The sequence below is a fragment of the Falco peregrinus genome, chromosome 5 (assembly GCF_023634155.1).
Source record: "Falco peregrinus isolate bFalPer1 chromosome 5, bFalPer1.pri, whole genome shotgun sequence".
In the NCBI taxonomy this organism is placed as follows: domain Eukaryota; kingdom Metazoa; phylum Chordata; class Aves; order Falconiformes; family Falconidae; genus Falco; species Falco peregrinus.
In genome coordinates, this window is record NC_073725.1 from 14,538,965 (window position 1) to 14,610,246 (window position 71,282).

General features: G+C 45.4%; 1 protein-coding gene across 8 annotated transcripts; it reads left to right on the forward strand.

Annotated features, from left to right (window-relative positions):
* Positions 1 to 16,396: 16,396 nt before the first annotated feature.
* Positions 16,397 to 49,163, forward strand: POMGNT2 (protein O-linked mannose N-acetylglucosaminyltransferase 2 (beta 1,4-)). Of its 8 annotated transcripts, none has more exons than XM_055806440.1 (5): positions 16,397 to 16,570; positions 18,807 to 18,923; positions 25,344 to 25,467; positions 40,114 to 40,244; positions 46,835 to 49,163. In XM_055806440.1, the coding sequence occupies exon 5, from the start codon at positions 46,927 to 46,929 to the stop codon at positions 48,661 to 48,663; it is 1,737 nt and encodes a 578-aa protein (XP_055662415.1). In that variant the 5' UTR covers positions 16,397 to 16,570; positions 18,807 to 18,923; positions 25,344 to 25,467; positions 40,114 to 40,244; positions 46,835 to 46,926; the 3' UTR covers positions 48,664 to 49,163. The 8 variants fall into 8 exon arrangements, with proteins under 8 accessions (XP_055662415.1, XP_055662419.1, XP_055662417.1 ...); XM_055806443.1 differs by lacking the exon at positions 16,397 to 16,570 and adding an exon at positions 18,032 to 18,380; XM_055806444.1 differs by lacking the exon at positions 40,114 to 40,244.
* The last annotated feature ends 22,119 nt before the right edge of the window (positions 49,164 to 71,282 follow it).

The window sequence follows — 71,282 nt, forward strand, 5'->3', positions numbered from 1 at the left end:
ACCAGGGCTGGGAACAACCCCACTGCCTGGACCCAGCCTATGGCAGAGGAGCAATGAGTGACCCCAGAACCCTCACCCTCAGTGTATGAGACCTGACAGCTTAGCTGAATGGACCCTGGCCTGATGATGTCCAATCTGACCTCCAGGTAAAGCTGTACAGACGTTTGCATCCTTCCTAAGGCAATGAGGGGCTGGGTGAGGCAGGAATATCCTCATTTCCCTTTCATTGTCCAAATATCCTTTGCCCTGGAAGGGCTGCACAATGCTGCCTGCCGGGACAGCTGGACAATATCCATAACCCTGCCTTGGCTTGGCTGCGGGGAGTATTTTTCCAAAAGCAGCCAAGTGACATAGGTGTTCATATCATCTTGCAAGTCAACAGGACTTGTGCTCCTTTGAAAACTTGCAGTCTTCATGAGTGAAGGCCTTTACATATTTTTAAAGCCATTGAAGAGGCACATAAATATTTGGGTACAGTCAGCCCTATTTTAGACACATAAAACTACCTACAGGGACCCTGAAAGATGCTCACATCATTCCAAGGATCAGTGTGGGCCTGATGTCTCCTCTGAAGGTTACTTGTTTGATCTGTTCACTGTTCTGATCCCTCTTTCCTCCTCCTCTTCAACCCCTGCAGAGAAAAGTGGTGACATGATTTATAGATGTATTCCAAGGTATTTGAATTGTTCCAGCCAACTACCTTGTTCCTGCTACCTGCTCTGACAGCTGCTGTGCCGAGGGCTCCCTGAATAAAGGCTTAGGGCAAGCAATTCCTTGTCTTCACTCCCAAGAAAGATTTAAAAAGAATCACCTCCTCCTATTATTTCTTTGTCTTGTTATTTTAATTTTTTCCCCTGTGCAGACAGCAGCATGAAGCCCACTAGAGAATGAATGAATATCAATGAGACGGGGCAAAGACGGAATGTGCAGAAGTTCTTTCCCAAGGTTATAATGAAAATGCCTACAGGGAGGTGGCATTGCAGCAGGTAACACCCCCACCCCCACCCACCACCATTTTGGGGAAACATCCACATTTGCTGAAGAATACCTCTTACGTGGGCAAGTTTCTAAATGTTCATTCACATTCATGGTGCACATGGTCTTCTAGCAATTTCATATAGCGGCTGCCTCCTTTCTGTTATGAATGGATGTGCAGCCACAGCCCAGGGATGCAACAGGCTAGGAACACTAGAAAGACAGACACAGGCTTTCCTGTGAACTCCCAAATCAAGGACTGTTTCTAATTATAAAATGCATTACTCAGGTGTTAAAGGAATTGATTGGTTGCTGGCAGGGAAAAGAAAGACATGTTTCTAACAAAGGACAGAGACAGGGACGGAGAGACAGCATCTATCCCATCATAAACGCTGCACCAGCTAAATCCTCCCTTCAAAACTTTCTGCTTGCACCCCATCTGAGCCCAGCCATTTGCCTGGGATGCCTTTTGGCAGCATCCCCTCCCGCTGCAGCTGCAAGGATGCCCTCACAGCTCTCCAGTTTTATTAAAAAACAGGAAGGAACTGAGTCTTTTAGTGAGACAGGGAGTCAAGTCCAAAGCTGGAGCACAAGGCTGGTGTTTGCAGCAGCAGCTGGTGGCTCCCCAGGTATTCTCTCTTTTCCCCCGTGGGCCCCTCACTTCCATAGTCCCCCAAAATAAAGGAACAAAAGCTAGGAGTTAGGGGACATGTTTCACTTACAAGGCTGCCCAGGTAGTACCCAGCTCTTGGTAAAGGAGGAGCGGCACGGCCCTGTCAAGGAGCAGACCAGAAAGCAGAATTTTCCATGAAGCTGTGAGCAAAAAACCCCTGCCTTGCCCTCCCCCTGCCAAAAAAAATATATATATAAAAATAACAGCCAGCTTTAAAAGGAAATTTTAGTTACAAGCTAGTTGTTAACACCGTTTTTGAAAAACATGAGTGCTAGGCTTTTTACTGCAAAGAAATGGCTCACAGCAGAGTAAACATTTTGTAAGCATCATGAGCATTTCTTGTGATGGGCAAAACATTTCCCATGGAAATTTCTGATGGTGAAAATAGGCCTTTCTGATGGGGAAGCATAAACAGAATTGCTTTCTGGTTTTGGTTCTTTGCAATCTGTTCTCTGTTCACCAGGTACAGGGGCAGAGTAGCTCCCAGGAGGGCTTTGCATGGGCTCATCAGACCAAAGCTGTGCACAACTGCCTCCTGAAAGGACACAAGGGACAGGAGTGGTGGTACAGCGCATCCCGTTCTGGCAATGCTACTTATTCAGTGGACAGAGGCACAGATACCGTATGCATGTATGGTTTGAGAATGCGATGGCAAAAGAGGGTTGGGTGGCTGTGGGCAGCTGGTTAGCAGCAATGAGCTGGACTACCAGGAGGAGAAAAATATTAGGAGCCATGAAGCATGACAGAAAAACTTGGCAGTGGCTGGTACAAGGGGTCGGGATGCTGTTAAAAGATGGGTAAAAGAGTTGCTGGGGGGGGGGAGGGCTAGCAAGGGAACTTGGGGAAGATCAGAGGAGGCTCTGCTAGGGCAGCAGTGTGCACAGATGCTCCTGCCAGCCGGTTGTGCCACTTGTCTCATCCAAACGCTTGCTGCCATCACATCTGCTCTAAGTGCAAGGCTGGCGGCGAGGATAAATGCAGCTTACTCTTGTGGCTCCAAGCAGAGGCAGAGAAGGCTGCAGGAGTGCATCAGCAGGCTGGGGAAACACAGCAGTGCAGGCAGGAGATGCTCACTCGCTTGCAAACCAGTCCTCATATTAACTCAGCAAGGCTGACAGTGAAACAGCAAGAGATTGCCAAGTTTTGGCAGAAAGCACAACTAAGCAATGTCGGTTGACTTGTGCCTTGTATGTAAGTACTTCCCCTTCTCTGACTCTGATGGTAGCCCTGCTTCGGGGTCATCTACACCTAGAACACTTTGAGCATCACTAGTAGTAAACAGCAATATAATTGTTGCTTCAGTCATGACCAAAACCCATTTTCTTGTCATCTTTTTTCTGAACTGCGCAATCACGAGAGAGCCAAGTGCTTTTCCCTTTTTTTTTTTTTTTTTTTTTTTTTTTTTGTATGATAACTCAATGCTGCCCTCTGTCAGAAATGCAGCAGTACTGGTCTTAAATTGCTTGTCCCTAATTAACAACTACTATGTGTTCTTTCCATGGTGCAGTTTTTAACCATAAATCCCCCTCATCACATCCGAGGCCATTCAAAAAGGCGAGGAGGTGATCCAATTGCTTTCCACTGCACTGTTTCATGAGCTAAACATCTGACCATGATTAATAATACACCTCAGCTGCTCAGCTATTTACGGTGATAGCTAACCTAAGGATGAATTAATGAAAAGAAGACATATTACTGCCCAGATGAAAAAAAAGAAATAGTGCTGTTACTGCTTGTATTTAGTGCAGTTCAAATGGAAGAATACATGGGCGCTCTGTTAAATGCTGATGAACCTATGGTGCAGGATGATGTCCTATTTCATGAAGGCCAAGCTGAGGGCAAGCCCCCCCAGGTATACTGGGAGAAAGACGCACACACACAGTCTGGCACAGCCCCCCAGCTGGTGTAACTCAGTCCCATACAGTGTGGCTGTAAAATGTGCATATGGTGGTGGTGTCCATCTCACCTGCCTGAGGTGCAGGGCTTGTGCCATCTGGACGTCTGCCCAAGGGTGGATTTAACACACCAGGAGAAGTGATTGCTTTTAAAGGGATAAATTACAGCTCTTAGCAACATATCCATCAAATAAATGGCTAAATCCAGAGCTGTTTGGTCCCAGCAGACTGTGCTGTAGTAGAGCAATCAAAAAAAGAAGTGCTGTTAGAGGGGACCCTGCCTGGCTAAGTCACCTCTTTGGCAGTGGCTGGCAAGATTTACACACTGCAGACCTACAGAATGCTGCCTGCAACCCCCAGTGAGTGGGATGCATGTGCCAGGCACCCCACAGCTGCCTCTGAAGCATGTCCAAGACATGTTTTCTCTGGCACGGTGTCCTGCAGGCATGTGAGTCTATCTCCACAAGTGTGTGACAGTCACAGAGGGGATCAAACAATCAAAAGGGTGATGAAAGCCTCCCTTCTCCCTACAGCCCAAAACACATCACCTTTGCACTCCTGCTGGGGTCACCAACATGCAGTCCTTTCACCCTGCTACGATGAGATGCTACAGGGGAGCCCACCTTGTGGGCAACTTGTCTGCAGCCAAAGCAGGTCTGCCCTTGGAGGCCACTTTGGACAGCGTGGCCACACTCTCCAGTGAGGTCTGGCAAGGCCAGCAGCCAAAGGAAGGAAATCTGTGCTTGTAAAACACCACATTTGGTCTGGAGCCACAAGCACAAAGCACCAGGATGCATTGGTTTTTAGGTAGGTGTTGCCCTTGAGAAGGCACAGTGGTCTGGGATGAATATTCCTGAACACTGACTGAAGATACCACAGGTATCACTTGGTTTCACATTGAGTCACTGAAACTCAAGAAAGGCAATTCACAGGGGAAATCAAAAGGAGTAATTAAGAGAACACAGTAATTAAAAATGTATCCTAAGAGATCCTCTATGTGACATCTGCACCAGACAGAGAAGCATGCCTTTACCGACTCCAGGTTACATGAGACCTGGGGAAAGCTGCAGCCACAAAGTCGCCATGGTTACAGATGCACAAAACTGAGAGCAATGAGACATCCTGCTCTGCCATGACCACAGTGTGCAATTTCAAGCTGTAGCTATTTATTTGACCCTGGATTATGCAATTTAAAAAGAAAGAACCAATAAAGTCCTAATATATTCAGCGATATAAAAGTAGACAGATTAGAGATTTTAATATATGCACAGTGTACAGGGTGTGGGGAGGAATAGGTATTATGCTGTTGGACTGTAAATTGAGGCACTCATTATGCAGTCCTCATTCCATGTCCAAAACTTCCGCTTAGATTTGTTTATATCACCTTCTGTCCCAGAGATGCCTGCATTTAACACACTGATGTATTATGTGTGTATTTGTGTGCATGTATACTAAGCTGTAGTTATAATACATCATAAACGCTACATACTAATTATCACATGCTAATGTAGCAAATTAACCATACGTTAGTTTCCATCAAAAGCAGATTTCCTTTGCATACCGGGTGTCAGATACACCTCATGTGGTCTGATCAGAGTGGAAATGATGGGTGCATAATAATCACTTGAATACGCTTTCCATGCTGTTTTGCTGACATAAATCCTAGTGATAAAAGTATAAGAAAACCACTGAGGGTTTTAACATCACAGTGTTTACTGCACATGATAAGGAAACTGGATTTCACTGTCTGAATGCATTCCCAAGGGCACACTGATACATAGACATGTTTTTAGGGTAGTGGTAGTAAAATCCAACCTCACTTTTCAGATTTCTTAAGGTGTCTTGCTATTTTTCCAAATGCTACCCTCATCTGATGCTGAAGGGCTGCCACAGCAAACTTAGCGGGCAGTATCTGGACTCTATAAGCAAGTCTATAGGCAGGAAGAAGCTGTCTGGGAACACAGGTCGTGTCTACAGAGGAAAGAACTGCCTAAGTGTAGGGCCAGAGCCAGGTCCTATCTCTTTCCCTGAGGCTCCCAGTCCACAGACAGGACTGTACTGGCCCACCTCCCTTGTCCCAGTCACTGAAGAGCCAGCAGCTTTTCTGTGGCAACAAGAAGGCTGTTTCTCCCTCCTAGAGCATGGACACATGTGGGACAAGCAAATTACATACTCATTACTCATACTTTTTACACAGATGTGGCTCCGATTTAAGGCTTGCTGAAGGGGCATGGATGGAGGTACGGCAACTTCCACTGAGCCACAGAGCCAACTTTACCTCACCGGCAGTTTACGGGAGTGCTCTTCTGAGTTGAGGATGGCTCTCAGCAGCTGCAACAGGATAGCTGGCCTTGTTTCTGGGAAGAGGAAGAAACTGAACAGCAGCCTTTTTGCTCAAATGTCTAAGCTTTCTTTTTGTTTTCAAAATACAGGTTTGTAATTCCTAAGCTACGGTATGCAGTATGAAAGGTAAAATGGTTTTCCTTGGGAGCACTGGAAACACCCACTCTATAGATAATAATGCATCATAACAGAGAAACTTGAGTTTCAGATACTGAATTTCAGCAAACCTGTTAGAAGTGGTGGTTTATAGGCAATGAAATTAGTGGCACCATTTGGCTGTAAAATATTATAACCGCTGGGCTGCTAATGGGACTCAGGTATTACATGAACCCTAATTAGAAAGGAAGTCTTTTGCCTACCCATACATGATTACACTTTAGTCATGTCACACTGCTGTCTTGGCACAATTTACCTGGAAGTAAGGTGACCAGGGTCTGTAATATTTACCGTGACATGTGTCTGCAATATCTACTGTGACATGTGTCTGCAAGTGTTATGGTGTGAGCTGTGCTGCATGGTGCCTCTGCAGGTCCCACGCAGCCCATGCATACAAGCCCCTTGGCCTGGACAGGACAACCCACGGGCTTCTGTGGCAGCTGAAATGGGTGCCAAAAGTTTAACTTTCAGCTACTGGGGCTCCTTTGTCCTAACAAACAAGGTCTTGGAACCAACCTTTTCTCAAAATCTGAATTTTTCTGAGCATTTGCTTCCCTCTGCGCTCTACCCAGTCCGTTAATTGTCCGGCACATCAAGCTGCGTGTCCATGCTCCTTACACAGGTTCTTGAAGCTTGCAACGCCCACGTTGCCTTTGCTGGCTCTTTGAGACATCTCTTTCCCCTTGAATTGTTCAAACATCAGTAGGGGGCATTATTGTCTGTGGCTGCCTAGCCTCAGAGTGCTGCCTGTGATTCCTTGTTTCATTGTAATGAAGACTGTGTCCGTGAACAGATTATGTGGCGACTAGAGAACTGAGCCCACTTTGGTGGGTAATCCTACCAGGAGTTACTGATCCTAGTACCAAACCTACAGCTGAAAGGCTGGGACCATAACTACCACACACACATTAAATCTACTACCTATCTGAAGAAATGATCTGTAGCATAAGTTTGTCTATAATACTCCCATCAGCAGAATAAGGTGTTTATAGCTCAGATGAGTTCTGCATGCACCTTCTTTGCTAGGCTAAATATCACCATGTCTCGTAAGAAGGAACAGAAGAAGAGGAATATAGTCTACAGAAAGTTAGATTCAAAGATGGGAACATGTCTTGAGGTTTACAGGTAGAAGAGTGGTATTTTGCAATTTTACTTTTATAACACTTAGATTTTTTAAAAACTCCAGATTCCATTCACCTCCAAATTTTCACAATGTGTCAGCTCTTGGTGTCTCTCCTCTGGTCAGATTTTCTTTTGCTAATCTTTGACTTTGGAACTAATCAAGTTATCTTTCAACATAACCTACCACAGTGCTCTGACATGAACTTGTGCTTGTGCTCTGGATCCAATTCATTCACATACAGAGGAACTAGCAGAGGGACCCTATGTGCCACTAACCCCTGAAAATAGGACTTACAAGAGTCTCTTTGCATACTTTGGCCTTGAGACCCCTGAGGGGGTTGAATTTCAACTCAAAATCGGACTTAATCTTCAAGCTACAATGTGATTTTCATGCCTGGCCTTTACTTACTAAAGATTTCTATTACAGCCCTGGGATAAAAATGTCAATCCAATTGCTTTCATCTTTCCAGACGCCCTGTCCCAATTCACTCCCCAGCCATATTCTGGGGTCTGCTCTGGGTAGAGGGATACGCTGCAAGGAAGATCGAACAGATGGCCTGCTGCTTCTTTAAACAGTTGTGTATTTAGCCAGTAGCCACTATGAAAGAGTTGGATTTCTTTTTAATGAGTAGCTTTCTCTATGGAATAGCTCAGTCATTTGCTCCAAGAAGGAGAAAAGATTCCTCCTTTCCTCCATCCCTGCTCCAGTACTCGGGTGAGACCCATCAGATCTGCACCACACACAGTGAAGAAGTACAGAGGATTATTCTGCCCTTTAAACAGGAATGTAGCCAGGGACACCAGCCTCATTTAGTGTAGTACAGGAATTGCCATCAGGAGTAACCCCTCAGGCCATCTCATCTGATGCTCTTCCCAAGAGAGAGACCAATATCATCTGATTTGGAAAAAGAAGCAAGAAAACCTAACAGTGCTGCTTACGAAGGTTAGCTTTCATCTGGGACCATGGGGACTGGCAACTTCTAAACACTTTGAATGGTACATTGCTGGCGAACATAACTCTTGGCTGGTCCAGCTCTCCATATGGCAGCAGCTACTTTCAGACCAATAATAAAGAAAGCTAATGGTGAAGACTGGGAATACTAGAAAGCTGCAAACAATTCACACATTTAAATCAAGCTCAAGTGAAAGAAGCAATTCCCAAAGTATTGGTTTGCATATTTACAGTATTGTATGTATCCCATAACCAGAATTACCCATTCCTGGCAGCATTCTTGCCCATGAAGCATAGTAATTGCAATTACACTTCCTAAGAAGTCCAGCACTTTACCTTAAACAACCCAAACACCTTTTGCCAAACTTACCTGCAAGGAACTGGTTTTGATGAAACGTTTGAGAAGTCACAACAACTGCTAGGTCTGACTTCAGTGTAAGCATCCCTTCATGTGACACATAATTTTTACACATGGAAAAGAAGATTAAAGCTCTTTCACCACTGGGTGCTTCTCTATAAGCTAATCACTACGCTAATGCGCAGATGTTCTTTTGATACGTCCTTTTTCATACTCCACACAGCAGGCTGTTTAGGTTTTCTGTGAAGAAAATGAAAGAGACCCAGTGGGTGCCTGAAGTATTGCGTGTTTGTTATTATCCACCTCACTCATCATAACATCATATGAGTCGATGTGCCTGTGATTTCTTTTTTTTGAACATCTAATGCAGCCACTACGACTTGCCGCTGCAGTGGTGCTGTCTGTGGAAAAGGATCGAGGAAAGAGGACAGGTTTAAAATACAGAATTTAAACACAAATGGCACAAAAGGAAGAGCTTAATTTTCTGTATCGTATCAGGCGTGAAGCAGAAGGTGACCACACAGAAACCATTTTAATAACATAAGTGAGATGGGATGTGCCATCTGTAAGTGAGGGAGCAGGGAGAAGGCAGCTGTGGTTCACAGGGGGCCATAGCTGCGGGGAGACAGAGCAGCTTCAGCCAGAGATGATTTTTCTGTCAGTGAAAAGCACAGGAGGGGAGAGCTGGGGCATGCTCACAGACAGCAGTGCTTTGAGAGAGGAGGAAAATTATGCTGTGTGAGAGACACTCTGCCCTTCTGTGAGATGAATGCAAGGAGCTAAATTCCTTGCCCAAAATAAATGGACAAATGTTATATGTCTTTGGCTACAAGAAAAAAAAAAGAATAAAATTAAAGGTGGGGGGAGAAGAAAGGAAAAAAGAAAAATGAACAAAAATGAGTGCCTGAGTTGCTGTCACTCTGGAGACTCCCCACCCATATGTATAAATTCTCTGGTAAACACAGGTGCTGAATTCATGTTACAGCCTGGAGGTCCTGTGCTCTCAGCAGAGCTGAGTCTTATTCTTTGTCTTGTTTTCATTTATTTTGCTGTGTTAGTTAAAAATTGAGCTCCTAGGAACATATGTCCTGGGGCAGGCAGAATCCAACAAGAGGAGCCAGCTTTAATAACAAAATGGGCATTAGCTGGCCTAGCCCTCCCAATTCACTATTCTCTTCAACTTCTGCAAATACCCAGGGCTGCCACTGAGGAGGACATGGTTCTACTAAGTTGTGTGCAAGTTCACAGGGGCCAAATATTCCCACTTCAAAGCAGTGCTACGCAAAGATTGGCAGTGGGCGTGCTTGCCTTCCAACTGGCCTGGATCAGGATCACCTAGAAAAGTGGGACAGCCAATTTCCCTTCTCAGTCACAGCCCAGCCCTCAGAAGAGGAGGCAAAGAGAGTATTTGCTTTATGGCCATTTTGGGCACCTGAGAAGAACCAGCACTTCCCCAGGAGCCAAGCAGCAGGGATCAGTGAGCAGAGGAATCAGCCGTAACTCACTCCCACTCAATTTTGGGAACTACAATGTTTGTGCTTGCATGAGAACAACTAACAAATTTCTGAAAATGAAAGTAATCTGTCAAAAGGAAGGCTGGGATGAAAAGCAAGGATTTCCTAGCATTAGGTTTGATGTTTCACATTGTTTTTCAGAATGGGCACAGCTCTCAGCTGCAGTCAGTGGAAAGCTGCAGTCTTGGAAGGGGGTATAACGCCTCCTTACTTTCATAGCCATGTGTCATTAAACGAAGGTGACAGAAGTTAGGCTATGCTACATGGGACAAAGCTTACATCATATGAAAAGTAGGTACAAAGAGCAACAGGCTGGATTGCTGTCTTGGCTCAACCATCAAGTGAAGCAGGAATGATTATTTTCTATGTCCAGACCTCATACATTTGCTATGGAGGTGTAAGACATAAAACTGTATTCCCTACCTCTAAAATGACTTCATAAATAGGATATGCACGCCCAAAACCATACGTGAATGCAGGGCATCATAGCTCATTAGAGATGCAGGAGGGATTCAGAAAGTGAGGATGATCTGCAGGATAAATACTCCTGAAAGAAAAGTCCTCTCCAAAGGACTGATCACCTCAGTGAATTTCAGATGTCAGCAGGTTAAACTTCAGCATCTGAGCTAACCAGTGACATGGTCACCTTCTCAAATTAGGCATCTTAAAATACATTCTAGCTGCAAGCTACCACATATTTTCCTGAGAGGTACAGATGGATACTTGGGAGCCAAAACACAGGGCTAAAAAAACAATGGAAAGCAAATATTCTGCTAATCACAAGTTGGCAGAAAGAACTGTTAAAAATCCTGTCCCTGAAGAGCTCATGAATAAAAGAAAGAAGAAGTTTGGAAAGAGAGATGGAGGGTATGAAAGCCAAGGTGAACCACACCTTTTTTTGTTATCACCAGCCTGAAGAGTTAACAACTCTTATATTTTGTTACAAACAATTACATGTAGAAAAAAGGAAAAAGCCTCTGTGAAGACTTTGCTTTGTTATTTTATTAAAGAACAGATGCCATTTCAAGTTACCACTTGCTGATGTTATTTTTGTTTCTCGAACAGTAGTAGTAAGCCCTGTGGTACTGAAACCCAGCTGATACATCACCCTGGTACTTTTAGCGGTAACATGTAAGTGGTGTTTTATTTTACAAAATCAGGTGCTTAAGGTTTGGTGAGAGCAGATCTGCAGCCTTAATCCATCCCCTCCCCTAAAGACCGGAATCAGCCTTTACACATGCATAGTTTACAGGAAGAGGCAGAAGGAATATATGGGGCATAATATTATTTAAAATAAAACCAAACCTGAACTGATAAATTATACATAATGATATATAAATAAGAAGGTAAGAGCAGCTGCATCAGGCCAAAGCAAAGGTCCAAATGTATGTAGCCACAGTTAGGGTTGCAACAGTCCAGTGAATACACAGATACGTTGCACATTTTTAGTAATGTCTCTTACCAACAGTAATTCTCATAGAAGCAGGACACAGTCCTTCGTTAGAGGAATTCCTGCCAGCAAGGATGGGAGGATGAAAGAAGACATGGTGATAGGAGCCCCTCTTCATGGAGAGCAGCAGATGCGAAAGGGTAGGTCAAGGCACAACAGGGCTGGGGAAACTGAGTCAGACAACCAAGAGGCAGGAACGTAATTGAATATGGGGTTCATTCTCAATGACAGGGGTGCCAGGCACCGAAGGTGGAGGACTTGTAATGTCAAGACATGGTTAGCAAGTCTCATATCCATCCCATATGGAAGAAGAGTGATTACATGCATCACATACCCCTGCATTCAAGTAATTCCCCCTCTCACACCCTGCCAGTGACAACGGCCACCATCACTCCCACCACTTCCAAAACCACCTCTGGGCTGGACATTGCTCAGTACAGAAGGGAACTGGTCTCTTAGGACCTGTGTAGTGCTTCTCATGGGATTGGGCCTGTGTTCTCCTATTTCCTGCCAGACACCTCTCCACCTCAACAGTTAGGTGCTTGATGGTGTTGTCATCTTAAATGGGCAGGTTACAGAACACCAGAAATAGCAGAGCACCATCAATTCAGTTGCCGAGTGAATCAGGTACTAAGAGTGATGAATCTTTCCTACTAGGACAAGAAGTGATTGTGGAGGTTTGTATTTAGTCATGGTATTAGATTAGCGCAAGCCTTTTTCTGTATTTAAGAGGAACATCTACTTAAAGTCCATATATGAATCTCTGTACAATCCTGTTAAAATGGACAATTCCTTGTTTCTCAAATCCCTCAACAACTTGCCTGTACCATGTTATTAAATAAAGGAATGGCTAAATAAATATGGTGTTTGCCTGTCTAGCTGTCCTGCATTCCAAACTAAGCAGACCACTCCAAAACCAAGCAAAAGTTTTCACCACTCCATGGGGAGCTAGAAAAGAGCTACACTCTCGCTTTGCTGTCACACTAGCACAGATTGCCACATGCTGCTCACTTCTGTGGTCAGTGGGATCCAATTGCTAGCAGCAGAAAGCGCAGAGGTGAGTGCCCTGGCTGTGGGACTGATAACTCTTTTTGTTCTCTTAAAACCGTTATGAAACTACTGGCTAGTTTGAATTGGCATTCTTAAAGTTTTTACACTATCTCTTTCTATAGAATAGTCACGTTTACTTGCCTGTTTAAAAGTACATGTGCTCATTTCACCTCATTTTACCTACAACAACAGAAACAAAGCCTTAACCTTCCCTGGCAACACCAGCAATTACCCAGCCCTTGGACTTGAGGAGCAAAACACTGGGATCACAGCTGCACTTTCAGAACACCAAGTGCCCTCACCATCTCATAGACACAAGTCACTTCAGTGGCAGTGTTGCTCAGCAGCAGATTTTTTAATTTCTTTTTTCACTCTTGCATGTGTTTGACATCAGCATGTGAAAAATTTACACCAGGGAGTAGGTACTGATCATGATACAGCTATTACTAGCTGTCATGTACTCCAAAGAGTGGGGTCACTGCTTGGATTTTCCAAATGAGAGACAGTTTAATGAAATCTTGCTCTTTGGAGGCACCTGAGTGTCTATCCCCTCCAAACAAATTCATAATCTGAGGTAGAATGATATGAATATGTATAATTTCTTTAGTGAATTACATGAATTTGTAAGAGAGGTTTGAGGCATGTAGCACTTTCAAAATCCCTTGTTTAGCTGTCTCTGCTGCCCGCATTTAGAATATGCTGAGCTGATGTGCAGAGAGTTACATGCTGCCTTTAGTCCCAAATGAGTTTGCTGATGTTTTTGGCTGAAACAGTGCTCTTTCCCAGGATGATCAGCAGCATGCTTCATGGATGTCACTTATTACCTTTTACAAGATTAGAATCATTGGTGCTCATCCAGTTTTACATACTGGCTGGTCAGCCTGCAAGCTCTGCTGAGTTGTGATTGCACCACAGGTAGACTGCCTCATCCCTAGGGCTTGTGTGTCACTCATCCCTAACTCATAAATTTTACAAAGCTGACATTTAAAAAATCTGGGTGGCTTAATGGTGGATCTAGTTGACTTCAGCTGAGCAAGGCTTGCAGTGCTGCAGTCCAGTGTGTTGATGTTCATGATCAGGCACATCAGCAGCTCTGCTGGACGGGGACAGTTTCCAGGAAGGAGCCTTCTGATATTTTCTCATTCAAAGAGGTTGCATATACAAAGGGAACTATAACTCCCGTGCAGAAGGTAAGGTGATGATGTATGAGGTAGAAACATTTCAGTGTTTGCTTGAGGTTGGAGACAGCTTTGTCTATTAGACTGCAAAAAGTGGGTCAGCTGTCCTAGCTCCCAATTGTGAGCTCATCTTCTGCCTATGTCTTTAAAAGCCAATTTATTCTCTGAACAGTCACAATGGAAGTGATTCAGGCAATGTAAGTGTCTGGTACTATGTTGAAACTCAAGTTCAAGCCAGGCCTCTAGCTACCATTACACCAGTTGAGAGTGTCTTATAGAATCATAGAATGGTTTGGGTTGGAAGGGACTTTAAAGAACATGCAGTTCTACCTCCCCTGCCATGGGCAGGGACGCTTCCCACTAGACCAGGTTGCTCAAAGCCCCATCCAGCCTGGCCTTGAACACTTCCAGGGATGGGGCATCCACAGCTTCTCTGGGCAACCTGAGTGCCTCACCACCCTCACAGTAAAGAATTTCTTCCTAATATCTAATCTAAAACTACTCTCTCTCAGTTTATAATTATTACCCCTTGTCCTATTGCTACAGGCCCTACTAAAAAGTAGGTCCCATGTTGTATCTACCGGCCTTGTGCAGATGTCTTGGTCAACCTAAACGGTCCAAAATGGCACTAGGCACCTATGTCTGGGCACCTAAAGTGACTGCCTCTTCCATTAGCATATTCACATTGCTTTCACTAGTTATCCCCTGAACATCCTTGTATTAAAGAAAACATTTCCCCACCCCTTACAGGCGGTGGACTTAAACAGATGTGGGTCTACAAAGCTGTTACTCCAGGAATAACAAATGAACTGTTTTGCATGAAAAGTTTATCAGATTATGCTCTTTTCCCATTGCAGGTTATTCTGAAGCAGACATGGCAATAAGTCACCGCAATCCTATGAATATTTCATAGAAACACATTTCAGCTTATGGGCGTTCTTTTTATTCTTGAATGATTATGTCTGTGTCTTTGGCCATTTATCGTCTGTGATACGTGACTGGCCACTTAATTCAAGTTACTGTAATGTCTGGCTTTTTGAGTAGTTCATTAAATATTTCATAACAAGGAGGAAAAGTAGCACTGCAGATGACATTTATGTGAATATGCAAACAGGTATTTGTGAAATCTTAGTCAAGATTTCTACTCACAAATGCTTTGAGAAAAGGAATAGGATCTTTAAACATTGTTGGAATAGCGACTTTTTATTCCAACAAATGTTAATGAAAATGGTGATGATAATGATTATTTTGCACCATTGCTTTACTTATAAGGATGCAGATCCAGCATTCTGAAGTCTCCCTAAGACTGGAACATAACTCACAAACCTAATGAGAAATGGAGTAGATGGGATCTCTTGCAATGGATTTCATTAGTGTAATAGTTCTTGAACAAACTCTGGAAAATGAATCTCAGAAGCCTGACATTTCCCTTATCAGTTCATTGAGAGCTCACAACACTAAAATTCATAGAGACCATAATGAAATTAAATTCAGAGTAGCAACGAGCATTCCGGAAAACCCTCGGTTCTTGTGTGTACCTCTTATAACACGTTAGTTCTTCAGATCATTAGCTACAAAATCTGCAAGACAGAAAAAGAGACTGGAGGAAGGAGTACTAAGCTATTAAATTTGATTTCCCCCAAATTACTATCAGCTTTTCAGGGGCAAACATTTCAACAGTTAAAAGTTTTACATTCATTTGCTGCACACATGTTTAGCAATCGTGTCACTCTGGGAACATTTAACGATGCATACAAATACCAGCTAACGTGAAAGATGCTACCAAACCATTATTTGTCCTTCTCATTGACTGAGAGCCCCTGCATGGGTGTGGAAATGGGAAGTTCCCATGAGAAATCAAAAGCCTCAGTGAGGGGAATGACAAAAGCCCCATTGACTTTGGGAGAGGCTGTGTCAAGCAGAGGTGCTGTACGCACACATGCCTGCCTGCTCAGTCAGTTCAACCTCTTGTATCAGACATAGCGTGTTCTCGGCAATTTATTCAAGCTGTAATAATCTCGGGGTTGCTCTGGTGAAGCCTGACCTTACAAACCCACCATGTGAACATGACCTGCCACTGCTGTCACACTTTCCCCTGGTGGGAAGGCACCTTCCTCCAGTAAAGATGCTGGTGTCTGCTTTCCATCAGGTTTTTTCTGGTGGACTTGAAGCCATGTATTCATAATAAGGATGGTCACCTTCTGGTTTAGCTCCTATATTCTGAATGGAATAAATCAAGAGGACAGGGAGAGCGGTTGGCCAGCAAAGAGGCTCTCGGTCAGAGGAAAGCCGAAGGTCAGGGAGGGTCAGGGGACGGCCGGTGTGGGCAGGTGGTGGGAGAACAGCAGGAGAGGGAAGTGGAGACTGAAGGAGCTTTGCGGAAGAGCCAAGGAGTGCGGGGCAAGTAATGTCAGAGGACGGGAGGCAGAGCGGTTAAGAAAATTGACCGGACGGGGAGGCAAGGACAGGGCAGCCCGAGGAGCAAGCTGTGAGCGGAAGGCAGCGGACTGAGGCGGGAGCAGGGGTGACTGGGCTGCCCGCAGGCTCTGGGCTGGAGACGCGGGAAACCCACCCCGAGGGGAGGTGGCCGCCCAGGCGCGCGCACACTACATCCCCCAGAATGCCCCTCGCGGCGCCGGGCACTGAGCATGCGCAGCGGCCGCCGCGCTCCCCAGCCCGGCCGGCGAAGGGCCGCCCGCCCCCGCCTCGCCACCACCAGCCGCCGCCGCCGGGAGCGCGGGGGAGGCGGTGCCGCCCCGGCCCGGCCCGGCCCCTCGGCGGACAGCGCCCGCCTGCGAGGAGGTGGCGGCACCGCCCGCCGCGGGCGGGGAGGCCGTGAGGCGGCGGGGCGGGGCCGGCCCGGGCCGAGGGGGCGGTTGCAGCCATTGGCGCCGCGGGCGGCAGGTGAGGCGGCGAGGGGCGGCTGTGGCGGGGCGACGGCGCGGGCAGCTGCAGGGGGCGGTTCGCGGGGGCCTGCGGCTGCCACCCCTTTTCTGAGGGGAAGTGGGTGAAGGGGAGGCGGGGGGACCGGGGTGGTGTCGGTTGTGCGTGGCGGGGGCTCCGCGGTGGGGAGGCACGGGGCGGCGGGGGAGAATGAGCCACGGGAGCCCCCCGGGACTGCACAGAGCGTAGCTGACATCTCGGACGTAGAAACCTTTCTTCTCCGAAGCCGGGCAGCGGGGCAGGCGGCGCTGTGCGGGTTAGCCGCTGTGGGCAGCAGAACGCGGTTCAATTAAAACTAATAACCTCCCTAGAGGTCAAAGGCACTGCAGGTTTAAAGCCTACCAGGGCAAGTAGAGATGTAATTACGTTATCGTTGACGGTTTTCCTTGATGGCTGAGTGCCTTGGGAACCCCAGTGGACACCTGCCTTCAGCTTTGAAAGCTTAGCAGTCCTTGTGAATTTGGCCCCGATGGATGTGGATGCCGAATTTATCCCTTTTAATTACCGTGTGCTGACTAAGCATGGTGGAAAAGTTTCTCTTGCATATATGTCAGCTCTGGGTGTGTTGCACATGCATGTTCGGAGGTTAGGCTCACCGGTCTGTTTGTCTCCCCTTGCTTCCTTCAGCCCCTCTAAATTAACCCGGTGTTTAAATGGGTTATTAAGGTAATGGCTGCTGCTTTGGGGAAAAAGAGAACTGAGGAAACGCTCATCTCTGGTGATGAGAATAACGACTGTGTCTGAACAACTGGTAAAGGCAAGGGGAACATATTGGTGTTTTCACACCAGTACCATAGTTGGATAACTATTGACAAATGCTGACTTTTAAACGGTGACTGCTGATTCAGGAGAATCTGTTGATTTTGATAGTAAAACAGTAACAGCTCCTTTTAATAGCAATCTCAAAACACTTGAACTGATAGATCGGCTTGTTAGCTCAAGCCTTGACTTAGCTGAGGACCAGAAGAGCTCTTACTCTCTGGGAGGACCTTCTCCCCCAAACAAATTTGACGTATGCTGAACACATCAACTCTAAGACAGGGTGTTTATTTTACAATGTCATTTTCAAAAATGTGGTAGATACCAAATGCGTGAACTAGATACAGGAAACCTGCTTTGCAGTCTGCTTTTCCACAAGAGTGCATTTTGAACAGTTTATGTTTGCAAGGTGGCAGTTTTACTTGGAGTCTCACTTTTGTGTTTTAATTAGCAGTCATCAAAGGTGGAGTTTGGCCTCCGATACATGCCATGAACATGTATTCTAGGTACCTGGTTAATATTTTGGGGCTAATTACCTAGAGCCCGTTCTCTATTAACCGTTGTACAAAACAGATTGGAAATTTAACTGCAAAACGATTTTCATACAATCTCCTCAGTCACGTCTCACTGTGAACTTACTGAGTTTTGCTTCAGTTTGAAAACTGGGTATTCTCATTCCCCTTGTTCTCACCCCCTTCTCTTCCTTTGAAGTCTTCCATAAGTACTGTTGGTTTAAACAGTTCCCTGTGACAGCAGCCCACATTCAGTTACTGTTCCCCAGAGTTTTTATTTGTATCTGGCCTGTGCTCTTAACACAGCAGTGTCTTTAGGAGGTGTTTTAAAACATAGAGGCTTAGAGATCCTCCACTAGTAAAACTGTCATTTTATTTAAATAAACAGAGCCATAGATGACTTCTCTCAGCAGAAGAACCTGCCTTCTATTTAAATGTCTTTTCCAACTGGAATGTGTCTAGGCTGTGAAGGAGCTGATTTTTCCAGGAAGTAGTGGGAGGTAAGAAGAATCATGAAAAAGAAGGTGGTGCAAAGGAGAGTGTTAAACCACAGAGCTAGCCCCAGATCAGAGGTTCTCAGCTGTACAGACAAAATTCTGCCTTCTCATGCTGTGGGACAAAAATTTCTTTAGTTGTTATCCAAGATGGTTGCAGAATTCAGTTTTGTGGTTCAGATCAATGGGTGGAATGGGTCTATGGGTCCATAAAGCTTGGAGACGAGTGGGCTAGGAAAGGTGAGTGGAGTTTTGGGGAAAATGGGTGACACTTCCCCGGTTTTGCTGGCAGCCTTCCTGGGGAAGCCGGTTTCTGTTCCTAAGGAACTTTGCACAGTTGGCACAGTGTGTTGACTGAAGGTTAGCATTGTTTAGTGGTTCTGCTGTTCTGGATGAATGCATGATATGGGACCCTCTTCCTTTTCCTTTTAGGCCTTCACCTTCTGTGTAGGATGTGTTCCATCCTCCTCCATCAGTGTGCCGCCTGCTCTGACACTGCTCTGCCTTCATTCCCCCTCAACTGTCTCTCCCTATCCTGGAGGTGAACTGGTAGGTGTGAGGTGTCAGGAGAAAGTAGGTTTCTTTCTTTGCCCTCCCAGTACACAGACTGGGCCTGGCGGCCCAGGCAGTAGAAAAGCAGCCACTCACATTTGGTCATGCTAGACAGCCCTTGGTTCTGCCTGCATTTGGAGCAAGCTGTGAGTAGAGCATAGAACTCAGCATGGTGGAATTTGAACTGTGAGTTTCAGAGCCAATTACTGGACACAGTCTGTGTCTGACAGGGTTCCGTTTCATTAGCTGCCTCCCAGGAGTATGGAGCTGCATGGCTTACCTTTGCAGAGATCAGATTCTCCTCTGTGATGTTATTAGGTATTTTTAAAAATAGTTTCATCAGTCCATTTTAAAAGAACTGGTCTGCTCTGATAACAGTGCCTGCTGGTGCTTTTCCAGATAAGGAACTTGTCACTTTTCCTGCTGTCATACATGCAGTTCTGCCCTATTTAGAATACAGCTTAAAGACTACAAAATAACCACCAGTCTTGTGTAAAGTTTTATGTGTTTGGTTTAAGAACAACTGAATACTCCTTATTTAACTGCTTTAGCCAGTATTGTTTTATGAAGAAGATAGGATCACACTAAATGCAGAGTTGAAGGTAATAACTTCATATACCTGTGTCTTGAGGAAATCTTGATGATAGGATCTCTTCTATAACAAAGTGACAACAGGCCAAAGATCTCCATCCTTTTTTCTTTGAGTCCCAGTTGGAAGTTCATTAGCTTTTAAAAGGCTCTGAAGTACTATGTTGTGCATGTACCTGTATAATCTATATGGTGTTGGAAAGCAACAAGATGAAATAGTATAAAAACCAATTTCAATTTCTTTTGAGGGTCTGAAAAGTAGTTGTGTGCTTGTACACATCAGAGGTATTGTGGAGAGACTGCAGTTGCATGACATACCTAGTAATTCATCCTCTAATGGTGTATGCAGGAGCAATGTTCTAATCTACTCATTTCTTAGATATTTTGTGAACAGATGACACTTTTTAAAAGGTCTGCTAATTCTGTGGGAATTTGATAATGGCTAATTGCTGGGGGATCAGAAGAGAGTAACAAAGTGAGGTTCCTGAATTCTCTGCACTCAGAAGAGAGGCAGCTCTCTGCAGCCTCATTTGTAAGCTGCTGTCCTCTTAGAAAACCTTGCTCGGGAATAGTCATTGGTGTCCTCAGCATAAATTGGGCATCTGTTGATCACTCTTGATTAATTTGAACTATGCTCCATGAACCAGTCACTAAAAAAAAAAAAAAAAAAAACAAACCAGTGGGAAGATCGTGGCTTATTGTAGGACCCACTGCACTGTGAATTTTCATAGGAAAGCCTTTTTCCCCTTACTCCCTCATTCTCACTTGCTTCTCTGTTCCTTTCCTTTTTCCTTCCTCTGCTTCTGTCTCTTTCACCAGGTCTATTCAGGTACTTTAAGCACCTGCCTAAGTGTTTGCAGCATAGGCACTAAGTACCTATTTGCACTGTAACATCAAAGGATCACATTTCAGAATTCCAACTTTTCCTCTGAACAAGAAGAAAAAAAGGCTCCTGGTTGCTATGGCGATGAGCGCTATATAAATGCCTATAAATAAATAAACAGCTGATTCTTGGACTTTGATACGCAGTATTTTTGCTTTTCTAATGAGATATAAATAAATATAAAAATGGGAAGAGGTGACATTGTACCAATTTTATTAGGTACATATTATTCTTATGCCTTCTGTTTTGCAGTATTTCTGCTGAGAACAATTAAACAGTAAGTTGTTGATTTTTCTCTCTGTAGAAGATTGATGTTTTGAAAAATCATAGCCTCGTATTTATAGAAAAATATTTAGATGCCAAAAGGCACTCCACTAAAAAGGTGGTGTCCATTTTAAGTTTAATCATAACGTACATTGTGAGCTAAATGGCTATTTTTCTTATCTTTAAGAGACACTTATGTACTGTCACAACATTTAGGTTCCCATCAAAAGTGTCTGTACATGTAATTATGTGCCTCTGCACTATTTGAAACCCCACTGGTGCACAACAGCAAAACTTGAAAATGTCACCGACTTTTTCTTTTATGTTAAAATGACAAAGGCAGAGTAGAAAATCAGATATTCCTTGTTAAAGTTGGAGGAGGAGGGAAGAATTGGCTTTTTTGTAAGCCTTTTGTTCTCAGGTCTGTGGTGTAAAAGTAGCTTTCTCTCTGTGCTAAAGGTGATAATTGTAAAATGGATTGGATGGAGACAATAAACTGCTTCTTCAGAAGTCAGCAGCTAGTAGCCATCAGCAGTTGCTAAAAAAGCCCTTTTGGTTAGTAATCTCTGGATCCCGTTCCACTCACAGTTCCTGATGCATGACAGCAGCCTGGTTCCCCACCACTGCACTGGAGCATTCCCGCCTCACAGGTGTTTCTCTCTGAGGAGATGGGTGCACCTTGTTTAACAGCAAAGGAGAGTTTATAATGGAAGGAACTCTCCTTAGGGGAAGGAAAATGAATATTTATAATATACAGAAATACTCCTTTGTTGAGGGCTCAGTCTGGTTTCTTGGTGAAAACTAATTTTGCCACAGTGGCCTGAAGAGAGATTTCTTTAGTCCTAAGCTCTGGAGCGCAGCTTGTGCGCTCACAGGGAGTAGATCTGCTTTCTACCGGTGACAGCTTTGTATTCAAAGAAGCTCCCAGGTTTCCAAAGAACTTTGAAGTACTATCCGGTCCTGTTAAATGTTTGGTAAAATAACACCATGTTGTTCACTGTTTTAGTTCCCTCTATGCATTCAGATTTATATCCACTTGTTCTCAAATATATTTGACTGAATACCTTTTACTTCAGAGCATGTGTAATTGGGAGGACAAGGATACACGATATTTTTTTTCAGTTACAGAACAAAATGTGTACATCTGTACATTGAAGGTAGGGGCAGAACAGGAGCAAGCAGTGGTGTCCCTGAAGGTGTCGCTTGAGCAGTGACAGCCTGTGCTGGTTTGATTTATGTTTCATAGGCCTGTCGCTTTTGTCTCAGTTGAGCTGCTGCTGTGGCCAGGCTGGTGACGCTCACCTGAAGAACAGTGACAGCTTCAGTGTTTTCCTGGCAGTGAATTAATCCTGGAGCTGCCTGTGAGCCTGGTGCTTTGTGCCATGGGGCTGCACTGACCTCCCTCCCAGAAGGTGGCACAGAGCCCTGGCCCTGGCCCTGTGCCTGCCTCAGCACTGTGTTTTATGTGGGCTTGAGGCCAGAATCAGGAGCAGGTTGTGCTCTCTACCTGCTGGAAGGTGGTTTAAGCTTCATGTGTCAAAGGCAGTTTTACCTGCATTGAGGTTAGGCCTGGACAGTCAGTGTTTGACCTGCAGGTCTCAACTGCCTTCACAGGATTGTGTGGCTGACAGAGGACAAGGCAATCCAAAGTCTCTCCCAGAAGGGCCATTGCAAAGGCTGGTGAGGTTTGTGGGCAGCCTGAACTAAAATAGAATCTTTTTTGCCTACAAGAGCAACAGGGAGATGGGAAGGGTGGTAAACAGTGAGTCTTGAAAGTGCTCCAGGTTTGCCGTTACTCCCAAGGTGAATTGCTTGGGTTTAGTGTACCTGGAGACCAGGCTCCGGAGTTGTTGAGAGAGTATTCTCAGTTGGAAAGCCCCATTATTACTAGTACTTACTGCCTTTTAGTGGAGTGGCACCTTTGTTTAGAAGACTTTTCTTAGGGTAGGAGGATGAAATACATGATATCAGTGATGGGATGAGCTGGTGAGGACAAGAGGCGGAGCTATTTTGTGACTCCTTTTTCAGCATGGAGAGGACAAAGAATGAAACATTGCATATACCAAATTATTTTTCTTTTTCCTTCTTCAGAAATTCTGCTTTTCAGTGTATTTTAGGGTGTTTTTTTCTTTTTTTTTTTTTAATGGATGGTTATGATCCAGGACCATCTGGTGGAATCTGCGGTTGTCACATCTAGGTTTTCTGATGTATTGCCTGTCAAGTTATATTGTATGTTCAGATGAGTTTCTCATATGATGTGCTGACAACCACTGACAGCCCTGAGATGGGAAGTTGGAAGCTTGGGGGAAAGAGAGAGGCAGAGTTCACTTTAAAAATATAACCTTGATTGCTCTTGATAGGTGAGATTTAGTTTCTGGTACCTATGGCTGACTTCTTTAGTAAAGAAAGGTAAATAAGTGAACTTTAAACCAAGTGCATCTAAGTGCTCTTAAGGTACTATAATTAAATTTGGAAGGTTTGTAGTCCACTCCTAGTTTCGTCTTTTTTTTTCTTTTTTTCTCTTTGATACTGGGTTCCTCTCTTAATTTTTCTCTGTCCTTAACTCTCGATGTGTGGACACTCTCACGCTTATTTAAATTGCAGCCTTTCCTTCCTCCTTTACTCCTCAGTGCTTCCCCAGCCCCTCCTTAGAAAGGAGATCTCAAAATGTTTCTGTTTTTATTTGGATAACACCAGGTATCCTCATAATCTTAGTATCCTAATCTTAAATCCTAATACCCTAATAATTGTGTAGTAAAATGAACAAAGATTTTTGGCAAATTAGTATTAACCTTTGCAGACTGATCACATGTATGAAGGCAATAAGCAACTCTGAAATAACTACAGTAATTCTTGCTGGTTTAATACTCAAATAATTAATTAAAGCAGGGTTTTTTGAAGTAGAGGTCCATAGTGCAATTGTATTTCCTCACGCATTGACAGAGATAATGCTGTACTTTGTAAACCAGAATCCAAACAGACTATAAACAGTTCAGTTTTGTTTCTCTTTTTTTTTTTCTGCCATAATTTGAAGACCCAAGTAGCAATTAGGCTGGTGACAAGATAAATTTCACAACTTGTTATCATTCTTCATTTTTTAATTGGCAGATCAGTGAAGAAGTGATTTGTGTTTGAACTTTAAAGGTTCTTAGTTTATATAGTACTGCTGGAAACATAGTACAGGTATTTATGAATGGGTTGAAAGGAAGCCTGTTTGTAAGCAAAGATGGGATTGCACTGCGGAGGCATGTCCAGGTGTGGTTCTGAACGCAGACTTTCCTTCCTCTCCCTCTCAAAGCCTTTCTTCAATGGGGGTTTGAAGCTGAAGGCGACAGTTCCCAAGCTCAGGGGACTCTGGTTGCAGTTTGCTAAGGAGCTGGAAAGCATCTGCTTGACTGTACTTACTCCTGTGTCTCCTCAGTGCTATTTCCTGGCCTGGGGACTTCGAGTGCCCTTGTGTAGCTGTAGAGAGACATTGTGTTAAGCTGACCAAGCCAGTAGAGCGGCGATATGGGAAAATGTAACCATTGTTTCGTACTGTGATCTTCTGAAGTTCCATGCTTAATGAGTATCAGGTCATTTCCATTTATCAGACTTGGAAATGATCCAGCTGCTATGATGTTGTAGGAGAGGGACTGGGGTATGCAGCTGTCAGTGTGAGGATACAGCAGCTCTCCACAGTGGTGATAGGTCGTGTTGGATGGAGCGCTGTCCTGATCAAGCATCAGCTCAGCTATTGTCAGAGGAAGTGAACTTTAGAGGAAGCCCCATAGCTGGAACACGGCCAGATTCTCTGGCTGTAACATGTGATAGCACTGCAGGGAGGCAAGGCTGGCCTTCAGTCCTTAAACACATTAAATTAACTGTGGGCGAGCTTGCTGGGAAAGAGGTAATGAAGCAGGTCAAAACCGGGATGTGTATGCTCAAGCACATGCAGTGGGCTTAATACTCCAGGCAGTATTCCCACAGGCATGTGGCTGGGGAGCAGGCAGGTCATGGAGCACACCATGCTGTTCGTTAAATGTATCACAGGCCACAGATGCAGCTGAAATCGCTTGTCCAGGTATAAAAGATAAAGTCAGTTAGGAAGGAGAGCAATACCACCGGGAGAAACTTGTGAGAGGAGCTGGATGCAGTCTACCGTAATGCTGGCTGTGTATGACATGTACTAGCCAGCACCCTCTCAGGGTTGCCTGAGTCCATGGCAGCAGAATTTCAGCTTCTGATAGTGGAGACTGCTGAAGATCTCGACACATCTATTCTGTTGTTTCAGGTAGATGCGGCTACTGAATGGATCTGCAATGTGACTGACATTGTGCAGTGCTTCATCTTTATTTCATGTGACGAGGAGGTGGGAGGGTGGAGATTACTTGAAGTGGTTGGCTAGAGACAGAACCTAATTTATCAGTGTTCATTTGTCTGAAGGGATACACAGCCCATATATAATTTAGAGATGTGTTAAAAAATAGAGAGCTGTTGTCTTTTAAAATCAGTGAGCACTCAAGTCTGTTGGTTTAAAATCTTGTTTCTGTGACACATAAATGCACTGCTATGCATTTTATATTTATAGTGTGTGTACAGTATAAGTGATAAGTCTAAAGTGAAGCAAGAAAGTGTATATAAATAGTACTGATAAAACTAAGCCCTTCATAAACTGAGTAATGTGTATTTTCCATATTTAGGCTGGAACACCTGGAACTTCACATGAATTTATCCTCGTCAGTTCTTCTGAGATCATGTTTAAGATAGATGTTCTTTTCATATGTGATCTGAAAATGATTTTTTTTTTTGTTTGTTTCTATTGCAGTAAGTATCCTTTCCCCTACTTTTTTTCACTCTCCCTTTGGGTCTTTCCCCCCTTTTTCTGATTCAAACCTGGTGATGATATGCAATAACTAAATTATCAGAGGGGAGGGAAAGGGATATCAGTGTGCTCCACCTTGCTGTTGAGAAATCTGTATTGTTGTTTTCTGCAGTGTACTGAGAGTAAGAGAAGCAAGCAAGGTGTTGCCATCCTTTATCACAGGCAGAATGATAAATTACATGCCCTGGAAAGTTTAAAAATGTGTAAGAATGCTAATCCTTGGCCCACAAAGATATATGGTTGAAAGTGCTGATCCAGCCAGGAGTTAAGCATATACTTAAATCAAAGCACAGGCATTGCTTCCATTGGGTGTATATACCTGGCACCATGCTGTGTGAGGTAAGCAAAGTGCTTGCTGTGAAAGGAGGATTGATTTGTTTTAGTGGCTTGAAGTAGGAAAAGGAAATGAGCCTTTTCCAGTCACCTGTGTGATAGGGTAGTGCAAGTGTTGCTCTTCTGTGTTACTGTCCTTGACTCTATGGTGTGAACTGTTGTAGATGGAGACGCTAATGGTTTGGTGTTCACTACCTTATGTATATCTATCCACTTCCCTTCCTTACCTTTCACCCTCTGCCCATGTCTGCTAACCATGAGCAGAACTCCTGATCGGTTATAGTAGGTGGTACAGTAGTGTCGTGCCTCTGCCTAGAAGGTCTGAACATTAGAAGAGACTGAGGATGTTACAAGGTAGTGCATAACTTTTCCTCCCTTGCAGACAGAGAAATATGTCGGAAATTTCAATAACTTACAATTCAACCGCTTTCCCTCCTGCCCAGTGTAAAAGCCTTTGGACCAAAGCTTTGTACACTGGCTCACTCTCCACCAGCCTGGGAAAGAAACCTCTTGGAAAAGTGGCTAAAGGAAGATGGGATTTTTTTTCTGGCTACTGATGGCAGTGTGCCAGTGGTCTAGATCTTTTCTTCATCTGGCTCTTATTCTGGTTGTCCTTTAATGGAAGCATTCTTTTTGGCTCTGTTTTGTTTTCTCCACTTTATTTTCATGCCATGTTTCTTGCTCCTTTGAATTTGATGACACTTGTGCTTTCCGAGGAAACCATGTATGCTCTGGGTGCTGTTTGTGTGCTTCTGGTGGTGTGAAGTTGTCTATCCCCTTCCTGCTGGATTTGAGCTTGCATTCTAACTGGGAGGAGAGACATCATTTTTGTGTACAGGTGGAAATGTTTTTATTGGGGTTTTTTTGGTGCTGAATTAGATGTCATCCCTCTCACATCCTTGAGACTCTGAAATAGAGATGGGGGCAGGGTTTTCCTGATGCACTGATTTTATAGCATCATTTGTTTTTACTGAATTACATCCAACTGGTCCCACAGCATTGCAGCTGGCACTGCAGTTCTCACTTCTATCTCCTGTGTTTTAAGTGGTTTTGTTTACTTCATATGATACAATGAGGTCTCAGGCTCACTATTGGAAATTCCTTGATGCTTTACTGATAAACAGAGAACAGGAATAAAATCTTCCAGTCTGGTCTTTTTTTCTCTGGAGCAGTCTTTGAAGGTTGCCCGTTCTTCTGCTGTACATCCTTTGTCCAAGTCTTCTTTTTGTTCTCTATTCCCTTTCCTACTTGTTTCTTTTCTTCCTTCCCTTTATTTCAGTCCTATGTCTTCTATATTCTTTTTGTTTGCTTTGTTCACGTTTGAGAAGAGACAAACCTGAGTTTAAGCATAGTTGGCTATTTGGACTTAACTTGGAAGTTTTCCTTAGGAATGCTTTGTAAGTGAAGGTCTCAGTAATTTGACCCTTCAGCTCTTAAAGCTTTTTCCACTGACAGCTGTAAAGTTTCACAAACTTTTCCCACCCTGCCTGCAGCTTTTATTGCCATTTGACTGTCTTGCACACCAAAGCTTGCTTTGTCATACCTATGGGAGGCTATGCTGCGCCATTCTTACATCTGAACCAACTGACGCTTCCCTTTTCCATTGTAAAATATTTCACCTTTTCCTTTCAAAACACACATGCAGGTGTTTTTCTCTCTCCTGGCTGTTGACTCTGCCATATAAAACTGAAATGGAGGTCTAGGTAATTATTGACAGCTGGGCTTCTCTGGACAGTTGCATCCAGGAACCCCTTCTTCAGCTGCTAGATGTTCTGAAGACCACGTGGGGCCAAGGGGCATTTTGATCTTAAACAAGGCTTGCTTGGGGTTTGTGTGGAGATGGCATATATGGAGGTTGGGATTAAAGATGAGAGGAGTAAGAGTTTATTTGATAACAAGGATTTTTGTGTTTGTGAAAAAGTGGTTTTTGTACCATCCAGCTTGCTTGCTAAAGTTCAACTGAGAAAATGTGATTCTCAATAAAAACAATTTCATTTTTGGTGGCAAAGAATTCTTTGTATATGGTGTTAATTTCCTTTCCATCTTTTTACTGGTTTACCTTAACAATTTGATTACACATGTATTTTTGGTCTTGAGAGACAGTGGGTGTGATACAATCTGTGTTTTAAACTGTTATCATGTAATTAGCAGGGAAAGATGACTCTGAAGTCTGATCTGCCTGCTTCTTTGTTGTTCAGGGAGCAAAGAGGAGCTGAATCCTGGGATTTGGGTCCTTGATTGGAAGTCCTTGTGTAAATTCGGCATAGGCTACTCCTGTTTCAGAGAACCTCTCTTTCTTCAGCTTAAAGCTGTGTAGATGCTAGGACCATGCTTGCATGAAGCCAAGAAACTGTAATGAATTTCCTGGTCATGCTCTGTGTACCTCTTGTGTGAAGTGGGCTTGCACACAGATCTCTCATATTCATCTAGTTAAGCTCTCTGATACAGTAATCAGTAGACCATATAGTTTTTAAAACATTCCTTTATGCAGTCTTGTGGCTAGCACTGAAAAATAAGCTTTGCTTTTCCTTCTTAAAGCTTTCCATCTTCAGAAGCAGTCTGTTTGGGATATTTGTGCTATATTCTCCTCAAGGCCATGCTGTTTTTCATTTAGCTTTTGGAGCTAAAATTTCTCCTATTATGTTTTAGGGCCCGCTTTTGCATACTATTCTCCGAGTAACGCTTATTCTTGATGGTTCAGTTCCCTTCAGTGTTGTGCTAGTGTGAATGTGTTTTGTTCTGAGTGATACCTAACTGAGGGTTTAGTCGTAATTTCTTCAAGCTCAGAAACCTATGTGTAGCTTTAAGCTTCGTATGAATTTTGTATCACTGATGAACAATGGAACCTGTAAGCACAGTCTGTGTAAAATACCTTGGCAATTGCAAATATCTTGAAGGAATCTGAAATAGCTCTGTCCCTTCTTTTGTCCCAGAAAAAAGCCTGCCTTAGTTTGGGTGTAGGGGCTGTGCTCCCTCTTCTGAAGAGGAACATTTTGTGTTGTCAATCATTTCCTGGATGTGGTGGGGGTTTGCATTTCCTTTTGGCAAGCAGACAGTCAGATGTAGTTACAGGATGACTACAGTCCATTGCATGGAGCAGTTACTGATGAGCCTCTGATGCACTGGAAACGAGTTAGCTGTGAATTGCTTTGTGTCTTGGTTTGCTGTTGATTTCCCCTCTCCTGGCTGGCCATCTGTAATATAAATTGAGTAGGATGTTGATGGTTTGTGAATTGAAATCCCTTTACACTGGCAAGACTGGTTTTCAGTATTTGCTCCCTGGGCAGAGGAGGCTTTCATGTACACCTGTGTGAACAAAAAGCCCTCTCCAGAAAGATGTGTGACACCACTTTCTTGACCTCTTTTTTTGTACTGACTTACCGTATCTTAAGCTCACTCATGTGAGCTGAACAAGTCTCAGGCTATTCCTGCTGTTGTGAATTTATTTCAATTTTTATTTCTATATTTTTGTGCTTATCTTTCAGAATGGATCGAAGGAGGGGAGGGAGGGAAGAGGAGGGGGGATGGAAATAAAAATGTGCACAAAAATTAATTTGCTGTTTAATTTCCTCTTTTAGGAGGAGGGAGAGACACACCTGGGAAAATGGGTTATCAGACCTCTAAGCACATAGATGAAATACCATCCTTTCTAATAGACACTTGGGTGTTGCGCCGAGGCAGTCACTTACTTGGCACTAAAACTATATGACCAGATCAATTTTGAGGAGACATGAGCTGGTTTCCTGTGTGTGTGCGTTTTTACTGCCTTTAGCTAAGTTAGGGCCCTTGGTGCTTATCACTTTTTAATGATTTGTTCTTGCCCCTATTCCTTGCTTCTGGCTGTTTGTTCTTCACTACTTAGGTTATTACTCATGTTCATGCAGAGACCTGGGCGTTAATAGAAAATGAAGATTGGAGTTGCTCTCCCCTTCCCTTCTCCTGTAAGGTTATCTGGGACAGCTTCACACACATTTATATATGGCTTTACAGCTTCTTGGCTTCTGTGTTACAATTGTGTCAAAGATATAAAACTAAAGCTGGGAAGCTAACAGCTTATTGAAGTTAATTTCTTTAAATTTATAAAGCCATTTATTAATCATCTTTTAATGCAGGAATAAACTTAAGAGTAATATATAGTCTATATATTGTAATCTTTTATATGAATTCTGTAGTAGTCATACATATGTATTATATACCTATATATATATTTAGCACGGAGGTCACAAAGTCAAGTTATTATACAAAAAGATCTCTAGTCCTTGCTTAATTTATGTGCATGTCTTTGTCCCATTGGAACACAGGGCTCCTAGGTATGTGCTTGTCTTTAAGCATTGAATATATTCAAGCAAATTAGAGAAGACAGCTTTTATTTTAGTATATTTTAGGTTCTATTTTAATGTATTTCTTCACCTTGATGGTAAAGAAATGGTGGTTATTTCATGTAATCTTAAGTGACTTAGCAAGATGACTGTTCTCTGGGCTTTGAATTGAGTACTTTCTCCTTTCACATTCGTGCTGCATTAATATAGGTGCAGATTTGAGTCGCCATAGTTTCAAGAAGAGCCTTTTGTGGCTGTAGCTTTAATCCCTTTGCCTGGGAAGAAGGATTGGCTACCTCAGCAGACTGTTCCTGTCAGCCTCCAGGACAGATTATGAGCACATTGTTCTGCCATGGTGAAGGTAGAGTTGGATGAGCCAAGGCAGGAAGATTCTGTTTGGGATGATATATGTCCTCCATCTCTGACCCCTCCAGACTTGGGATGGGTCTCGCTGCCTATGGCTGATATATAGGCATATTTTAGTCTTTAATTTTCTCCAAGGTCACAAGAATATTTCTCTTTGAGGGCGATGGTGTGGCAGCACGTATGTTTTTACTTACTGTGGCTTAGCTTGGGAATTCTTTGCAAGTCAGAGGGTTCAGACCTGCTCCAACTCTCGCTGTGCCTGGGTAATGCTGTAGGGCTTTCATAACAGCTAGATGGCTTCTGTGGGGAATGGCTGCATCAGCAGCGATGCTAGCAGAAGTCTTGAGGTAGAGGGGCATATCTTGATGTAGGGTGCTGCAGTATTTCTTGAAATACTGTGTAAAGTAGCTGAAAGACCACTCTCCTCTTGGCTTTGCAAATATCTGCACGTGGATCCAGAGCTGTACATGATGAACAGGAGCAGATGTTTTTAAGTGGAGCTGTTCTAAACAGCATTTGGTTTATCAGGCTGATGTTGCTCTTCTCTCAGTGCAGTCAGGTTACACTTCAGTTACTTAAAGAGATTCTCATTGCCAAACACTTGACTCAGCACTTGATTCAACAGAGACAGCAGATCTTGCCAGTGGGAAGGAAGTGAACAGAAATGAGCTGCTGCAGCAGGGTTGGGTAAGGAATCTCCCATCATTGAAGGGCCACCAGTGAATAGCAACTATGTCAGTAGGTTTGCAGATGTTCCTTTCCCGACAGATACTTCCTGCTTTTTCTGTGAAACTGCCACCTTCTTGTGTGTATTAAATATCATATTGGCTATTTATGGGGGTGCTGTAACCTCCACAGAGGTGGGGTGAGAAGGAGGGCTGTAGGGGAATGATGCATTGATTTATCAGTGGGATATATGGAGCAAAAAGTAACCACCTTATTTTTTATTACTATTCAAATAAATATAACAGCAAGTCTTACACACAAAAATACCCTCAAATCAGGCTTGAATCTCTTCCGCTTGCTGCTGTGCCCTTGATAAATATGCCTAGATTCAATAGTCCTTCCATGAATTTTCAAGCTGCCAAGGGCATGAAGAAGTTCTTCCTAGCTATTGAACTGTAAATTGTTGCATATGACACCTGGAGGAGTTGGAATGGTTTTGTACAAGTAACTCAGTGTATTTGTCACACTTTCCCTATTGCGTGCAGTGGTTCACGTTGAAGCCGAGAAAGATGATTCATACTGCTTTCTTTTCTTCCCTGTGTCAGTAGCAGTGGTAGCCCTCAGAGCAGCATTTGAAACGGTAGATGCCTGGCCCACAGCCATGTGTTACTACTGCATTGCTGGGCCCTCTGATGATACTGTAATCAGATGAGAAACAAGGTAAGAATTGTTGTTTTCCACAGGGAAAATCAGACTAGGGTATTTAAGTACTAATTTAGAAACAATTTTAAGGAAGTGTTTTAAACTGACCAGCAGACATCTTTCAGTCCTATGGCCTATACTGTCAGGAAACACCTTTTTATTTGCTCCAGTATAAGTTATTTTACATTATTCATGAGACCTTATGCTCTGTTCTGAATTTCCATGTGACTATTAGCACCCTTGGGATTGCTGCCAACCCAGAACATGGATGTTTTGTGCTCCCTTAGCATCAGTCTTGAGTGGTTACACTAGAGGGAGTGGTATCCAGTAGTACAGTGCTCCTATCGGTTGTTAATATTACACTACTATTATATGAATAGGGTTGGATTACGTGCTGGCTGCATCCCTTTAAAATGTGAGGCTATGGTGTACAGATGTGGCAGAAGGGGACACTGGAAGTAAAATGATCTGTTTACAATTTTGGGACTCAAAATGGCAGTCGATCTTTTTATTTCCCCTGATTTGATTTAGATTCTCCTTTACCTTGGCTCTGAACTACATTCCTGTCATGCTGCTGTGCTAGATACCTCCAGGCATTTGTCAGAGACTGACTAATTGAAGCACACACTCCAGCTTGGATTGAAACTGCTGTTTTGATCAAGATTGTAGACACTGCTGCTGCTTCCTTGTGGAGATCTTTCCATGGAGTACTAGAACTTTGGTTTGTAGGTTTTGGTTCTCCAGGGTTTTTAAGAAGGCAGAAAGTATCTGAACATATCAGCAAGTGGAAGCTTAGAGCAAAGGCAGCTGCAGGGAACAGTCCTGCTGTAATCCTGCTTGTGAACTGAGGTGTTCTCATCAGTTCTGGAACAGCTGCAGCCCACTTGCAGATGGCAGCATAATCAAGGGAAGGCAGAGAAATTCTTGGACATCTTAAGCCCTGTCCTTCAGATACTTCCACATACTTCTTAGCTGTTCACCCCTACAGGTCTGTTAAAGTGCCTGACGGTGCTGTTTACGTGCCTAAAATGCAAGTTTTGCATTTCTGTTACCTCTCTTCTTTCGCATACTTTGGCACCCTTATGGTGTTCACATTCAAGGATCTTTTTCCTTTCCACAGTTGTTTTTGCTGTGGTATTAGCACTTTGATTTCCTAAGATGTCTATGAGACTGGCTGGTTATGACTGCCCTGTTTGTCTCAACAGACAGGAAAAAGGGACTCTCTTCCTCCATGCTTCTCAGGGTAAGTCCATGCTGACAGGGCCTCCAACCTCAGGCCGCGTTGTGGCTGCAGGGGGTTTCCCAGGCATGCCCTCTGCATGGCAAGTGTGGCTGGGTATAGAAGATGGGAGGAAGGTGTGCTGGGAGCAGAGCATGTTGGACTTATGGCTGCTCCACCAGCAACTCTTTCAGAGCAACAGTGACAGAACTGATAACTTAATCCTCCCTGTCCTTTATCATGTTTAAACTGTCACCTGTGATCTTGGAGGCCTTGGCTCCTGCCTTCTCTGGAGCCCATGGAGATGAATACAGACTCAGGGTACAAAAGAGGGTTTGATTGTTGGTGGGTTTTTCCCAGGAAAAACTGCTGTGTGTGCTGGTGTGGGGTGTCCTACCCTGATCCCTTTCACAGTTTCAGTCTTTTAATCTGTAAAATGGGTGATGTGTTTCTTCAGGTGATGTGGTGGTGATAAAGGCCTAATATTAAAGTGTCATTTGTCAGAGGGCAGATGATCTTACTGTCACCTAGGCATAAATAGTTAACAAGTAGCGGGCTGTGGGAAGCACCATGGTGAGGCCATGAGCAATACCCAGGGCTCTCGCAGGCAGTGATTTACCCTTGGTTTCTGATGTCAGTCTAGGTGAACATCATTTACTTACCAGGCTGTTGCATGAATTATCTCTGCTTCCTTTACAGACACATTGGCACTAAATGTGTTTGCGCAGGTACGCAGTTAGCATACCTGTAGGAGAAGGAATTGGTTTATCTGCATCACCCTGCTTACCTGTCATTACTGATGGCAAAATGGGAATCTGAAAGAGCACAGGTGACACATAGCTTGAGTCAGAACAGCTACCAAAACCATCTCCTGCCATGGGAACTAGCAGATGACTCTGCCGTGGCATTCATCTGAACACACAGCTGCAGGAGCAGGCCAGTATGTCCCTGCAGTGCTGCTGGGGTGGTTCTTCATGGGGATAGAGAGATTTTGAGAGTGAATAGTTTAGCGTATGACAAGTTCAGATAGCTAGTGTGCTTTTCCATAACAAGTATATATTTTATACGTCTAAAATAATGCAGATGTCTCTACGTCAACCTGACAAATTCATAGATATTTATTCTCCTCCACAGACATGTAACCTCTGTGTGTGTGTGTGTAAGGTGTGTTTGATCAGACTTACGCCTTTGTAAACCTAATATTTATGTAAAACTTGCATCCTATGTCTCTTAAGCCTGGAAGTATGTCATGCTTGAGGCAGATGAGCTTCAAGTGGGATTTGGCCATTGAGATACTCTGCAAAAAAATACCTTTTTCCCTGTCAAAGTATATTCTTGCTTAGGAATTTTCAGTATTTGAACTTCTGGTTCTTTTGACATCAGTTTTAATATTAGCTTCTGCAGAATCAAAATGCCATCCTCTGTGTGTGGAGTCCTGGTCTTGGTGTCCAGAAACCCAATGCTTCCTTTATCTCCTTATGTATTTATCAGTACAAGGACTTTTTTTGTCTGTTTGGGCATGAAATTTTTTTGTACTCTCAAACTGAGATGCACTTTTGATTCAAAAGCACTGCAGAAAGAACAGTTTCTTATAGGGCATAGTTCTGGGACTATAAATAATAAATGTTGTCACTTGGAGTGACACAGGCACTCTTGCAACGTATGCATGCAAGGCAAAGAGTCAGTAAATTATTTACCCGCTCTCTGTCAGTCCTAAACCAAGAAGTTCTATTCAGACTTCTTTGCTAGATTAATGAGTTTTGTTTGTGCTGTACTGTTTTTCAGGAATTCTAAAAATGTTAACTGTTTTTCTTTTGTGGTGCTTGTTTTGGAGGCTGCAACTTTGAGGGGTATTAAATATTTATCAAACTCTTAGTTCTGAGCCAAGGCAACCTATTCATATCTCACTGACTTGCAGCAGGCTGGTGGTGCTGACTGAGGAAAGTCTGGGGCTGCCACACTTAATGACTTAAGGTGCAGTAGTAATAGACAGCTCTTATTTCAGAGTTGCTGGATTTATTTGATTGTGGGTTTTTTCCCCACTTTAATGATGTAGTTTTGTTCAGTTGCTTTGTGATGTGGCAGATTGACAATTTAACTATGCAACTCCACGTAATGTGAAAAATTGTACCTGTGAAATCTATGCATATACCTCATGCCAGGGGTAGAGAAGGAAAAGTAGAAGAGCAGTCTGTAAATTGATGTACTTTCTTCTCCATTAAAATCAAAGCTTGACTAAGATAAGGATCCCAGCATGGTATCTCTGAGTTACCAGGGGTCCCACTGGTAAAGTCCCTAACCAGAGCTGCAGGTCTGGGGAGTCTGTGGAAAGGCTCCTGTTGGTGTCAGTGGAAGCTTTCCAAAGTACAGAAAACACAAAGGCAAAATGTGTTTTCTCAAGTGGAGCTACAAATCTAACACCACTCCTCAGCTTTCAAAATTCAGAGGAAAACCTTTTGTTCCACACGAGATGGCATCTTGGTATTCACAGGGGTCAGAGGGCAATGAGATGAGCTAAAAAGAGAAAGGTGACTGGATATCCTTGGTTCTGACAGGACAAGCTGGGGACACTGGGTGAGCCTGCCAAGGAGATGTCTTCGCTCTTTTTTTTTTTTTTTTTTTATTTATTTCCTCCAGGCAGCTGTGACTGACAAGTGTCACTTTGAGATCCTCTCAGGACAGGCATGGGTTCATGCTGTAGTTCAGAGTCCACCTTGAGTTGGTGGGAAGAGGTGGCACAGGTCTGGAAAGGAGGGTACTGAGGTAGATGGCACCTTGTCCTGTCGACCCTAGTGATTTTTAATGTTTCCAGCTGGGTCAGAACCATTTTGCTTGTTCTGTACCAAGAAGGCAGATGTATAAAAGCAGCACTCCAGAGCAAGAGATGAGAAATTGTCTTATTTTACTTCTGTGATGCCTTAGTTTAGTAGATACAACAGTTGTGTTTATTCATCACGTTGGCAGGCTTGTTTTTGAAGATCTAGCTTTGTCAAGAATCTTTTGTCGATTTTTACAGAATGTTATTTGGGTTTATTCTTTGTCTCTTGCAGCTTATTTTTCTTCCGTATTTGGCTATTAACTGGCAGTCAGAAACACAAGGTTATAAATTCTGTGGTATTACTGTGTTTCTAAGCACGTGTGATGCTGAATGACACCCACATTTCTCAGCTCTGACGGTAGGTGTTTTCAGGCTAGCAGTCTTGTGTCCTTGCATGGGACAAGTCATGGTATTCCTGTGGCTGCTTTGTGCTTCCCAGTTTTGCCAGATCTCTGCCTCAGGACAACCCATCTTATATCAAAGAAAGTGCTGCCTCTGCCACAGCAGACAGGAGAAGCTGGGTGAGGGACATGCTTGTTTTGAGGCAGTGGATCTGAGTCCTGAGAAGGAGAAGGAGATGCCAAAGTGCCGTCCTAGGCTGCAGGTTGTCTCCATGCAATGGCCTTACCCAGGGAGGAGGCCTGACTTCAGTAAGGTCAGGGTACTTGGTGAATGAGAGACCCATCACCTGTAATAACTTGAAATGCTGGTGGATCCTTGCCCCAAGAGTTGTAGGGTATTGCAGTAATTGGTATTGTGTTCTGTTGTTACTGCTGTGATTCAAAATGCATTGCCCCTCACTGCCCTGCAAATACTTCAGTGTGTCACACCGCACATTAATTTGGCAGGGCTGGTTCGCCTCCTTGCACAGAAACAGAAGGTTTCCCAGGGCTAGGGGTCCCACAGTAAGCAGCGGATGTTAATGGATAGAGTGACTGCAGACTTCGTCAACAATAACCAGCCCAGGCAGTGTGACTCCACAGTGTAGTGAGCCACCACAGATGCTGTAAATCCATTTATCCCCTCCCTCAGATGACTTCCAGCATGATTCGGGGAGGGTAAGAAGCTGGAGCCACCAGCTTGTCTGTGATGCGTATTTAGAGCAAGAGTTTAGGTAACATGCAAGCCCTGGTAGGTGCCAGGCTCTCCTAGATCAGAGTTTTGAATACCCATATCTTACCTAACTACATTCTTCAGTGCAGAGCCATTTGAAATTCTTCAAACTTCTTCACTTTGGCAGTGAGGATAATTCCTGCCATAAGCAGAAACCAAGGTATTCTTTTCTCTTTCTCTTTATGTAGAATGTTCACTTTTCATCTGAGAGTATCTGTATGACAGTTGGACTAGATGATCATTGTAGGTCCCTTCCAAATGAAATAGGCAATTCTAAATGTATAGACATGTGTGTACATGTGAGTGTTAGAGAACTTTTCCTCTTTTTCATCGTTCTTATTTCACCCGTTAGGTCTCACTTAAAGGGAAAAAAGCCTCCCAGATAATCAACAAGATGTATCCTGAAAATACACAGACAAACAGCTGCAGCAAGCCTGGTGTTTGCTTGTGATCTATCTGCAAGGTTGTCCCTACAGGGCTGGGATCTTGCTCCTGGTAACTGTGTTCAGTGGTGTGACTTTCAGGCATAAGGCTTTTGGTGAGTGCCATGGGGAGAGCTGGGCCACTTTTCTGATCCTGCGTGTAGATCCAGTTGCAGAATTAAGACTTGAAATGTGCCCAGTCAGTACCACCTGGTTTGCCATCTTCAAGAAGCTGCTCAGTCCCCACAGGTTCAATCTCTGTTAAGAAGATTGATGTAAGACACTTTTGCCTCCATGACCTTCAGCTTGTATGCAGTAAGAGACGCTCTTGTAAGCTTCTGGCTCATTTTTGTGCCTTTGTATTTTAGAATTAGTTGTTTCCACCATAAAAGATAACTTCATTTTGAAAATACTGTTCCTGTAGGAATCTCTGAAGGAGGGCACTCACAACCTTGTTCAATACTAAGCCATTTGCTGACCATCACAGCTGGGAAATCGCTTCCCTGGTGCCAAGGGAATTGCTAGAAAGCATGCCAAATGGCTTTCATGTCCTCTAGCAAGGAGCATTTTTTTCCATTCTCTTCTATTGTTTTGTTCTTTTGTGTGAAGTGTTTGGAGTAGTAGTGACATTAATGATATTCAAAAGCAGGATTTCTAAAATGCATGGCCCCCCCTCCCCAAACCAGTTTGCCGTCTGCCTCCGAAGACATGCTCAGCTTTGTGAAACAGAACGATGGTGTTTGTTTCAGTGTGGCCACCCGTTGGGGATTTGCAGGAATACTGCAGCAAATCATCCTGCATGCAAGGCTGACCTCTGGGAGGCTAACAAATTGAGGTGAGCCAGCTGGAGCGATAGGACACTGCCAACAGACAGAGCATGCTCAGACCTGGGGGAGAAAGGTAGTTCAGTCTGCAGATGGTGCACGGGTTACTGTGCTGAGAGCTGTTAGATGCGATTTTTTTTCTTTTATGGTGGTGGGGAAAGAAGAGGACTGGAGTGTTCGTTCCCCTGCAAAGCATAGCTTTGAGGTGTCGTCTTTTTTCTTTCTCCTGTGAAAGAGGCACTGGATAGCATTTCCTGTCATTTAGCAACACCAGGTATGAGTGCATGTGCTGAAACACTAATCTACCAGTGATAGTACTTCCAAGATTAAAAAGATTGTAAACGCTCTGATTAACTGTTTCTTTGCTGGATGTTATTGTAACTGTGCTCTGTTTGCTGTGCCGATCACATATGGCTCGGAATTCAGTTTTGTTGGCACTCCTGGCTGCAGTGGACTTCGGGGGGAGAGGGGTTTAACATGTTTTTTGATGCTCTCTCCTTGCTCCCCCCCCAACTTCACACTGAATCTCTCCTCTATGGCTGTGCATGTGTGGGAAGGAGGTCAGTAGTTCACTTGTAATCCCAGGTTTTTGTAGTCCCTCATTGTTTGACTGGTGGCTTGCTTTATCGTTTTTAAACAAAAGTCTCACGGAGAAAACATCTTTGATCTGGACTAAATTCTGTAGGTTTTCAGAAATTTATTTCTTACTGGACAGGTGCTGCTTTGGGGTTACTTTTTTTTTTTACCCTTCTCAAAAAACAGGCAAATGCAGAGCTTGTGGTAACCAAGGAGGTTTTTTCACTGTTCTTATTGGCTGTGCTGTGCTCCTAACAGTTTCAACTCCTGCTTAGAATTTGCAGCACACAGGAGTGGTGTCAGGCACCGTACTGGTGGGAAGTGGGGAGAGCTCAGGCTGTAAATGCTGCTAAGCACCAGTCCCTGTATCCAAATAACACAGGTAATAACACAGGTACTTTTTCCCTTGGAGAATAGAGAAAAGAAAGGATAGATAAAATACAGAGGATTAACAAATGGCAGCTAAAGCCAAAAGGCATAGTTGAAGTGACTTAAGTTCATCTTATTCAGTACTTTGGGATTTTGCATCATGTTCTTTTAAATTCACTTTTGTGGCATTAGTAAATTTTCCCTTCAGCTACCCTTGCTCCATCTTTGCTCTAGGTAGACCACTGAAGTAAAACAAACCTGCTGCTCTCAGACACATTTTTGTTTCTGACAAAGGTATCTTGCTTATGGGCTAAAAGCAAGAGACCAGGCAAAAGGAGAGTTTTTGTTACTCATATGACAGTGCTGTTAATGCCAGTATAACCTGGCGTAACATTTGGTGGGATACTGAGGTGAACAAAGATCAGCTGGAATGAGCCCTTTCTGTTAAGCTTACCCCCACCCCCCGCCGGTGTAGCCATGGTTATTTTGAGTACCTTGGGTTTTCATCTTTAGGCTTGGGACTGTCAGAAAGTGAAGACGTGAGGGCTGAGAGAAATACTTTTTTTTTCTTCTTTTCTTTTTCTGTTTTAGCTTGTTTTTCTTACATCTCCCACTTCAAGCTGGTTTATCAGAAAACATCTTATTTAGGGGAATTTTCTGGAGATCAGGGTTAGTTTTTGTTGGGGGAAAGGATTTCATGCACCATGTCATTCTGGATGGAGAAGAGATCTTGCAAATGTGCACTTTAAAAGCCCAGGAAGTATTCTTTTTAATTTCATACTTTTAGCTTAATTTTGTGGCTTGGTTATATGAATTGACTGCTTAGTGTTGGATTATTTTTTTTCACCTGTTCTTTCATAGATCAACACAGCAGTATCAACAAATACTAAATCAATGGCTGCTAGTCAGTGTGACAGTCAAGTTGGACCTCTTCCTGTCCCAGCTCTCACAGACTCTGAAATTAAAGGGAAGAAAATTTAAATTTTCTATCTGTAAGTATAACTGGTAGGTGTCCAGTAGCCACTAATGTTCTCCTGTTCATATTGAAGGTAAATTTGCAATAGAGACCATTGCACAGGCCCTCAGTCTCCTTGGTTGCAGTCTTACATAGAAAGATCTACAGTTTTGCTTTCTGTTCCTCACTTACGCTAACCATAAAAACTGAAGATAAACGTAATTTTGAGCACAACTGTCTATAGATATCTGAGGTTTTTGTGAGACAATTGAGGTTTTTTTAAAATATAGTTATATTTTAGTTTATTTTTTCTGAATAAAGCTCTTTTTAAAATTCTACTTGAGACTACAGAGTTAAAATACTCTTATTTTTTCATATCCCCTCTTTGTATCAGGCTTTGTGAGTGATATTTGTGTCCTTAACTGCAGGGTTTGCTCCCTTTGAGAATCTGCTCTTTTCCTGTTTCAAAAGTCAGCACTTCTACACTTGGCTGCTTTTTACAAAGAAAATGTTCCAGTATATCAATCATTCAGTGTACCATCCTTTCTTTAATGTGATATGTACTGTGAAAGATGTATGTATCTCATTAAATAAATACAGTGAATAAGATGATAACAGCCTTTTGGGCTGTGGGGATTGACTTGCTTGTAGTTCTGCAGGAATCTGTGACAGAGATGAGAATAAAAGCCATTTCTTGGCTGCTGAATCTTAACTCCCCCTCCTTCCAGTTGGGAAACTTGCCTTCTAGCAACTTCTGCTTTGAGCATGAATGAAGTAGGTATTTAAAACTGCATGTGTTACATATACTGCATCCTTAGCTAAGCCTCTTGCATCAAGGATGGGAGAAAGAACAGAAGACATTTTGCAGGGGGAGTGTGAAATGCTGTGTATGCACGCTTTTCTTTTCCTGCTTGTCCTGGAAAGCCAGTCTAGCAAGAGATGGATCCAGGGCTAAAGAGTGGAGTGCTAATGGGGAAAATGTCCTCAAGGAGGGAATATCTGCTCCCACCCCTCCCACTGTCGTGCCATAATAAAAATAAGGGTCAGGGTCCCCTGCCCATTTCCTGCTCATGTGGCTCTGCCCCAGCTCCTTCCCTGTCCTGTGGCAGGAGCAGCCCCACTCCACTTCTAGTTGTGCTGCATTTCTGGGAGCTACAGAGATGATTCTGCTTGGACACTGCTGCCATGACTGGCAGGCTCTGCATGGGGCCAGTCAGCTGGGCCAAACCCAAGCTGGCCTCTGTGTAGAGGCATTTCTCTCTGTGCACAGAGTGGTGATGCTCTCTGGAAATGCCTGTCCTTCGTGCTTTTTTTCCATTTTGTGAGCCTTTTTAGGCTGCTGTAGCTCTGGAAAACTGAGCATTGGCTTGAAAAGTGCTTGGGCAGTTAGTAACAAAAGCTTGTTAAGGCCTGAGTAGACAAACCAGCACTTCGCATTTTGTTAATATCTGCAGAACTAGGTGGTTCCCCTTTAGACATGCTAGTCACCCAGGTGACCCTTGTTCTCCCTAATCAAGCTCTTGCGGTTTTTTTTTCCTTTGGGGGGGTGTGTGTGTGTCTTAGTAGTGTATGTTTGTGTCTTTGTTTATTTGGGTTTTATTGCATGGGTGTTGTAGCTTTTTCTCCCAACTGCTTACCTAGATTGTAATTTTTAAAATGGAGAAAGATGTAAAACATTGTCCATCGTATTAATAGATTTAAAGTAGTGATTCATCCTACCCTAGCTTCACAATTAAAAAAAGAACAACAGAGCTGGTCTCTTAAATGGATCCAAACAGTCCTCTGTGCCAGCTGTCTATTAGTAGAAATTCATCTGTCCCATCCCACCCACTCTGATCTCCATAACTTGTTAACCAGAGATGAAGAACAGTGTCTCCATCTATGCTTCCTGTTGCTTTCCTGCTTCCTGAGGATGTTTTAAACATCCTCATGACCAGCACCTAACATGCAGAAGGCGCTACTGTGTCCAGACTTCCAGGAGAGTACTACAGACCTGCAAGATGCTTGAGGTCTCTGCCAGAAGTGCCAGCTGAACACATTAGATGCATACTTCTGAAGGCTTTACCTGCTCGCTGGTAGTCAGTGCTAGTTAGAGAAGCAGTAGCTAGGCTGAGAGAAGGCAGCTGTGACCCCTTTGCTAAGTGAGCGGGGGTAGAGGAAGAGAATGGGGTAAGCTCTTCACACCTGTGATCTCTTTTGGAAAAAGAGCAAAGATGAGCTGACCAAAAATAGAGTCCCTCCCACAGGCTCTTAGCTTTTGGAGTGGCATCCGTTGAGACTGAGCTGCAAGCCCCAGGACATGCTCTTATTTCCATTGCAAGGTCTTGAGCTACCCCTATGCCAGTGTGTTTGTTGAACTCCTCATCTTTGACCGTGCAGCGCTGCAAGTCAGCTGCCCCAGTGCCCTGTCAGCATTGCTGCCAGGGAAATCTGCTGCTCTGTCTCACTCATATCCTGCTCCTTCTCTGCAGCCTGCTCCTGTCGGGAGTCCTCAGGGGCACCTCCTGTCCCATCCTATGCCATCCCCTTCCAGGGGGCATCGTTGCCCTTTGCTAACTTGGCAGTCAGAAGCTCTGTGCTACTTTTACATGCATGTCTCTTCTGGCTAGGCTCTAGTCTATCAGCTGTTGTGTCTTCTGATGCTGAAGGATGGTGCTTTAGCACTTCAAAGCAGAGAGTGAAAAAATGTCAGTCCATGCGATTTCCTTGGTAACTGGGGCATATTGCTCATGTGGAACAAAGCTGTGGTGATCCCAGTGTCACTGTGAGAAGTGAGAGGGTAGATGAGTGTGGTAGATGTGGGGAGGAAATAATCTGTGGGCAACTGGGGAGGTGGAACAACCTAGATGCTGACCTATATGTAGAAATAAACAGCACAGAAGACTGCTCTTAAGGAAAAGTAGCAGTGAGTCTGGCCTGCCACTTCTGCAGGTGCTTTTCAGTTCTTAAGATGTTTTCCAATGACACTGTCATTGGAGGGAGGGGAGCAGCAGCTCTAGACCCATTTTGTGAGGGAGATTCAGTAATGAAAGTTCCTTTTATTGTGAAGCAGTTCTCTTCAGGTGGAAGACTAAATGTTTTCACCTATTTCAGAGTTACCTGCTGCCTCCTGGGAAAGTTTCCCATCCCAGGACTAGTCCTGTTGACAACACTTAATGATGGATCTTAGCTTTGGGGGACTGAGGAACCAGGGGACATGGTGTGATTGTTTGCCTTTACCCCCTGGCTGCAGGCTCTCCTGGGTATGTAAAAGCAAACAGCAGGATGGTTTGTTACTATTTATGTTCTGTCAGTCCCTGAAGGACCAAAGATTTTAGTTCTCAAAGGTCTGTGTTCACCAAAAGCATCAGATTAAAGAAAAGGTGGATGATAAAATGTGGGAAAATAGGCTAGGAATTAAGATAGTTCCCCGAGTACATGTGAAATTCCCCTTTCAGTTCTGCCTGTGACACCCCTTCCTGTCCACTTACTTGTTCACTTCCATCAAAAGCAGCTTTCAGCCAAGCAGCATGATCCAGGATTTGTAAACTGGCAATGAGGAACAGCAGTGAAGACAGATTCCTTTAGCACTGCTAGCTTTTAACATTCATTCCTGACACCTGGTTAGCTAAAGCACATACTTCAGCTAAGTGCAGGAAAGTGAGAGCTGCACTGAGAGATGGAGGAGGGCCTTGCAGGTAATTTTTATTAAATAGCTGAGTTCATTTGTAGCCATTTAGCAGGTATTGCTGTAGCAGAGTTCAACATGAAAATTGCCAACATCCGAACACTGGCTGCATCCATCAGGCTGCATCTCTGAAGTGCCTCTTAACACCTTTCCCTTGGGGCTGGAGGGGAGAGAAAAAATCAGTCAGGGGTGAAACATCAGAACAGGCTGTTTCTAAGGAGGCCTGTTCAGCTCAAGGGGTTTGTAGTAGTCGGTGAAGCTCTCCACCACTGAGATGCCTGTGAAATGCAGGTGGTATCAGTGGTGTTTTTATGGATTGCTGGCTTCTGATGCCTTTGAAACACCCACACACTCCCCTGCTGTACTGGAATAATAAAGAGGCTTCTCGGCTTTCACCCTCTGCCAAGTTCTTGCAACTTGTATTGGCTCCATTGAACTTGTAGGTGCTTTGTTCTTCTGACCTGCAGTAGCTAACTTGCACAATGCCCACAGACTGGCCTTCATTTGAAATGCGAGCTTGTGGCAGAGGACCTGACTGTTTAGGCTCAGTCCTTTCCTTGGTGCTGTTGCCAAAGTCATTAAAAGCTGTGCTCACAAGATGAGAAGTCTGTAGTGGAGAGGTTCTGTGGAGAGTTGGATGATATCGTTAGTTATCTTACAAAGATAGTGAAGAAGTAAAATGAAGCTTTGAAAGTCTGGTACCAACAAAATAACTTAAGATCTGTCCCCATCAAAAAATTATTTTCCTGAAAGCTGGTTTGGTTGCATTAGCAGAGCCTAACCAACTGATGGACTGCTGGCCCCAGTAGGTTTCTATTAAAGGCTGTCCATGGAACAGCCATGGTTGAGACCTGCAAAGCCATGAGGAGCGGCAGTCATCCCCTGTTATAGGGAAGGAGGGATTGAGAGGTGATGTGACAGGCATCATTCATCTGTGCAGGGGATCTGTGGCAGCTGGGACAAGACCAGGTTTAGATTGCTGTGGTGGAAACAAAGGCTGAGTGTTAGGAAAGAGTTTATCACTGTCCTTCATGCTTTTATTGCTAGGGACTGGCTGAAGAGATGAATGACTATTAAGAATGAGATAGATAAACATCTTTTGGGAGTGGTCTAGGGAGGGCTGATCCTGCCCTGGTAATTAGATGACCACTCTGTGTCTCTTCCCATTTCTTTTTCCATGGTTGAAATCAAAACACCTTTTTAATTTACTGCTTGCTTTTAAGGAGTTGCTAAGTGAGGCAGTTTTTCAGACCACTTGCCAAAGGAGGTGGACTTCATTTGTGTTTCATCTGAGTACTAGACCTGCTCTAAAATTGAAATGAATTTGTTGCTCAGATCCCCAGAGACCACCTCTTGAATCTGTGTGGCTTACAGCTAGCACTTCTTTGGTATTCAGTCTCCCGTGTACATTCAGTTCTTCCTAAGACAGGGTTCCCACAGGCTGTTGGGATTTCACAAGCTGTAGGGATCCCTTTAACTTCATTGAATTCTGTGAATGATACTCTGTTCAATTCCAAGATGGCAGGATCAAGCTTTTAGGCTGCAATATCTCTTTTCAAAAGAACTCCCTTGGTGGTAGAAGAGGTGTTCACATTGGTCCTAAATATGCCGTGCTGTCTTCCTCCCCTCTGCCATGTAAGAACAAGTGTCTCTGAGTTAAAATACTAAGGACTGCTGCTTGGGATGTCAGAGCATGTGCTTGGGACATTGCTGTTTTTCCCCTCCCTGCAAACATGCATCAAGGAAAGTTTAAATTGCTGCCTTTAAAAACTGCAGCTAGGAACAGTCTAATCAGGTATATACCAATCAGAAATTCCCCTTCCTAAAGTTCCCCATGAGTCATGGCTACAATTATTTACAGCCTGACTAGGAGTGAAGCTTGATGCATAATGAAAATTGGTGCCCATAAATACTGTAGGTGAATCAATATCTCAATCTAAGTTCACAGTTGAAAATATAATCAATACTCTGATATAAACCAGTAGTATTTCTACATAGCAAGAAAACAGTGGTAGGATCTCTCCCATGACAGAAACAGGGAGGCCTTGGAGCAGCACAGAAAAGATTCATAGGTTGGGGTGGGAAAACACCAACTCTAGAAGCATTTCAAGTATATTACCTTCCCATTTGTATAAGAGTTGGCTGTGCTGGTGCAAGTCAAGACTCTCACAAAATGAAGGTTTGATTACTTTAATGACACATCAATTCCTCGTATAAAGAGCAAAGCTCTTCTCTCTCCCATGCCAATATTTCTTTTGGAGTACGATGGCAGCTGCTAGCGTTAGATCCCAGATTGCAGCCAAAGAAACAACTGAGTGACTTGGGAGTCTCCCACAGGGCAATCCATAAACCTGCAAGTCCTTCTCCCACCCCCACAGTAAAATGGAATTGAATGTTATGTTCATTGTCTCACATTTCATACTAGAACGGCGTATATTGGAATAGCAAAATCTATATTTGGCAATACCCCTTGTACTATTATTATCCGCACAGTGAAGATGGGAGGCAGAGTTGGGTACTCACAGCCATGCAAAAGGCCTATTGCAGATTGAGAGAAGGAGCTAGGTCTGCCAAGCCCTGCACAAGTGGCCCAGTGATTGCAGGGCATTCTTTCCTCTCACTGTTGGAGTGGTCTGCAAAAAGCATGGTGAGCCAAAGTCCCAGGGAACACACCATTTTTTCTGACAAGTCTTCACAGAGCTCATCCTCAAACTCTTTTACTTTTTCTTCTCCAAAAGGGTAGAATGAAAATGAGAGGGGAAGCTTTACTGTAGAGCAGCTTTTTTTTTTTTTTAACAATTTTGGGTAGTGCTTTGGTGCTCTTCTTTTCCCTCATTCCCTAGAAGGAGGGGAAAAATTACTGAAGAAAGCCTAAATTCTCTTGAATAGTCCGTAAAGTGTGATTTATGTTGGAGCTGTAAACCTGATGTTTAAATGGGTCCTTGTTTTATTTTCCGCAGGTCTTTGCCCTCACCATGTCAAGGAGCGTTAATGATGTGTTCCCTCTCCACTGCATTCCCCACCTGTCATATTGCTAGGGTCTAACTACAGAATGAACATAGCAGCTGTGTTTAATGCCCTGCTCGTGTCTGTCCTTGCTGCTGTGCTGTGGAAATACATCAAACTGCGAGAGCATGTCTTCATGGTCGAGGAGGAGTTGGTCCTCACACGTCAGTCTCAGGAACTCTCTCAGGCTCAGATCGACTACCATGCAGCTCTCCAGGCACTGGTGGAGGACGGTACCAGGATGGTGTGCACTGGCAGGATGCACACCGACCGCATCTGCCGCTTTGAGTCCCTCTGCTACTCTACTGAGGCTGAAGAGTTCATCTACTTTCACAGCAACTCCTCGGTCATGCTGCCCAACCTGGGGTCCCGGAGATTCCAGCCGGCCCTGCTCGACCTCTCCTCCGTGGAAGATCACAACACTCAGTACTTCAACTTTGTGGAGCTTCCAGCTGCTGCGCTGAAATTTATGCCAAAGCCAGTCTTTGTGCCTGATGTGGCGCTGATTGCTAACAGGTTCAACCCAGACAACCTGATGCATGTCTTTCATGACGACCTCCTCCCCATTTATTACACCATGCAGCAGTTCTCTGATTTAGATCTGGAGGCACGGCTCTTCTTCATGGAAGGGTGGAGTGAAGGTGTTCACTTTGACCTCTACAAGTTACTGAGTAACAAGCAGCCGCTCCTCAGGGAGCAGCTTAAAACCCTGGGCAGGCTCCTCTGCTTTACCAAATCATACGTGGGACTGTCTAAAATCACCACCTGGTACCAGTACGGATTTGTTCAGCCACAAGGGCCGAAGGCTAACATCCTGGTTTCTGGTAACGAGATCAGGCAGTTCACCAAATTCATGATGTACAAGCTGAACATCAGCTTGGAGGAAAGCTCCAGTGAGGAGTACATCGTAGTGTTCAGTCGAACAATCAACAGACTTATCCTAAATGAGGCAGAACTAATCCTGGCTCTTGCTCAGGAGTTTCAGATGAAAACCATTACTGTCTCTCTAGAGGAGCATTCATTTTCTGACATCGTCCGGTTGATCAGCAATGCGTCCATGCTGGTCAGCATGCATGGGGCCCAATTAGTCATGTCTCTCTTCTTGCCAAGAGGTGCCACAGTGGTGGAGCTCTTCCCTTATGCTATCAACCCTGAACACTATACCCCTTACAAAACCCTGGCAACCCTTCCTGGCATGGACCTGCAGTACATTGCCTGGCAGAACACTGACAGGGAAGACACCGTTACCTACCCAGACAGACCCTGGGATCAGGGTGGGATTGCTCACCTGGACAAAGCTGAGCAAGAGCGCATTATTAAGAGCACAGAGGTGCCACGGCACCTCTGCTGCCGCAACCCTGAGTGGCTGTTCCGTGCCTACCAGGACACAAAGGTGAACATCCCTTCACTCATCCATGTGATCAGGCAGACTGTGAAATCTAAGCCTGGACCCAAGAAGCAGAAGTGGCCTGGTAGCCTCTACCCTGGCAAAGTGAGGGATGCCAAGTGTCAAGCCTCTGTCCAGGGCACAAGCGAAGCTAAACTTGTCGTGTCCTGGCAGATTCCCTGGAACCTGAAGTATCTCAAGGTCAGAGAAGTGAAATATGAAGTGTGGATACAAGAGCAAGGGGAAAACACTTACATGCCTTATATATTGTCCCATCAGAATCATACCTTCTCAGAAAACATTAAGCCCTTCACGATATACCTGGTGTGGATACGCTGCATCTTCAACAAAAATCTCCTGGGACCTTTTGCAGATGTGCTCTTGTGTAGTACATAACCTGTTGCACTACCTGTACAGTTCTAACCTGCTCTCCACTCTATCTGTGGTTTAAAACTTCTTGTCTTGTAGTTTGTAGAGGGCCGAAGAGGACTAGACTGTACCAATGCCTAAGTGTCCATTTTATTGCACTCCATGTGTGTTCTTTAAATGGTATTTATTTCCAGTGAGTGGTAAAAAAAAAACCCAACAAAAACAACACAAAAAAAACCAAGAAACCTCTGTGTTCTTCAGAGTAACTTCCAGAAATTAAATTACATGCTGAATACATGTAATTGAAAACAGAATGGAAGTGAATTGTGTGTACCTTGGTCGTGATTTAAATTTGTTTCTGTTGTGTGGTGAGTATTTAAGCACAGCATTAAACTGCAGTTAATTCCATGGCTAGGTGGGCAATTCTCATCAGCTTTTCCTTGTAAGTTATTTTTTTCAGAAACTTTGACTGTAACTTTGAGTTCAAGTTTTGGTACGAGAGCCTTCATTAAACTGCTGTAAACCTCCTTGATTTTTTTTCTCCTTGATCTTTTTTTTTTTTGCTTTTTATTTGTCATAATCGTTATTGTGATAGATTTATCTATTGCTGTCATAAAATGTGTATATGGGTAGCTTTATATTTTTCATATTTTGGCTGAAGAGAATGAGACTACAGTGTCAGCTTCATGTTTAAAATCAGATTTTACTGCACCCCAATAGCAAAAGGCTGAAGTAGCAGATAGGAGATAAAGGGGTTGGAGCGGATAAAATAATTTACTGTGTTTTAAGATGTTTTCATTTTGTGAGTTAGGTCGGTGGGAAAGGAAGGGGGTGGTTCAGAAGGGGTGAAGGAGGAGACATTGCACTTACAGCAAGCTACTCGAGAGAATCCTTTTTTGTGTGTGTTTGATGAGAATGATCTGTTGATAATAGCTTTCTAACAGGTGCATGCTTTGCTAAGTAGTAGGGAGGTGGTCACAAAGGGAAGCTTTCTGGGCACGGCTTTTCTTGGATGTTGGTGGGAGGAAGCGGAGTCAGGCAGGGGACATGTAGGTGGCTGCCATGGCATTGGGCTGGGCAGAGTGCGTGGCAGGGGTGGGGCTGATGATACTCACACCTCTGTTGCTCCGGTGAGGGGAGTAGTTTATTCTGGACTTGCACTCATTTTCCCCGAGATCAGAATCTGACTTCACTGCTGGGGTAACACACTGACTACTTAGGACCTGATCCTGCACAGTTCTCCTTTAGGTGGAGACCCTAAATTATATGCTGTCTTTGAAAAACAGCTCTGTACAGCCCTTTGGGAAGAGAGGAGAAAAGGGGCAGGAGCGTGAGACGTTTCCATGATGGATGTTAGCATCCTCCATAGTTTATAACCAGTGTTAAAGCATTAGGAAAAGTGCTTGCTTCTCCTCTCCCTTCCTGGTCCCCACCATCCTCCTGAGGTCTGGATGGATATTTGAACAGCTGGATAAATGGCTTGCTTTCTGAGTGATGGGCTGATAGATGAGCATCTCAAGGCAGGATTATAATACAATTTCAGAGGGGTGGGGTGAGAAAAACACTGCTGTACAAATCAGACGAGAAACGGGAGGGTTGAAAAATGAGTGAAGCATCACAGTACAGCATTGGACCTTCAGGCAAGTGCTACTTCTGTATATTCATTTTCATTATGTTTCTCTCTGTTCCCAAACATGAATATGATTTAAAGGGCAGGGGGAACCAGAACAGGAATCCCAGCGCAGAGTCTGTGTTTGCTTTTGCGTTGTAGCCTTGCTAACTAATAATTTTTGCCTTGGTATTTTGAAGAGGCACGTGAATACTCCTACTGTTGCTTTCTTAGGACAAAATGGGCTTCTTGCTGGAGTATCTGGAGCTGTGCCCCAAAGTCTCCATGTAGCTGCATATCACAAGCGGCATACGTCAGAGCTGAGGTGAGAAAAAACTTCCGTGAGGCAGGCTGTTGAGGGAAGCCACTGGGACCTGTCGCTCCCCAGGACCTCACTGGCTGAATAGCTCCCCCTCACAGAAGGGTTTTGCAGCAATCTCACACCCCCACATCCATTCAAACTGAAGGTAGCCCTGTGGTCAGTGGCCATCCTCCTGCTGGCTGTTGCAAGGGTAGTAATGTTGACACCCTACAAAGCTGATACCGAGTGAGTCTTCAGACAGCTGATATTTAGTCAGCATTCACTTTGCATCAGTTCTCTTCTGATTTGTGAGTTGCTAACCACCATTTGTCTGGGGCAGGGTGTGGGTCTGTGTGTTGCTTTCCTGCCTGCTTTTCTCCATGCCTACTGTAGCAGTCCTTTGCCTGTAATTTGTGGACCACCCCATTTCACTTAAAATTAGTTTCATATGATTGCAGATTTTCTAACATTTGCAGATTGGTTACAGCGCATTAACTATTATATTCTCATATCCTAATGATTCTAATCAACAAAATTGGCTGCAGAGCAATGAAGTATCATCTGTGTGAGTTTCTGTGCTCTAACTCTAGTATGAAGCAGTCTCTTGCATTCAAAGACTCACTTTTTCCAGAAGATCATCAAATGTGCTTTCCAAAAATACTCATTCAGGTTCCGTCTTTCTCATCACATCAGTGCTATGAGTATTTTATGAGATGGCAACAAAATTAAAGGGGTTTTCCTTTTCAAATTCTGAGATAGCTGAACACTGAAGCTGTGATGGCGATGTTGCCATTTGCCTCCAGCACCTGCCCAGTGTAAGAATGTCTATACTGGAGCCTCGCTGCTATACCTGAATTCCTCCTCTGCCCGAGTACGCAGCACTGAGAGCGTGGGGCCCACCGCTGGCAGTCATAAATTGGGCACGGTAATGTTATGCTGATTTATGCTATCTTAAGAACTGCTCTGGAGTGCTAGCATCTTCCCCTAGTGAATTTTCTTTGCTTTTAGTAACTTTGTGATATTGGTGCTCTCCAGGCCCATTCCATTTTTCGCCCCTGATCCTCTGCTGTCCCATGGGCTGTTTGTTTTCCTTGCTTCACACGAATATCCTCTCACACAGCCTCCAGCCTTGATGTTTCAAGAAAACCTGGTGGGACTTTTCTCTGTCAATGCCAGTTAATCGATCAGAAGGGGAATGCTTGCCCGGCATTACTTGCAGTTTTGTCCTGTAATGAATACAGGCTCTCCATGCACAGGGGCTGAGGCTGCCTCTCTCACATGTGCAGGAAGGCAGGGCTCCAGCTGCGTTACTGTATTTCCAAAACAACTTATTCCTCAGGCAAGCTTATAGTGCTTCTTTTGATAAGTTGTATTGTGCAAGAGACTTGCACCTTCCACCATTGCATCATTTGGTTTTGCTCCCAAAGCAAATACATTAAGCTCTGTGGTGCTGCCTGGCCTCACTGTCCTGGAAGAAGAGAAATAGCTGGGATTAAATCCAAAACCCTCTGGGGGCAGCGCAGAATGCTAATAGCAAGCTGGTCTCAAACTCGCTGCTGCTGGGATTGGCCGTGTTTACGGAGATGGATCATCTAGGAGGATTTCCTCTGGCTGCAGTCTCATATCTCGTTTTAATTAGCCAAAGCGCAAGGAGCAGACGGCTGCTGCGGGAGGGCTGCTTACCAGCACGTACGAGGATGAGGAAGGACCGAGTGGAGCATTTACCAGCTTGCATGTGTGAGGTGCTAGAGCAGGAGCTGCAGGTCGTATGGTAACAGGGTTCCCGATGGGACGGGACTCCTGATGTTTGGTAGTGACTTTAATAGAGCCAGCACAATTGGTGCTGCTGTTACTTTCTCTTGCTTACAGCCCAAACCCTCAAAAACCATATCCAAGAATAGAAACATTTCTACAGAGGCTCAACTCCCGCCTGGCTTGGGTGTGTTTCTTGGGAAGGACGTGCTGCCACCGGGGCTGTGGAGAGTTGAGACTTACAGATGATGCGTGTCATCACTGGACAACCCCTTGCCCAACACAGTGGAAGACCAGTTGCTCTGAAGGTGCAGCCTGGAAGAGCGGGAAGCAGGTTAGAGTAGCACAAATTGTGGGCTGAAAAGCCAGTCAGACTGTCTCCAGGACTATTGGGTGGTGGGAGGGACTTGTTCCAAGCAGCCTAGCAGGTGGCATTGGGCGTGATGCACCTGTGGGAGCTCACACTGGAAAACTTCTAGAGCACTTGTTTGCCAGCTTCTTAGGAACCTAATACACTGGGAACTAATAATGAAATCCTTTTTTTTTTTTTTTTTTTTTTCCCCTTTGGTTTTATAGGTATATTTTAATAGTCCTTTTGAGATCACCTGTGTCCTGCCAATTGACTATCAGCATCCTCTGCATTGCTTTTAAACCCTTGTTCCAAGCAGGAATCGTCATCTACCTGATGGATACCGGCTTAGAGGTGGGTGTCCTGAGCTTGCTCCCTCAGCTGGGTGCAGCATGAAGACATCACTGAGCTATTGGCCAAGTGAGAAGCAGTGAGGATGGTGATTCCCTGTGAGCAATGTTATCATATGGGTAGAACCTGGCTCCTCCTGATCTCCCTCTGCACAGCCATTGGGGCATCTTAGGCCACCAGCTGATCACCTTCTCACCAGCTCCAGTGCTTATGCAGTGCACTTTAACCCTTGACAAGCTTGCAGAATCCTAAACCTCATCCAGAAAAAAACCATGCCTGTCATAAATTATTACTGGCTAGCTTTTGCTTAGCAAAATTATTCCACTTTTTTTTACTGGCCTTATGGATTTCTCTGGCTTTTGTCTTCTTTCTTCTCACACACTGCCTGTGGCTAGTAGGATCAAGCGGTGGTTGGCTGGCTGCAGCCCAGTCTGGTCACCCAGTATGGGTGTTACACCTCCAGAAAATGACTGGAAATATTTCATCAAAAGACTTGGGTTTGCAGAGTTCAAATTGAGATTTTTTATATCTTCTCCACTCCCCTGATTCTTTTAGGCAGATCCTTTTCTTAGGGAAATAATAATTCTTAAGAACAATTGCTTGGGATTTTTAAGAGCCACTGTGGAGGGAAAGAAAATAAAAAGGAAAAACCCTTTAAAAGACAGCTTAGGAAATATGTTTGCAGGAGAAACTGAACCATTTCTTAGGTGATTTCAGTGAGAAATAATGCAAAAGGCATTTTTTTGGCTTTATCACCCCAGTCTTCAACAACTAAATAACGTTACTCAAGGCAAGAGTATGACAGGAATATTTCTCAAAACTCTCTATTGATTTTTTTTAAAAATATTTTTTTATTCTTCCATTTCAGACCACCTTTTTGCCCCTGTCTAAGACTCTGCAAACCCACTGCTCCAGGTCTGTGGATGGCTTGTCCCAAGGCACCAGCACCTCACAGGATCCAAATTAAATTACGACAATTAGGAAATTATTTATGTTAAGACCCTGCAGGCTGTTGTGTAGATGGCTCTGAGGCAGAGCCACATTTACTGCAGGTGGGCTGGCAAGGTCTCTGAGCCTTTAACCTCTTTAGGGCAGAAGTTGGTTCATCTGAGCAGCAAGGAGGTAGCTGCTTTCTGGGATCTTTGGGTAAAAGGGACTCTATAAGCATGATATCATTTAGTTTATATTAAATAAAAGGGTAACTTCGACATCTTTATTGCTGTATCTTATCTGCTGAGCTGTATAAATAGCAGACTTATTTCTACAATATTTTTGCTTCTGTTGTCTGTGCGGTGTAAGGCAGGGTAGATTTAGTGGATAAAAGAGCACTTAATTTTTCCCTGCTGGACTTGGGGTAGGCACACTCTTGGAATGACTTTCAATGTGATGACTGACAGTCCATCTGTGCTGTGGGTGGTATGAGAAGCATCACCATCTGCATGTGTGTGAGGCACATCAATGTCCTTATGTAAAGAGAAGTCACCTCCCCCAGCATGTCCCCCCCTAAGGGGGCTTGAGCCAAACTCTCCGTGAGCACAGGGCTGGCTGCAGCGTAGCAAGCCAGTGCGAATTTGCACTGACTGAGGGCCTGGCCCTCCTTCTCACCCTCTCAAATCCTCCCTTCAGAACATGCTGATTACTAAATTAATTGTTGGCACATTCAAACAGATAAACCAAATAGCCTCCTGTTTGCTCGAAGTGACTTGGCAGCGATCATCACCCTTAAATTCTGCTTAGTCCTGCCATTTGAAAATGTGTTGCCTTTAAAATTTAATTGAGTTTCCCTTTGTTTGGTGTTTACTGAAACGGCTTGCTCGAATTGCCTGATTTACCTTCTGGGTTAGCCATGTCCCTGTATGCATAATGCAGCATCCACAGATGAACACGTTCAATTTAGCATCTCTCTTCCCTGTCCTAGAGACTCCCTGTTCCTTTGGCCTTCCTTACTTTGAAGTTATTCTGGTCCCTAGCAATAGCGGTCGCATCCTCCGGCTTAGCCAGTGTGGGGGTGAGGTGGACGGAGGTCTGTATGGCCAGTCTGCAGGCATGCCGTCACCAGCAGCAAAGTCATTTTCCCACTGCGTGTGGATTTCCCAAGTGTTTTCCTGTGGATGTTTCTATCAGCGTGATGTTTCCTTGATGAGTTGGTTCCTCCTGCGCCTTTAATCCACCTAGCAAAAGCCTGCTGGCTCCCTGGTATCGTCCACACGCAGGTACTGAGATGGCAGCTGCTGTGTGGACTCTGATGGATCTCTTGCTTTGGGGTGATTTTTCACCAGTGTTGAAAAAAACAGAGCCGAATACTGGCCCTTCCCTACCCTTCAGCCCCAGAGGCCAAGAACTGTGTGTGCCCAGCGTGTCCCCACGGGCTCCTTGGAGGGTGGGAGTGCCTTCCCAGCAGACACAAGTGGCAGGCTTATGGGAGCGCAGAGCCATACCTGCTGCCTGGTGCCCCCCCTGCCCTGCCGCGGGGGACCTGCCTGGAGGCAGAGAGGAGTGGGGGCTGGTGGCAGCACCCTGTGTCTCCATCCCACCCAGGTGCAACAGGGCCTGGGCTGGCTGGAGGCATTTCTCCCTGTATTTTGCTTTTCCTGACTTAGCTACCATATGGGCATGGGGTGGAGCTGTGCAAGTTGGCTCGGGCAGCCCCTTCACCTCCGTCCCCCTCACCTTTTGATGTATGATGCCCATTTCTCCTCATTTGAGAAAGCTTTAATACTTGGTTTATGTACCCAACAATGTCCCTTCCCCCCAACACCAATTTATGGCTCAAGGAAAAAGACTTTCTGTAATGACTCAGCAAGGACCACATAGCATCCTGGTGCTCTTGCATGTCTTACTGGTGGTAAGGTGTGACAGTCTTTGATTAGGAAGCAGAGGTTCAGGCTGCTGCTCAAGCTGACCAGCGGGATAGGGAGACTGATGGCCATCTGGCCAACGCTTTTAGGAAATGTGGCTAGTTTTTTTATGGGATTCTCACTGCAAGAAGCATGGAGGAGAGGGAGGCAGTGCATGGGGCACTGCTGTCTGGGGTGACTTACTGGAGAGTCTCCCATTTTTTAGGTGAGAGACCAGTGGTGGGCTACAGGTCCAAGCCATCAGTTTTAGCTAGGGACTCTCAGATTTGCTGTTTGTACAACCCTCTTCCCAGTCCTGCTTCTCTGTTTCAAGGTTTTATATCATTCTCCGTTACTTTGTTCTTTTTATCGCCACTTCTCTAGACTACATCTTCTGTTTTGCCATCAGAAGATGGAAAATTTGAGCTGGACTTTGGGCAGGGGAGAGCAGGGGTGAGAGCTCCATGGGAAAACACCAGCGTGTCTCCAGCCATGACCAGGAAGCCCCTGACAGCATCACTTGTGCAGCCTGATGGAAGACAAGTGCAGCCCTCTACATTTCATAAGCATCTTTAAACATTTTTTTTCTATTTCCTTCTGACAGAGAAAGGTGCTTTCCTCCATGCACGAATACCTTTCAGTTTCAGAGCCAGACAACTGTGAAAAATCTCTTTCCTTACTTCTTCCTCCAAATTCCTCCCTCAGGATTATGACGGTGCTTCAGAGGAGCAATTTTAAATGCATTTTGCTTGAGGGGAGAACAGGATTCAGTTTGGGAACATTGTCTGGGAGTAAAGGTTTCAGGTGCTTTGGGTTCTTGTTCTTTTTCTACCTCCCAGCTGCTAAATATTGGCCAGGAGGTGACTCTGCAGGACGTCCTCTGGTTAATGCTGATGTCTGGAAGATGCAGTCTCCTTGGAAAAGGAGGACAAGGAGACATCTCTTCTGCAGCTCCAAGGGGCCAGACACTGCGGTCACGTATCCCAGCTGCTTCTGTGAGAAACGCTTTAGAATCATGGAATCAATTAGGTTGGAAAAGACCTTTAAGATCGTAAAGGCCAACCATTAACCCAGGACTGCCAAGTCCACCCCTAAACCATGTCCCTAAGCACCACATCTATGCATTTTTTTTAAACACCTCCAGGGATGGTGATTCCACCACCTCCCTGGGCAGCCTGTTCCAGTGCTTGACCACCCTTTCCGTGAAGAAATTTGTCCTGATATCCAATCTAAACTTCCCCTGATGCAACTTGAGGCTGTTTCCTCATTTCCTGTTCCTTGTTATCTGGCAGAAGAGACCGACCCCCACCTGCCTACAGCCTCCTGTCAGGGAGCTGTAGGAAGCAATAAGGTCCCCCTGAGTCTCCTCATCTCCAGACTAAACAAACTTTGTTTCTTTGACAACTTTTCCTCCCTCCCTCTGCAAAAAAAGAGAAAGGTCTATTTGGGACACAATCACTTTTTAGTTGAAAAATCTAAATTCCAGTGCTAGGTTCCCATTAAAAAGTAGTTTTGAAACAATTTTCAACAATTCCTTAGGGGTTAAAGGGTGTTTTCTGATTAAATGGTGGTTTATCTAGATCATTTTCCTTTTCTCAGGCTACAGGAAGGTCTGGGGAACCCGTGGGGCTGACCTGAGGGCCCCTGCCTGCCGTGCAGAATTTTTGGTGGACATCTCAGGGCAGCCTTTTCCTTCCAAAGCTGCGCTGCAAAGCTTCATTCTCTATATTGCATGTTCCCCTTCTAGGTGCCATTGCCTTTCTGAGTAAGGACCTAATTTAAGTGTCTTCTCCTTCAGAAAGACAGGATTTCTTATGGCCCAGGTTCAGGAGATCTCTAGCCAGCAGCTTATACTTACTGTAGCCGTGGTGTAGGCGAGGGTGGTGGGTATGTAACACCAGGCTGCTGGTGGGCATAGCTGCCTGTGTGGGTCTTCCCAAGGCAAGCACCACTGGTCTTACCCTGCTCCTGCTGAGCTTATCCTTATCTCATAAAAAGCAAGAGCAGAGGATATCGATGGACAGTGTGATGCATCCTCATCAGTAGCTCACATAAGCTGCCTAGGTAAGCATCGCACACAAGCAAGCCACCCAGGTCTAGGCAAGGATTTTGGCTCTGCTTTCTCAGCTCTCTTTCAAAGCAATAACATTTTGGGGGGAAAAATCCACAAAATTACCCACACAGAGCAATAGTGCCCCTCGGCTTGTGCTGCTCCAGGCCAGATAAGCCATTTATCTGGAAATGCTGTCTGCTTGGTAGAAATAAAAAGAACCCCATAAGGCCAATCCCATATAATCTGTAGGAAAATATTACCACCATCAGGTGATGAACAGCTTCAGGAGCAAGCAAATATGCCTGAACCCAACCAGGTGCAGTCAGTGCATCCAACTGCAACTCCAGGGAGCTTTTCCCTTTTTTCCCCTGTTCTGGTTTCATAGCTTTTTTTCATACCCTTTGCCTTCATGTAAACAACCACACAGGTTGCAGAGGAATAAACAAAAATCAGGTCCCTGAATGCAGCTGCTTACTGGGAAAAAGGCCAAGGCAGAGAGCCGTGAAATACATGTACAGTTTTTCTGGGGCTGTGAAATAGGAGGTGGGGGGGTGGGGTGGGGTGTCCTACTGCCTGGGCTGCCCTGGGAGCGTACTTACCTGTACACAGATTTACAGCAGAAGGGGAAATCTGAAAGTGGCTATAAAAGGGACCCATTTATTGCTTAACTCTGAAGCTCTCTGACTCACAGGGGAATGCATCCCTTGCCACGGAATCAAAACAGGCTCAAACCACATTTTTTTAGGCTGACCTTTTACAGCTCTGAAAGGAAACACTCCAAAAATGCAAACTATCTGTGAATGCAAACTAACCATAAATCAACAGCCTGAAGCAGAGGCAACAAGAAACGTAAAACCAGTGCCATTTATTTTAATAGGTTTTGTCCATTTCCATTTAAAGAGTTTAAATAACCATGCTGGTACCCCTAACAGAAGCTCCCGCCTGATGTGCGTCTGCCACTACCCCAGCCCAGCTCTCCAGCTAACAAGAGCTCCAGGTACTTCAGACCTTGATGTACAGGGTTTCCCTTGATGTCCTGCCTACTGAAAGCCACAGCCCTGCAGCACGCCAAGCGACCAGGCTCCAGGCTGCTTCACTGAGCTAGATTTAGTCGCTCAAGACCAAGTGTTGCTGAGAACGAGCTGCCCATCATTCACTTGGAGGTGCGGCTCAGGGTAATTAATTTCCCAATTTAGCTAAGAAGGCAGCTCTAACCCTGCCAGGCTGGGAGCCCATGTGTGATGGCAGGGCTGCAAAGTAAAACACGTCTGTTTCCAGTGGGCTCGCTCTGTTGTCCCATTATCCAAGCTGCATCTGTGGTGACACCGGGGTGATGCTCCAGGGCTGAAGCTGGGGAAAGGCAGAGGTCTGGCACGTGGTGGTGGTTGTCAACTGGCATCCCTCACCAAGCCCCCCAGGCCACCTTGTCCCTGAGCCACGAGCTGTTTTCTCCTCAGTTAACTCAGCACAACAGTTCCAGCTGGTCCCGAGCCATCATAACTAATGCTGCGTCTTTCCCGTTTCTCTCCAGCTTTCAGACTCATGCCCATGCTCCTGCCAGCTATCATCAGCCACCCTCCTGGTGCCAGCAGATCAGCAGCAAGGGGGAAGGACCAAGGGGGCTGCCAGGAGATAGATGCAAAAAAGGAGTGTCCCTCTGATGAAAAGACTCTCAGAGAGATGCCCTTGGAGGTTTCCAGGAGGCCAGTCCCTAGGCTTTGTGTTTCAGATGCCCAAGCAGCCAAGGAGAACAGCACACACCACCCCTGGTGCTGGAAAACATGATGCTTTGGGACTGGGCTTCTGCCATGCAGATTCTCCATGGTCTGCTCCTCTGCTTCCTCCTCCTTTCACCAAACCAAGCAAGCCGGCTGTCAGCCTGAGCAAAGGAGAATCAGAAATTTTCAGTGACATGTAGTCAGGGAACATGCACACTCTCCTTTCCACTGTGCAAAATGGCACATGCTGCCTGGCCGAGCATAGCACGTACCCTCCTTCCACCACCCCTCTGAGCCCACTTTGAGAGCGCTGGGACTGTGAGCCCCGGGCAAACCCCTTTGTGCAGCCCAGCTGTGCACCAGGAGCCCACAGCGGTGCAAGGCCTGGCTTTGCCAGGTCTGGATTGGGATGGTGCATCACCTCCCACCTCAAAAATGGGATTAAAGTTTGCACTTGGTATCACAAGACTCTCTGCATCTGGTGGCAGCTTTCCTGTCCTCTCCCGCGGTTTACTGGCCACGCCGCAGGGCTGTGGAGCAGCACAAGCAATACGCAGCGTGGCCTGCGGGCATGCTGGCCTCGCTGCCCATTTATCAGTTGTCTCCTCCCCAAGGCATGGTCCAGGCTCTCCATCCAGAGAGAGGATCTCTGCCACACGGGAGAGTTACCTCAAAGGAGCTGCATGTCCCCCTCTATTCTCCATCTTTACTTTCTTTCCTCCCATCTTCAGAGACCACGCAAGAGCAAAGGGCACCACCAAAGCGTTTCATTTGTGGAGCAGAGGCTGCATTTTGCCCCTGTATAGCTAAAACGTGGATAAAGGTTGTCTAAACGCATGATGCACCTGGAGCTGACAACTGCTTGATGACTCCTCTGCAGGAGACCAAAGACCTGATTTTTAACTGCCGGGTTTTAGGTGAAATATTTTGATCCACCCAATGGCAAAGAGCAAGCCCTCCAACCCCTGGCTCTTCCCAGGCAAATTGAGAAAATCCCTGTATTCTTCTCGTGTTTGGGGGGGCTGGCATTTCGACATCAATTTCAATGCTTGAATTTAAGGTTCACTTCGGCATTGACTTGCTGGGATTTTACTGGGGCTGAAAGGCAGAGGCTGTATTTTATTAGCTGTTCCTTTACCCTGAAGAGAACACTTATTGTTTATTAGTTTAAGAGAAGTACAAAGGATATATTGAGTTCTTGTTTAGTAACTTCCCTCAGTGCTCCAACACAGCCAGCGGTTTAATCCCAGCACAGGGTCCTCTCCAGAGTGGGAGAGGATCCCTAAACCATGGGAATGTATTTGAAGAAACCCCATGCAACAAACCTCCATCTCCCTGGATAAAAGCGATGGGCAGGAGGAACCAGTGACAGTGGCAGAGGGGCTGCGGATGCAGGCGGGGGGGGGTTGCCTTGCAGGCTGATGACCAGCAGCAGGGTGAAATGAGAACAAGTGGAGTGTCAAATAATTTTGACTAATAGCTGACTACATAAAAAAACACTCTAGGTCTCCTCATGGATAATTCAGAAGCAGAAATAAAATGTTCGCTGGGAACAGCTCGCCTTGTTCTTCACAGTCTTGTGTATCTTGTGTATGTCGTCACATTAAAAGCAACATGAAAATTTAGTTGTCCCCATGTGCTCAGCACAGGTATGTCTATAAAATCCAAGGAAAATGAGCTGTGAAGAGATAAAGAGCTTTTAAAAGAGAAATGCTTTACAGGAGGGGAAATTTCAGCGTTAGAAACACATCCAGCAGATACTTCTTCTCTCAGTTTAGTTATGTTTTAAAATTTATTTGTTATGGGAGGGGTGAAGCTGGACCCAAGCTATTAATCCAAATCAGAGGGAGAGTGTTCAGCTGAGAAATATTTTCCTAACTGCCAAACCTGCCCCAACGTGTAGGAAAGCTGTTTTCCCACTCATGTAGTTGGTTGTAGCTGTACTTTGTGTCTCAAGGGACCTATGATTATTTTATTTCTCAGCAGGGTTCAACCTTTAAATCCTCTTCCTTTGCAGAAGGAGAAAGAAGGGAGAAATGACAGTGCTTGTGAGAAGGGCCACAAGTGAAGAATCTCATGGAAGGTTGTAGGACAAAGCCAGCCTCGGTGATGGCTCCCTGGGCTCCAGCAAGGTTGTGCCGGGATTGCCCCGGACGGCTCTTTTGCTGTGGGATTGCTCCGTGCTTTCAGATACAGCTGGAGATCAGAGCTCGGAAACAAAACCTCCCTCTGTTCGACCCCTCAGCAAACCCTGTGAAGTCCTCCTGGGTTGAGACCCCAGGCCACCAGCTTTGCCCCCTCCTCTGCTCAGAACTCAGTGGCCCCTTTACCCATGCCATCCAAGAAGCAGAGACCAAGCGGAGGCTGGCTGGTGCCGGTTGTCTCTCTCCAACACATCGTCTCCAGCTTTGGGGTCGTCTGCCAGCCCGTAGGGACCCTGGTTGGAACCTGGGGGCCACGAGAGCTCAGTGACAGCCACAAGGCCGGGCAGGGACTGCTCTCCCCAAGAGCAAAAGAAGCATGAAGCATGACAGGCACGTGGGTGGTGGTGGGATCCCCGCACCTCCGAAGGGAGGCTGAGCTCCAGGGCCTCACACCGCATGGTACCTGGCAGCAGCAGCTATTTTGGGGGGAGAGTGGGGGTAAAGAAGACTAATAAGGCTTGAATGGAAATGTTTGTTTTGCCCCTTGCCCCTGGATTTTAATTTCTTTGATCCATCTAGCAAGGCTGTAACAGGCTCATTAGAAACCAGCTCAATAATCAGTTTAATCCGTGCTCTCCTTCGGTCCCCTGAAAAAGGGGGTGTCCTGCCTTCTCCCCACCCCTATCTCCATAACCACTAGCTATATAACAGAGGTGGGTTTTTTTAATGTTTAGGTTAGGTTAATTATTTTGAAAATATTTATTCATGACGCATCTGTTGGTAAAGGTGCCTCGCCAGGTTGTTGGTGGAATAAGTGATCGAATCTTTATGGGAAGAGAAGGGGAATATTTTCTTTTCCTGGACAGTGTCTGTGCTGGCTGAAATGCATCCCAGCACTGTGGAGGGCTTGCACAGTCAGGGCAGTCTGTAAACCAGCAGAGGCTGTGCTCTCCCCCTTAGCTGTGTACCGCACTACCTACCCCTCATCAGCACATTTGTACAAATTTGTTTTGATGCCCTTAGTTCCAGAAGCTGCCCATCAGACACCTTGTGCCAGCCTTGTGAGCCCTACCCAAACCTTCAGAGAGCTCCATGACAAGTACCTCCATGGAGATGTCCTGCAAACAGCCCTCTGGGGGGTGTGTGGGGCTGGGTGGGGGTGGGGGTGTGTGCATTTCTTTAAGTGATTCCCCATTAAATGGCTTCCATACAAGGCATACTGATTTTGCACCCTCCACCCCATCTAATTAACTTTTGGCCCAGCTGCAACTGCAGCTGCAAAATGAATGATGGCTGCCCCCACCAGTGTGAATCAAGGTTGCAGGTTTGCTTCTGCTGCACATCAGAAGATGCTAACGTGAGGCACCTTTCCTCTGTACCCTTTCAAAAGCTTAAACTCTAATGGCATTGGATTAAAAAAAGTAATGGATTGGATCACTGTAACTGTTAGACCATTCTCAGCCTGTTTGCCTCCTGTCTCATGCGTCATTTCCTTCCTTGCTGGAGTTTTGCATTTGGATGAGCTGACAGGACTTGACTTTTATCAGGATACAACCAAGCTAACCACCCTCTTGCGATTTAACGATAAGCGATCCAGAAGGATGCATTTCTCTCGTGTAAAATGGCAGAGGTGAGTGAGCTGCAGGCCGGCTGCAGGGAGCCATCCTGCCTGGCAAATTCCTGTGGCAGGGATGGATGAGAAGGAGCAGAGGTTTGTCTCAAAGCTTCCAGAGGGTAATACTGGGCTGTGCCTGCTCTGCCCCTGCAGGTACTTCTGTAGGGGTCAAAACTTGGCCGTGCCAATTAATGAGTAACCACACTTTTAGAAGCCTCACTAAGATATTTTTTTAAAAATAAGTCCATAGAGGATGTAGATAGGAGAGCTGTATCTCCCTGTGGGTAAGGTGTGATCAGCCTTGTCATTGGTGCTCAGGAGGTACTGTCTTTGTAATAAACCAATATGATTTAATGGTATTGTATTCCCCTGTATTTCATACAGAGAAGAAGAAAACAAATTATTGATTCTTTACTCACAAAGAGGTAGCTTTGCAGCCTCCCTGTAATACCAGCAATGATTTTTCAACATATAATGACTAAAAAGAAGGGATAAAGACAGTTCACCATACTTTTGAGCATCCGCGGCAGCCCATTTTATTATTATAGGAATACACCATTTGTCTTCTAGAATTGTATAAGGGCTGTACGAGATCGAGCAAAGTCTGACCTCCTGCCATTTCTCTCCCTGACTTTCTCCTCCACTGCCTACTGTAACCCACCGCAGCACCCGGCAGCCCTTGAAACAAATACGTTATCTGCCAAACAAGCCCGCAGCTGGTACGAATCAGCCTGCTGACAGCAGCGGAGGAGATGTCAACACCGACACCAGCATCTCTGCAATCTGTTGCTTTGGTTTTAATGGAGCAAAACCAGGTCTTAGAGGTGCCCCTGTCTGTCCCAGCTCAAAGGTGTCCTTTTCAAAGGAGCCCCCCTGCCCGTGCTGGATGCAGATATGCTGCAGTGTGAGCGCTTTGGGCAGGGAGATCAGCCGGGAGGTGAAAACCAGATCTGCACTTACCTGATTAATGTAGGCATGGCTTAAGTCACTTTCCACCATCCGCCAGGAAATCTGTGAGATGGGGAGAAAATTGAATTTCAGTCTCCCCAGTATGAAGCTGGAGGCCTAATCACTAGCCCATCTCAGAAATGTAAATTTTGCAAACCTGGTTTGCAGCACACAGCAGGAAACAGCCTTCTCCCCAAGATAATTAAAATCTGATTTATGAGGCACGGTGGACAGATGGCATCTGGTTTTTGCAGTCAGTGGTCCCTACAGAATAGAAGAGGCAAACTTCAAGGCCATAGCTCTGCAAAAACAGAGAAATAACTTTATTGCCCATGTCCACGCAGGACACTCCCACCATGCCAGGGCTTGAATCTACCAGCCCAACGTGTATCTGCTTTCCCCCTTCCTCTGCCTCTCAGCACCCAAGTGTTCCCTATTTCCCAGTCCTTTCACTGCCCCAAATCCCCTACAGCTAGTGTGAGGGCAGGCAAAGAGGTGCGTGAAAGCAATTAAACTAGTCAGTGCCTGGCTGCTTTGTGGAGCGTGCAAGAGGCAGCTCCAGCACACAGGGGCAGGGAAGCAATAACGCTTCGGGCATAAAAAACCACAGTCTCTACCAAGAGCAATCAAAACGCCTCGGGAAGATGAGGGTTTTTTAGAAGGACATGTGCAAAAGCAGCACCAGGTGAGAGAGGCAGGGAAGGACTGAGCAGCCTCTCCCTTTGCACAGCCCAGGAGAAGGCTGGCGCAGAGCCCCAGAGAGCAGAGCCAAGCTGCCCACCTGGGTGCCACTGGCACAGAGGCACTTATGTTTTGGGGGCTTTTTTTTCCCACCTCTTAAACCGTGATGAGGCTTGAAAAGTCCATGCCCAGCTGAAGCCGAGAGAGCTCCCACATGTGTTCCTTGTTTTCCTTTTGAGTAAGAGAAGGAGAAGTGAAGGCAGGGAAGAGACTGTAGTTGGTATGGGACCAAGATGTAAAAAAGAGGTGTCACACAGGGACATGCCAGGCCCTGAGATGATAACTGGTGGTGACCCAGAGCATGGGGCTGCAGCGAAGCCCCTGTGCAAGGCTGAGCAGGCAGACTGCCCTTCAGAGACAGGACAGCCCGGGTTGGGTGCATTGTGTGGTGCAGTGCTAGGGAGGCTGGTTTCTGATGCCTGGCAGCGAGGGCGGTGGGTGCTGCACCTTCTGGTCCCACTGTGGTGAGGGTGGTCAGCCTATGGCCAAGGTGATACAATTTTGGCTGCAGGCGGGGCAGGAGCCTGGGATTTACCTGGCAATGGAGGGGGTAGTCTCATTGCTGCGGGGACCACAGCAGAGGCCTTTGACTCAGGTTTTTCTTCTTGTGCTAAAAATACCAGGTTTTGCCAGGGGAAATTGAGTGTCCAAGGACACCTCCAGATCACAAATGATAAGCTCAGACATGTTACCCTAATACTTTCTTCTTACGCATCTGCTCACACAGGCTGCCTGCTCTCAACACTCTGTTCTTCCCTCTTATTTCTCTCTCCAAGTCCCTTCAAAGGAAGATTAAGCAGCAGGACTTTCTCGTGTCCTAATCCCGTCTTTGTGGAGGCAGAAAGCCGGACAAATATCACCTCATTGCTGCTGTCAAAAGGCTTATTTGAGTGCAGTCAAAGTACACAGCTCCCAGGTGGTGCCGGCATCCCCAAGGAGCTGATGGGGGACTTTGATGACACAAGGGCTGGTGGCACCATGTGCCCCAAGCCACCTCTGTGAAATAGGGCTGGCCCCAGCATCACCCAGAGGAGTAGCTTGACAGGCAGGGTGGCCACCTCATCTGCCCCGTGAGTTGTCTCCTCTCTGTGTAAATCCCCAGGCAAGACTACTCCGGCTGCTTTCACTCCTCACAGCTGTTGCCTGCCTCAGCCCAAATTTGTGGCTGAGTGAGGGACAATGAGGGAGGTTACATTTCTTGCCCAGAAGTCTCTCAGCTGCCCTGAGCTCATCTCTGAAATCTTAAATGCTGTTTGCTCAGGAACAGCCATGTTTGATCAGATTTGGCCATGGATAACAACGGAGTTGTGGAATGGCAGCCAAAGGGTTTCCTAAAGCTGCTTCCTAAGCCTCGGGACCGCAGCAAAGCAGCTGGGCAGATAAGCTGGTCTTGTTCCAGCAAGGCATCCCTCTCCAATCTGCCCCAAAGTCCCCTCTCAGCTCAGTGCTGACCTAACCTGTCTGTTCTGCACACGCATTTTGCACACCACTGCTCCCCCTCACTCCAAATTGAGGAAAACCACACTTAATTGCCTTAAATAGAATATAATCACCACTTCCCTACTCCCAGGCTAATTACTGTGGGCAAGGAGCAGAACTGGCAGACCCTGGTGAACTGAACTAAAACATTAAAGAAGATTTGTCTCAGTTGTGGCAAATCTCAGCCTCCTGGTATCCTGCTGGCACATGGATGCACTTCCTAGATGCCCAAATCTGCTGCTCAGCTTGATAGATCCCCTTTCTTCAAGATTTAACTCAGAGGAGCCAAGAACTTGTTTCAGGAAAGGGTCAAGGCAATAAATCCCAGACTGTTTATGCACATAAACAGCCCTGGGACATAGCACGCTTTTCTGACTCTGAGCCTTTTCTGATGCAGCCAGAATGGGCTATTAAACACAACACCTGCAAAAATACAGCAACACTTGCAGCGTAGCCGGTGTCACTGTATCTGCTAGCCTCATCCTGCAATAAAAACTCCATCCCTGCTCAGATATGGCCAAAAATGAAATCCAGCAGAGCAAAACTCATTTGAAAAGGATTGGAATAGGCAACCCTGTACTTCCTTGAGTAGAGAGCTTGGCCGGCAGCACCGTGGAGCCACACTTGCTCCCCCCACCCTCAGGGAAATATCCCTTGTGTGGACATGTCCTATCCCATTTCTGTGCAGAGCTGGGACTCACATTTCCCTTGAGCTCTTCCCTATACCTGGTTTAAACCCTGCTGTATTCATCTAGCTGGACTGGGGAGCATGGGATTGAGCCATCCCTGGAGAGTTTTCCTCCACTTTCCCAAGGCTGAGCATCTAGTGGGAAAAATCCTCACCATTTTCAGGTGCTTTCTGAAGGCATCACCGCACACTGCCACCTGAAGACAGCTGGGGAAAGGTCAGGCAGCCCATATGGTGAGTTAACACCCCTGTGGACTGAAATATTAGTTCCTGGTATCCGTCAAGAAAACTCAGTGTTTAAAGAAAAGACCTGACATCTCTGCCCTTCCTCCTCCTCACCTCTCCTGCTGCACGGTCTGAGTCCCCCTTGTGCCTGGTGATGCACAGATGTCACAAATTACAGCCTCCCATCCCAAAAGGAGGTAAAATGATGAGTCCGACTGCCTAAACTAGAAATTGGCCAGGGACCGGGGAAGGAAAAAACTCACATGGCATCCAAATCCAAGCAGCAGACAGAAGCTGGAAGCACATGCACTGCCTAGCCACCCCATGCACAGGGGACCGAGCACTACCCTGCCTGCTGGGTGGTGGCCCTGTCCTGAGGCAGGGGTCCCCACTGTGCCAGATGCGAGAGCCCTCTTTGCACCTGCATCATCTCTTGGATTGGTGATGCCGGGTATGGTCCAGGGGAATAAAACCTGGTTCAGGTCAGAAAAGGAGAAGAATCGAGGCTGATCCTTCAGTTGGGAGTAAAACAAAAAAGCCAGGGAAATCCCCAAGGACCACGCAGAGGCAGACTGGGGAGGGAAAACTCCTCCTGTCTGGGAAAGGCCGATCCTGCCATTGGCTTGCCTTGTTTACAAACCAGTGCCTTTCAAAGCCCCAAGGCATGGCTTGATTTGCATCACCTGCTGGTTGGCAGCACACAGCTCTGAGAGCTGTATCACTTCAAGATCTATCCCGGGGAACAACTGCAAGGCCTATCTGAAAAGTCCTGAAGTTTAGGAGCTCTTGGGAACAGAGACAATCCTCCCAAAACAGCAGGTACCCAGAATAACTCTAGAGGACAAGTTCTTGGAAACTTGACCGCCGTTTGAGGTCTTCAGCACAGAAATAGCCATGAAGATGCCCCTTGCAGAGAGCGGAGATGCAGGCCAGCGTGACCTTGCAATGGCTGGTCAATCAGAGAAAAACAAATGCCTGGGTGACCCCGGAGAGAAAGGCTCGTCCACACTCAGATGCGATCCACCTTGTCAAAGCCTTACAGCAAGAATTTTACCACCATCACATCAGTAATGGTGCCTGGTTTGGAGGACTGTTCTTACGCTTCACTTGCAAGCTCAGAGGGACTGAACCCCCCATGCCCATGGCACTCCATGCCACAGATTGAAGAGGCACAGCATATGTGAACAGGCATGACAAGAAGGTCACGTTTAAGAGACCTCACCCTCCAGCACTGTTTTGGGTAGTATTTGGATATATTTGGAGGCCTGCTATTCTGGCAGGATCATCAGCACTCCCAAGAGCTCCTAAACTTCAGCACCTTCGGACTGGTCCCTGCAGTTGTCCCTGGGATGGGTTTTTAAATAATAAGAGCCGTTCCTGCACCTCTGCACAGCTGCTGCGCTGCATTTTAAACACGACGCCGGGAGGAAAGGTTGCTTCTTCCCACGGCTGCTGAGCACCTGGGTCCAGGCTCGGGTGGGCAGAGCCCCAGCAGCAGCCTCTTGTCCTGCAAGTGGCTGTCCTGCTCTGTCCTGCTTCCCAGGGCTCCCTGCCTGGAGCAACATGCTGCTTCCACAGATCTGGTTGTTCTTCGAGAAGAGACGGTAACAGAGGGAAAAAGGTGGTGGTGGAGGGATATAAAGTACAGCTGGGTGGATTAGGCTGCAAGGGAATTAGGGAATTAATGATGCTCTAGCAGCTTGAAATTTGCTGGTCCAGAGATTAAATTTTTAAGATGCTCTTGGCAAGCGCAGGGAAAAGACCGTCTGTCAAGCCAATGCCACCTGCTGGACACAGTATTCAGAGACTGAGATTCGTGGCACTGGTTAAACCAGTGTTTCTCAGTCGTCCTTGCACCCCAAGTCCCTCTTCTGAAAGCTTGAAAACCTGACCCCGTGCCTGGTGGGGCAGAAACCTGGAAGGCCCACAAGCACAACTCCTCTGCCATCGCAAGGAATGTTTCTTTCCCCCAGGTTCCCAGTCTCCTTTCCCTCATTTGCTTTGTCTGACTAATTGTCAATCCAGGGGTAATCACTGGAGGAGCCATATGGGATCCATAAAGAGCTGATGCTGAGGGATTTTTTCCAAAGGATCAAAAGACCAGAGAAGTCCTATATATTATTGTTGCTGTTATGGGTATGATTATCACTGCTGTAATAGCAGCCGAAATTGCCAAATTAGACTGTGCGGAAACGGTCACTGCTGTGCAGACATGAAGACAAGGTTATCATCCCTGAAGCCGTCACAACTCTAAGAGGTTTTTAATTGAAAGGAAATAATATGTTCACAAGCTCTAATGAGAAAGTTACAGAATAAACCCAGACCTAAGGGAAGGGAAGGAGGCGGGAGGTGAAGCCTCAGTGCAGAGACCCTCCCCTGCCATGAAGAGACAATTTGGGGAGCAGCCACTGCCAGGGCAGCAGGTCTGGGAGAGCTCAGCACTTCTGCATGCACGTACATGTTGCTTATCTAATAAACCATTTCTTAAGGTCCAGTGATACTGCTACTTATATCATAAATTCAATGATCTTCCCTTTACTGGTCATTAATCTGCTTCATTTCCTGACAATTTTATACTCTTGATAAACTGTTTGTCTAACCGCTTGGAAGAAACAATGTCAAAAGCTGTACCTTAAGCGTTTGCCCCGCTAATGAAGAAAATCCATCACGAGGAGAGTTTATCTATTGCTTTGCTGGATGTAAATAAAATGTCAGGCTAATTTACTTCCATTAATCTTAAAGGCTGTTGCTACAATGGTAGTCCTATGTTGAAGTGGACTTTTTTTCCTTTTCCGCATAAATATTTAAGCAAGTACTGAAAGCATAAATAAATTGCTTCCTAAAAGGCAGATTATTTTTATATCCAGCTATTTAACAATAAATTTGGATTTATTTGCTAGCTCTTGCCTTTCAGGCTGCAGCTGGCCCATGCTTCCCCTGCACAGCACAGGGATGCTTGGGTGGGTTTTGCTGAGCATCTTATGGGATGTCTGAGCACCACCTCCAAGTGCCACCCCACTGGTGTCATCCATAGCCCGTGAGTGGTTTCAGCGGGTGTTTGGGCTGCTCTGTGAGGTCTGTACAGGGCTGCTGCAAAGGCTGTTTCGTGTCCAGTGGCTGCAACAAGCAGCTCAAGAAGTGGCCCTTAAAGCAGCAAAAAGGCATTTAGTTTATGGAGAGTTAGGCCAGCAAAGAACTGGAGCAGGCTGCTGGGGGGTGTTCCAGGGTTGCCAGCTTTGTGGGGGTTAAGAACAGGCTGAACAGGAGTGGGGTGGTGGGGTGGGGTTCGGTCTGGGTGGGTGCAAGTGTGCATGGGTTCAGTGCACATGCATGCATGTTCATGGAGGATATGCATACACACATTTGTGCACACATGCACATCTGTGTGAACATATGGGTACGTGCATGCACGGGGGTGGGTGGGGCGCAAGTGTGAGTGCGTGTGTGCGTGCATGTGGGAGGGCTGGGGTGCATGAGTTTACATGCGTGCTTGTGTGTGCATGTGTTCAGTCGGTTGGAGCTGATTTGGCCCTTGCCTTTCTTCCCCCAGCCCTATTTTCTGCCAGCTGAAGGGCCGCAGGCAGCCAGAGATCTGCTAAACACAGATCATGCCACTTGGATCACTGTGGAAAGAAAGCTTCCGCCTCATGCAGCCCGGTGAGGGAGTGTGCCCGTGCTCTCAAATGCTATTCCCAGAGCACTGGCAGCGAGTAGCACATTCCCACAGTGCCAAGGGTGGGCACAAGGGCACTGCAGGGATGTCCTCCTGCAAGCAGCCCTGGCGGGAGCGCTGCCTGGTCCTCCAGGAAAGCCTTACAGGCTCTTCCAGCAGCTGT

Bases quoted from the DNA above. Each gene is read 5' to 3' on its own strand.
- POMGNT2 (XM_055806440.1), top strand. From the start codon at position 46,927: ATGAACATAGCAGCTGTGTTTAATGCCCTGCTCGTGTCTGTCCTTGCT.